Raw genomic sequence first — 72089 nt, 5'->3', positions numbered from 1 at the left:
TTGACACACTTACTGATCAAGATTAAAGATTGGAGATTAGCTTTATATGTCACACGTACATCAAAACATGCAGCGAAATGCATTGTTTTGGGTCAGATCAAGTCAGCAAGGATTGTAGTGGGAAGCCCACAAGTGACAGCACTCTACTGGTGCCAGCTTAGTATACCCACAGCTCACTAACCCTAACCGTTTCAAATGTGGAAAGGAACAGGAGTACTCAGAGGAAACCCACACAGTCATGAGGAAAACATACAAACCTCCCACAGACAGCAACGGGAATTGAACCCGAACCTTACGGTTGGCACAGTAAGAGTGTCACGCTGACCACTACACTACTGTGCCACCGCCTGTCTATCAACTGCTGCTGTAAGTATACCTAATCACTTGGCCTCCACAGCCATCTGTGGCAAAAAGCAACCACCCTCTCTCTGAAGATATTCCTCCTTACCGCCGTTCCAAAAGGAAGTCCTTCTATTCTGAGGATGCGCCCTCTGGTCATAAAATCTCCTAATATTGGAAACATCCTCACCACATCCACTCTATCTAGGCTTTTCAATATTCAATAGGTTTCAATGAGATTCACACCCCGCCCCCTCTCCAATTCTAAACTAGTGAATACAGCAAAAAAGCCATTAAACACTGTTCATACATTAACACTCTCATTCCTGGAATCAGTCTTGTAAACCTCCTATAGTGCCCAAAACTGCTCACATTACTCCAACTAAAAATAATACACCAAGTATTTCTGTTCTTGAAAATGCAGATAAACAACTTGTAGGCTTCCCCCCAGCATATTGTTGGGTTGTGTTGATTGTTAAAGCAAACAACGTATTTCACTAAAAGAGAAAATTAGGGCACATAGTATTGGGGACAGAGTACTGACATGGACTGAAAATTGGCTGGCTGACAGAAAACGAAGAGTAGCAATTAACGGGTCCCTTTCAGAATGGCAGGCGGTGATCAGTGGGGTACCGCAGGGTTCAGTGTTGGGACCGCAGCTGTTTACAATATATATTAACGATTTAGATGAGGGAATTAAAAGTAACATTAGCAAATTTGCAGAAGACACAAAGCTGGGTGGCAGTGTGAAATGTGAGGAGGATGTTATGAGAATGCAGGGTGACTTGGACAGGCTGGGTGAGTGGGCAGATGCAGTTTAATGTGGATAAGACTAAGGAGCTGGTGGTAGACCTGAGGAGAGCTAAGGCACCGGTGACCCCTGTTTTCATCCAAGGGGTCAGTGTGGACATGGTGGAGGATTATAAATACCTGGGGATACGTATTGACAATAAACTGGACTGGTCAAAGAACACTGAGGCTGTCTACAAGAAGGGTCAGAGCCGTCTCTATTTCCTGAGGAGACTGATTTCCTTTAACATCTGCCGGACGATGCTGAGGATGTTCTACGAGTCTGTGGTGGCCAGTGCTATCATGTTTGCTGTTGTGTGCTGGGGCAGCAGGCTGAGGGTAGCAGACACCAACAGAATCAACAAACTCATTCGTAAGGCCAGTGATGTTGCGGGGATGGAACTGGACACTCTCACGGTGGATTCTGAAAAGAGGATGCTATCTAAGTTGCATGCCATCTTGGTCAATGTCTCCCATCCACTACATAATGTACTGGGTGGGCACAGGAGTACATTCAGCCAGAGACTCATTCCTCCAAGATGCAGCACAGAGCGTCACAGGAAGTCATTCCTGCCTGTGGCCATTAAACTTTACAACTCCTCCCTTGGAGAGTCAGACACCCTGTGCCGATAGGCTGGCCCTGGATTTATTTCATAATTTACTGGCATAATTTATATATTACTATTTAACTATTTATGGTTCTATTACTATTTCTATTACTATGTATTATTTATGGTGCAACTGTAACGAAAACCAATTTCCCCCGGGATCAATAAAGTATGACTATGACTATGACTATGACTATAAATGTGAGGTTATCCACTTTGATGGTAAGAACAGGAAGGCAGATTATTATCTAAATGGAGTCAAGTTAGGAAAAGGGGAAGTACAACAAGATCTAGGTGTTCTTGTACATCAGTCACTGAAAGCAAGCATGCAAGTACTGCAGGCAGTGAAGAAAGCTAATGGCATGCTGGCCTTCATAACAAGGGGAATTGAGTATAAGAGCAAAGAGGTCCTTCTGCAACTGTACAGGGCCCTGGTGAGACCACACCTGGAGTACTGTGCAAGTTTGGTCTCCAGATTTGAGGAAGGACATTCTGACATTCTTGCTATTGAGGGAGTGCAGCGTAGGTTCACAAGTTTAATTCCCGGGATGGCGGGACTGTCATATGTCGAAAGATTGGAGTGACTGGGCTTGTATACTCTGGAATTTAGAAGGCTGAGAGGGGATCTGATTGAAACATATAAGATTATTAAGGGATTGGACACGCTGGAGGCAGGAAGCATGTTCCCGCAGATGGGTGAGTCCAGAACGAGAGGCCACAGTTTAAGAATAAGGGGTAGGCCATTTAGAACAGAGTTGAGGAAAAACTTTTTCACCCAGAGAGTGGTGGATATATGGAATGCTCTGCCCCAGAAGGCTGTGGAAGCCAAGTCTCTGGATGCTTTCAAAAAAGAGATGGATAGAGCTCCTAAAGATAGCGGAATCAAAGGTTATGGGGATAAGGCAGGAACTGGATACTGATTGTGGATGATCAGCCATGATCACAGTGAATGGCGGTGCTGGCTCGAAGGGCCAAATGGTCTACTCCTGCACCTATTGTCTATTGTCTATTGTCCATTGAAAAAGAATACTAGCATTGCATTTGTCTTCCATACCACCGACTCTACCTGCAAGCTAACCTTTATGGAATCCTGCACAAAGACTCCCATTCCTTTGCATCTCCAATTTTTGAATTCACTCCCTGTTTAGTAAATAGTCTACGCATTTATTCCTTCTACCAAGTGTATGACCATACACTTCCTTACACTATATGGCACCTGACACTTCTTATCCATTCTCCCAATCTGTCCAAGTCCTTCTGCAGACTCCCTGCTTCCTTTAACACTACCTGCCTCTCCACCTACCTTTGTATCACCTGCAAACCTAGCCACAAAGACAGCAATTTGGTCACCCAGATCATTAACATACCAGGTGTAAAGCAGCAGACCCAACACCAACCCTTGTGTAACACTACTTGTCACCAGCAACTAACCAATGAAGGTTCCCATTATTCCCACTCTTTGACTTCTGCCAGCCAGTCTTCTGTCTATGCTAGTATATTTCCTGTAATACCATGGGCTCTTATCTTGTTTAGCAGCCCCATATGTGGCACCTTGTCAGAGGCCTGCTGAAAATCCAAGTAAACAACATCCACTAACTCTCATAAAGGTTGCTGGTGAATGCAGCAGGCCAGTCCGCATCTCTAGGAAGAAGTACAGTCGACGTTTTGGGCCTAAGGGACTAAGGGTCTCGGCCCGAAATGTCGACTGTACCTCTTCCTAGAGATGCTGCCTGGCCTGCTGTGTTCACCAGCAATTTTTACGTGTGTAGCTTGAAATTCCTGCATTTGCAGATTTCCTCGTGTTTGCGTCCACTAACACTCCTTTGTCTATCCTGCCTGTTCGTTCCTCAAAGAATTCCAACAGATTTGTCAGGCAAGATTTCCCCTTAAGGAAACCATGCTGACTTTGGCCTAATTTTTCATGTTATTCCATGTACTCTGAAACCTCATCTTTAATAATGGATTTCAGCATTTTCCCAACCACTGAAGTCAAGCTAACTGGCCTATAATTTCCTGACGAAGGGTTTCGGCCTGAAACGTCGACTGCACCTCTTCCTATAGATGCTGCTTGGCCCGCTGCGTTCACCAGCAACTTTGATGTATGTGGCCTATAATTTCCTTTCTTTTGCCTCCCTCCAATCTTAAAAAGTGGCGCGACATTTGCAGTTTTCTAGAGCTTTGGAACCATTTCAGAATCTAGTGATTCTTGAAATATCATTACTAGTACCTCCACAATCTCTTCAGCTATCTCCTTCAGAACCCTGGGGTGTAGTCCATTTGGTTCAAGTGACTTATCTACCTTCAAACTTCTCAGCTTCCCAACCACCTTCTCATTAGTGATAGTTACTGCACTCACATCTGTCTCTGACACCCTTGAATTTTTGGCTTACTGCTGGTGTCTTCCACAGTGAAGACTGACACAAAATACTTACTTAGTTTGTCCACCATTTCTTTTTTCCCCATGACTACCACTTCAGCATCATGTTCCAGTGGTCTACTCTTGCCCCTCACTTACTGTTTATATATCTGAAAAAAACTTCTGGTATCCTCTTTTATATTCCCTCCCTCTGGCTATCTATCCCATTGGATGATGATAGTTCCTTTCAGTCAGTTAGTGGGGTTTGAGGATACCCCACTCCTCAGAAAGGAACAGCGTGTGTGTGAGTGGACGTTAGGTGAGTAGGAGGTTGCACAGGTCTGGACCCACCCTCTCGACATCCCCTCCCGGATCCAGCGGCATGGTGGGGTCCAAGACGGCTGGGGGAAGTTCTGTTGCAGTGAATGGCCAGACCAAGCTTCAATGTAAGGGATGCCCTTTCCGCACTTCACGGCACGTGTTTGCTAGATGGCCATTGACCCTACGAGAGGGTTCAACCACCCTTTGACAGGTCTTGTTTTTCGTCCTGCAGGGTGTCTAGCCACCCTCCTCACCAGGTAAGCTTGGTGGGGGAGCTGGTTTAGTCACCGACCACCTGACCATGCGACAGGTAGTACTGGGTTACATGATACCAATAGCACTCAGATGAGTGACCTTTTATATTACTGGCTAGCTTACCCTCATATTTCATCTTTTCTCTCATTCTTGTGTTTTAGTTATTTTCTATTATTTTTTTAAAAGCTTCCCAATCCTCTGTCTTCCCACTACATTTTGCTATGTTATATGCCCTTTCCTTTGCTTTACGCTGTCTTTTACATGTTTTTCACCATTCTCTGCTGTTGCCTCATAATGATCAATAACATTTTTTTCAACAAGTCTCAAGGAACTGGACCATTATCTACTGGGGGAATAAACAAACGATCAAATCCCCCAAATTAGCTCTCAGTAAGTAACAGCAATACTCTGCTTATTATACAAAGCTATGAAAGAAATGATGGAGAAATCAGTGACCCTGTCTTCCTCATGCTCTCATCCAGAAGAATTTTAGAAGAACACATCCATGACTGAGTGACAAAAATCCAGGGCAGGGAAGGGGTAAGGAGGAAATGAACAGTGAGCAATGGAAGCAAAAGATACAAATAATCCAAAAATATATTTATAATACTGAATCAAGATATATAATAGGAAAAGCTTATGTATTCATGGTATTGAAAAAATATCTTTCAAGCATTTTTCACACAGATTGCAGATTAGAGGTTTTGCAAAGAACACATAAAATGAAATGAACATAATTTGTTTCATTCAGTGACCATCTTGATGTTTAGTTAACACAAACATGAGGAAATCTGCAGATGCTGGAAGTTCAAGCAACACACATCAAAGTTGCTGGTGAACGCAGCAGGCCAGGCAGCATCTCTAGGAAGATGTACAGTCGACGTTTCGGGCCGAGACCTTTCGTCAGGACTAACTGAAAGAAGAGCTAGTAAGAGATTTGAAAGTGGGAGGGGGAGGGGGAGATCCGAAATGATAGGAGAAGACGGCGGGGGGGGGGGGATGGAGCCAAGAGCTGGACAGGTGATTGGCAAAGGGGATAAGAGAGGATCATGGGACAGGAGGCCTAGGGAGAAAGAAAAGGGGGAGGGGGGGAAAACCCAAAGGATGGGCAAGGGGTATAGTGAGAGGGACAGAGGGAGAAAAAGGAGAGAGAGAAAAAGAATGTGTGTATATAAATAAATAATAGATGGGGTACAAGGGGGAGGTGGGGCATTAGCGGAAGTTTGAGAAGTCAATGACTGATAATGACTAAGTTTTTCATCCTCTTGCTTTGCTAATGCAAAATTTCAAACACATATTTAAACTGTTAATGTAAGTTTGTTTCATTTTAACATGTTTATTATGTTTACTGAAGCTTACAACCTGATGACTTTTTAGCATCGCATGCTGTCAATTCATTTGATTTCCATAAACATTAATATCAAGCTTCATGTGTCTGATTATCTTCAACATTATTTTGTGTCTGAATCAACAGAAAAGCAAAGAGTCTGTTGAGATAACTCTATGTGGGAAGTTTGGTTTAAAGTTTGACTCATGCTGTTTTCAAACATAATAATTTAAAATCTATTGCTGGAATATTTGCTTAATGGCAGAGGGATAATTTGTTATAAGGCCAAAGATTTGCCACATGCTGCATTTATTTGTGGCATTGAAAATATGTTAAAATTTCAGAAGGGCAATTCATATAAATAACCGGGATTTATCCAGATCTTTGCCTCATTAAAAAGTGCTGTCCAGAATAATTTTGTAATGTCAAAAAGTGTCCATTGTTCATGAAGTATACTAAATCAAGTTTTATAATGGGAAAAGCTTATGAATTCATGGTATTAAAATATCTTTAGAGCATCTTTCACACAGATTGAAGATTAGTTCAAGGATGACTACAATTGTAGCTATCTGCCATCAGATGTCACACGAAACACTATTGGCTTCACTTGCTTCCACCACATTTATTTCTCTATGATCTGCCTGGAAAGTGAAGAAACTCCATGGATTGTTTTTTAATCAACCATCTCTTTAAACTCTTTTCTTCCTTCTATCTTTTCCATGCAACAGCAAGGTGTAAAGGGATGTATTTGCATTTAAGATAAAGAGGATATTCCATTTTTCTATTTTCTATTTATGATTTATAAATTAACTTTTTAATATTTACTATCGATTTGTAATCCAGGGAGTGGGAAGCGCAGAATCAAATATCACTATGATGATTGTATCAATTGTTTGGCGACAATAAAGTATAAAGTATAAAGAAACACACATCAAAGTTTCTGGTGAACGCAGCAGGCCAAGCAGCATCTATAGGAAGAGGCGCAGTCGACGTTTCAGGCCGAGACCCTTCGTCAGGACTTTTCAGGGTCTCGGCCTGAAACGTCGACTGCGCCTCTTCCTATAGATGCTGCTTGGCCTGCTGCGTTCACCAGCAACTTTGATGTGTGTTGCTTGAATTTCCAGCATCTGCAGAATTCCTGTTGTTTAAAGTATAAAGAATATCTGTTCAGTTTTCCTTGCAATGTCCACTTCACAATGAAATGAAATCTCTGCTATTTCTCTGCATCTTAACTGTAAACCCACATACGTCCCTATTTCCTTACATAATTCTTCTTTTGCCTTCTCCAAAGCATGGCTCCTGAATTAAAACTATCTTCTGTCTTCTTGGATGGATGGCCATTAAACTGCTCCTCCAACATTATATTGGGATAGCTTGCTCTTCTTGGTATTGTTCATCTATCTATCCCTCTTCCAAAAGCCTTCATTTTAGACCCACGTCCTTGCAAACAACCGATTCATTTTCAACATCTCTTTCTGTTGCAAAGTTTCTGAAGACATTGCTTTTCAAATTCACTTGTAACTTTTTGGTAATGTTAGATTTGTACCCTTTTGATCAAGCTTATGTTTTCAAGCTTCTGGTCAGAACCGTGATGATGAAAATCCACGATTAAAGTCATACATAATATCCTCTGTGTTTGTGACTGTGGCACATTATGCCTCCATTTCTCATTTTGACTCTCTTCAACTCTCGACATGGATGATCAGACCACGATCCACCAAGCTATTGTCCTTGTATTGCAAGCCTTTTTGTTCTTCTGAACACTTTCCACACATTGCATCTCAATAAAATATGATGTGCTGGATCTTTGTATTATCACGTGGGAAGCTTTGAAGTCTAATCCTGAAAATGCAACATTTTATGAATAAGTTGAACACTCTGTGTTGATTCAAACTTTAAAATTACTGAATGAAATGTATTGCATGATGAGGATTCATTTCAGTTATGGGGCTAATAAAAATACTGCTGTATTGTGGTTGAATAGCACAAATACTTTTCAGATCCTGATTGGTCAATCGACAGATATTTGCAAAGCAATTCTTCAGTATGGTGCTGCTTTGCTAAGCAAGATAAAATACCATATTGGCTTCCCTGGCTTGGCAATTTGCACATAGCAGCACCACAAAACATAATGCAGTACTGTGCAAACTTGATTAGGGATTCGGGCCCATTTATCAATGTACCTCGACACTTCACCAAAGCAATATTATTGGGATTAGAAACTAAGTAGAATGGAGGTTATCTGAAGCCACTGATTCCTCAATTGTGAATCTGTGAATTATGTTAGCACAGCCCACAATATAGACATTGGCGTGTAAAGAGAGGATTTAATTTTAAATATTTAGTTTTGTTCTTCTGTTGGATTTTCTTAGCCACGTAGCTTTCATTTGTAAACAAGTTGTAATAAATGATGAGTAAATAGCCTACATGTTTCCCAGTTAGTTAGGTGACAAGCTAGAACTGGTTAATTAAAGTCATTGTCAGCTGACGAAAAATGGTAGTGCCTCAGAATATGAATCTGTGAAATATGGAGAGAAAAATGCAAAGCTGTTGTTTTAAGTTAAAAAAAATGGCAATTTATATTATTTAAAATATGCATGACAGGACAGGTGATGCATATGGAAACTGATATAGAATGCTGAGATCCAGGGCAACCACATCTACAATAAGTGATGACAGTTCAAGGAATTTTGGCTTTGTGCTGGACTCTATGGTTTGGACATTTGATGCATCAGAGAGGGAAAAATTACCTGGCTGCTGTATTCCAAGAGATTAAGACTCCAAGTCGTCATTTACCTTATTACTTGTGGTATTTAGTATCTGTTCTCACTCGTTTTGTGACCCCTTGTGGCTTGTTGTTTTTGCGGTCTATTATTAAATTTATCATTCAATGTTGAATCATCTCCACTGCTCTGTTTTTGGGTCAAGGCTCCTTTACTTTCCCTGACCGGATGAGTGAACCTGTGATTGACCCAGCAGAGTTTTCTTGCCGAAAGGATGTCATCTGCCTTAATGAGTACACGATCCAGAAGCAGCAGGAAACTATTGACCATCTGCTCACTATACTCAACCAACTCTCCGTCATGTCGCAGAAACCCCAGTCAACCTCCTCCCTCGCTGCCCAGATTCCAGTCAAGCCTGGATGCTTCAACGGATCCCCAGCCAGTAGTTGCAACTTCAAGCTGCAGCCATCCCTGTGTTCTACAGACCAAGCCAAGAGTGCCTTCGTAATCTCTCCCTTGACTGGGCAAGCTCTGTCCCCGGTCGCCGCTAACTGGGACAATAAAACCTCCATCTGCAGTGAATATGAGGAATTCACTGCTGAGGTGCACCAGGTTTTCAATCATCCAGGAAATGGGAGGGAGGCAGTGGATCGGATACTTTGCCTGCATGAAGCCTCGCGCTCAGTGCAGGATTACACCATGGAATTCAGAACCTTTGCAGCGGTGTGCAGCTGCAATGCAGAAGCACTGCTGGCCCTTTACCATCACTGCCTTTCAGAGTGCTTGATTGATGAGCTGCCTAACTGGGAGAACCCCCCCCCCCAACACTCTGGCCCTCTGTGTTGACAAGCATCTTATGGAATGGCCCTGCAAATCACCAGCCAGAATCCCAGAACCGCTCCCCACCCCCACCACCAAGAGCGTGAGCAGTGGAGAAACAACTTGTGCGCTTACTGTGGAGCAGCTGATCATCCACGTGTCCAGAAAAATGGCACTACCAGTACAGGCGAAGGACCTTCTATCTGGCTCCCCCGGTAACTCATTCTACCGTTATATCCCGACTCACTCTCTCTCTCTCCTCCTCCACAGCCCAACAGCTCTATGCGCACAGGAGGTTCTAGTGGATTCCGCCACAGCAGGACCAGACAGTGTGTGTGCAGCCTGAACTCCCGACTGAGCCTATCTTACACCCCTTCTGCATCACAGCCATTGACAGACATCCCTTGGGGTCTGGAATGGTCAAAGCGTGCAAATGGCTTTTCCACATGAGCATCAGAGTGCACCACAAGTCCATCCAATTCCTCCTTATCAACCTTTATACCTTTCTTCTCAATCACCTTTCCTTAGTAATAGCAGCAACACTCACTTCTGCCCTCTGACACTCTTGAATTTCTGGATACTGCTAACGTCTTCTGCAGTGAAGACAGATGCAAGACACTTATTAAGTCATCGGCCATTTTTTTGCTCCCCATTGTTACTTCTCCAGTGTCATTTTCCAGTGGTCCGCTATCCCTCTCTCCTCTATTTTATCTTTATATAGCTGAAAAACGTATGGTATTCTCTTTCGTATTATTGGCTAGCTTACCTTCATAAATCTTCTTTTCTTTATTATCACTTTTTAAATTGCCTTCTGTTGGTTTTTAAAAACTTCCCAATCCATTAACTTCCCACTAATTTTTGCTACATTATATTCCCTCTCTTTTTATATGCCGTCTTTGACTTACCTTGTCGGCCAGGTTGCCTCATCCTCCCTTTAGGATACTCCTTCATCTTTGGGATATATCTACCTTGCGCATTCCAAATTGTCCTCAGAATGTCCACTCATTGATTGCTGATTTGCCATCACCCTGCTAGTGTCCCCTTCCAATTAACTTTAGCCAGCTCCTTTCTCATGCCTCTGTAATACTCTTTTACTCCAATGTAATACTTTATACTTTATACATGATAATACTAATAGATATGACTTTATCTTCTCCCTCTCAACTGCAGGGTCAGTTCTATCATATCATGATCACTGTCTCCTAAGGATTCCTTTACCTTAAGCTCCTAATCAAATGTGTTTCATTACATAACACCCTATCCAGAATTGCAATCCCCTAGTGGGCTCAACCATAAGCTGCTCTAAAAAAACAAATTCCCTCTGGTCCAGCATCAACCTGATTTTACCAATATAACTGCATATTGAATTTTTCCATGATTATTGTAACATTGACCTTATTACATGCCTTTTCCATCACCCATTGTAATTTATATCCCACATCCTGGCTACTGTTGGGAGGCCATCCGGGTCTCTTGCATCTTGCAGTTTCTTAACTCTACCCACAATGATCCTACATCTTTCAGCCCTATGTCATCTCTTTTCAAGAATATGAATTCATCTTTTTACCAACAGAGCCATTCCACTGCAGTTCCCAAACCCCTGCCAAATTAGTTGACCCCCCTCCCCCGCCATAGCTCTAACAAACCTGCCCGCAAAGATAATGGTCTCCCTCCGGTTCAAGTGTGATCCATCATTTGTGTACATGTCATACCTTCACCAGAACAGATTCCAATGGTCCAGAAATCTGACATCCTGCCCCCTACACCAATTCTTCAGCCACTCATTCATCTGTACTATCATCCTATTCCTGCACTGACCTGCACATGGTACTGGGAGTAATCCAGCGATTACTAACTTGGAGGTCCTGTTCTTCAGCCTCTTCCCCAACTTCCTATACCCTCTATGCAGGACCTCTACCCCCTTTGTACCCACATCATTGGTGCCAATGCGCACAAGACCTCTGGCTGCACAACCTCCCCCTTGAGAATCTTCGATAGCTGATCTGAGACATCCTGGCTCCTAACACCTGGGAGGCAACATACCATTTTGGCATCTTTTTTGCAGCCACTGAATCTCTTGTCCATCTCCCAAAACTATTGAGTCTCCTACCCCTTTAGTTCTGTCTGACTTTACCCTTCCTTGCTGAGCCTTAGAACCAGCCACTATACCACTGGCCTGGTTGCTTCTGCTGTGCCCTGATAGTCACCACTCCTAGCAGTATCCAGAGGGGTATACTTGTTGCTGAGGGAATGGCCATAGGGGAACACTGCACTGACTGTTTACTCCCTTTACTTCTCCCGGTGGTCTCCCTTCTACTATCAGACACCTGCACTTTGGGTGTGACCACCTCAGGCTTAGTGCGCATGCACCAGTCGTGCATGCAGCCTGGTACAGCTGTTCCGATCTATTCTTTTACTTTCTTCTTCTTACTTTTTAATTTACGTTATTTTTGTTTTTTTTTCTCACGGTAACACGTCGAAGCTGCACCCTCTCTAACATATTGGTAGAGAGAGTTTTATTTCGGTTTTCTTTAGCGCTGGAAATGGTTACATCGCAACACGTGGGACAGAAGCAAGGTCGCATTGTGTATTCCATGGACCAGCAAATCCCGGTCGGGCTTAGCTAACAGAGCGGCGGACACCCCTGCTGAAATCTGGAGGAAAACACACAGGGGGGATCACAAAGCCGAGGAAAGAGGACCGGGTCAAGACAACAGAGAGTTTTGAAGAAGAGAAGTTCGGTGGGTAATGCCATTCCGGCTGACAGGAAGGGCACCGGGAGCGGTAAGCGTAAAGGAGTTTCGTGCTTACTGATCTGGTTAACAACAGATGGTGCAATCCGGGGTATATTACGATCGAGGAATGTGTTTGCAGACTGGATATTGAACTTTTTACTGTTGGACTTCGGCCACATTCCACCGTGATACAACACTGGCAGCACGGGAGGTCGTTCCTGCCTGTGGCCATCGAACGTTCAGCTCCTCCCGTGGAGGGTCAGACACCCTGAGCCAATAGACTGGTCCTGGACTTATTTTCCATCTGGCATAGTTCACATTTTGTTGTTTGATTGTTGGGGTCTTTTGTACTGCTATATTTACGCTCTATTCTTTGTTGGTGCGGCTGTAATGAAACCAAATTTCCCTCGGGATTAATAAAGTATATCTATCTAGTAAAAGTATCATCTATGTAGTTTTCAGAGTCCTGGCTGGTCCTGCGTACATCCAGCTTTGGGTTCAATTCTTTGACATTGTCAGTCAGAAGCTTCAGTTGGATGCACTTCCTATAAATGTAGTCATCAGGGAGACTGTCAGGTATCTGAAATCCCACATCTCAGAGGAAGCACATTACATTGCCTGAACTACAATCCTGTCTACACTTGTTATACCTCTAACTTCTCAAATTTTTCTAGCCTGTGCCTGTTCTCACCCAAGCCTATTGAGTCAAAGCCTGACTGCTCCCAACACTGCCCCACTCCAACAATGGCCACTCCCACAATGGCCAATCCACTTACACCTCACTTCTTTTGGTGGGCCCCTGCTAACTTATTAATAACCCAGTCAAATTCCTGCTTTGCAGACAAGACCCAACAGGCCGCGGTCACTTTTTAAACCTGGCAGGTAAAGTCTACAAAGAAGCTGTCTCCAACTCACTCCATCATCTCCCACTCTGCAGACTCCAATGAACTGTCCCTGACTTCATCTGGACATCTGGTTCACTGCTGAGTTGGGGACGCACCTGATGAGCTACCTGCCTGTAACCTCAGTTGACTTCACCCCATAAATCTGTGGAGGTAGAGGAAACCCTCAGCCACACCAAACTCCTGCAGGAATAAAACAACTTAACCATCACCTTCCCTTCAGTACAAGGGAAGCTGGGACCCTGCTGCCTCACAGGCCATACAATTATGTGAATGACCTCCTCCCAAACACCACCCCTCCCGAAGGCCTTCCGTTCTCCCTCTCCCCTCCTGAGACCCAAGCCATGAATAACTATGTCATCAGAGTGCTACAGCACCGTTTTATTTGACCATTCCCGTTCCTCAGCCAGTCCAGGGTTCTTGTTTTTTTAAGAAGAAAGGTGGGGATCTTCGTCCCTGCATTGGACTGAACAAAATCACCATTAAGAACAGTTACCCTCTCCCCTTGATGAATAGTGAATTCAAATGCTTCACAGGCCCCAGGTCTACAGAGTGCACACAGCTTGATGCACATACACTCAGGGGATGAGTGGAATACAGCATTCATAACACCAACTGGCCACGTATACTTGGTGATGCCTTTCGGACTTTCTAACAGTCCAGCTGTTTTCCCAGCCTTCATCAGTGAGATCCTCTGAGATATGCTACATAGGTACAGTACGTGTTCATCTTCCTCGATGACGTCCTCACCTTTTTCAAGGACCCCTAGAACACATCTGTCATGTCCATTCAGTCCTTCTGTGTCTTCTTGAAAACCAACTTGACATAACTACGGGCCGTTGGTAGAGTATTCTGAAGGCTGTGAGATTTTTTACTGTTGTTTTTTTGTATTTTCTGTGTTTTATTAATTATGATTACAAAATGTGTTGCTGCGCTTTAGGTTTTTTATGTATTATAGTTAAGTCTTCTCTGGTTTACGTTTTGGTTGCAATTGTCCTTGGATGTTTCCAGTTAATTCTCTTTGAAACTTTGCAGCTGTCCTATTAAGTACCCGTAGAATTTTATCTCTTATCACAATGGTTACTTGTAAGCTTGTCAAGTGTCTGGGGTTTTAATTAGCTGGGCGTGGATTCCTTCATGCCCTGGAGGGTATTTAAAGGGCCAGTGCTAGCACCTCAGGTAGTCCTGATCCTTGCCTAATGAAGTTCTGGCCAAGTTATCCAAGGCCTTGTAAGTTTTACTCTTTTGTTGTCTTTTATTAATAAAGTTCCTTGTTTTGTTTAAATCTTCCATCTCTATGTGATCCTGTGCTTGTGTCCAAAAATGCAACACGACACAACAATGCTGCAAGGATGCCACAGTGTTACAGCCTGGGGCATTCCAGAGTTCAGAGTTCAACCCGGTGCCATTCCGTAAGCAGTCTCTGTACGTCCTCCCATGGAATGCTTTGCTTCTATCTGGGTGCTCCTGTTTCCTCCCAGAGTCTAGAGATGGATTGGGTAGGTTAATTGGTTATTGTAAATTGCCCCATGATTAGGTTAGGGTTAATCAGTGTTGTGGGTTTGTTGGGGTGGTGTGGTTCGTGGTGCTGGAAAGGCTGACTCCGCACTGTATCTTTAAATAAATAAGATAAGTAAATTAGTTGGAGAAAAGCTTAGCGCATATCTCAGACACTTCCTTCCTGGGTTATGTCTTTTCATCCCAAGGCGTAACCATGGATTCAGAGAAAGTGCGCACTGACATTGAATGGCAATGAACATGCTCCCTCAAACAGTCACAGCGCTTCTTGGACTTCCCCAATTTCTACCACCTGTTCATCAGAAACTACAGCCAAATCGCCACTCTCCTCACCTATGTCACCAAGTCACCTGTCCCATGGATAACCTGCTCTGCTGCTGCGGACCACACTTTCAAGCAGCTTAACAGACGCTTCACCAGTGCTCCCATTCTCCACCATCCAAACCCCTCAGAGCCTTTTGTGGTAGAGGTGGATGCATCTGACATAGGCACTGGGACCATCCCCTCCCAGCGAGGACTGAATGGGAAGACACACCTTTGTGCCTTTTTCTCGCACAAATTCAACTCTACACAGCGTCGTCACGGAGAAGGAGACAGGGAGCTACTCACCATCAAATCAGCCTTGGAGGAATGGAGATATTGGCTGATGGGAAACACTGAGATGTTCCTGATCTGGACTGATCATCAGAACCTCATATCCATTCAACCCACGTCAGGCTCATTGGGCCTTCTTCAAGCAATTCAACTTCATCTCCTACCGATCTGTCTCCAAGAACACGAAGGCAGATGCCCTGTCATGACAGTTTGACCCAGCTGAAACAGAGATTGATCCTCATCATTCCATCCTCCCAGATTCTCACACCAATCATCTGGGACATTGAGAACCAGATTTGCCAGGCCCTTCACCTGAGCCTGCTCCAGCCGAAACACCTGACAATTGCATGGGCATGGTGGCGGCCAGGCACTCCAGTGGACCCAGTCCTCACCCCTCTCCGGCCACCCAGGTGCATGATGGATTCTGGATTTTCTACAATGCCTGTTCTGGTGGCCCACCATGATCACAGATGTGCATCAGTTTGCTGCTGCCTGCCCCCAATGTGCCCAATCCAATTCCTCCAACCAGAGGCCTTCTGGGCTCCTGCAGCCCCTGCTGGTCCCTCATTACCCAGGGTCCTACATCACGATGGATTTCATCATGGGTTTGCCACCTTCTGATGAGGCCACAGTGATCATGACAGTGGAGGACCTTTCCTCCAAGGCGGCCCACTTCATTGCCCTCCCCAAACTTCAGTCAGCCACTGAGATGGGAGACCTGGCACTCCAACATGTAGCCTGCCTCCACAGTGTCCCCCAGGACACTGTATCAGGGCAGAGCCCATAATTTGTCTCCTGCTTCTTGAGAGCCTTCTGCTCCCTCCTGCACACCTCAGTGAGGTTGTCCTCTAGTTAACATCCACAGACAAATGGACAATCATAAAGAGCTGATCAGGAAGTGGAGATGTTTCTGTGATGCCTTGTCACTTCCAGATGGAAGAAGTATCTGCCCTTGGCTGAGCTGTTCCACAATCTACACATCTCCTCTGCCATAGGGATGTCATCCTTTGAAGTGTTTCATTCCTACAAACCCCATTGTTCACTAGGGAAGGACCAACGGTGGAGGTCCTGTCTGCCAGAGCTTTTGTTTGTTGATGTTGGGGTGACTGGAAGAGAGCACAGTGGGCCATCCCAGCTGCTAAATACGCCTGCAGAAAATCTGCAGGTGCTGGAAATCTAAGACAAATCACACAAAATGCTGGAGGAGCTCATTAGGTCAGGCAACATCTATGGCAATGAATAACCAGCCGATATTCCTGGCGGAGATCTCTATGGATGCTGCCTGACCTGCTGAGTTCCTTCAGCATTTTGTGAGTCTTGCTAAATGCACCTACTGCCACCAGGCTAGCCACCATCAGCACCGAGCTATACTGCTCCTGCCTGGGGACTGTGTCTGGCTGTCCACCCGAGATATGCTTCTGCACACCAGCTCCCATGAGCACTTGCCCCAGTTCACTGGTTTCTTCAAAATTACCCATCGCACCAATCCAGCCAGTTGCTATCTCCAGCTGCCGCAGTCCCTCAGGATCACACCCACCTTCTACAGGTCCTGCTTCAAGCTCGTTGTCCATGGACCACTCAACCTGCACCTCTGGAACTAAGGGTGGAGGAGGGTGGCCCAGCATACACAATTCACCAGTTGATGGGTTCATGTCGTTGTGGATAGGGTGTGTTGTACTTGATCAACTGGAAGGGTACAGCCCAGGGCAGTGATTTTGGGTGCCATCCAATTACATCTTGGATCCTTCGCTCATTAAGGAGTTCCACTGGACCCACCTGGATCACTGGGGGCAGAGGTGTCCCACAAGGCTTGCACATGTAGGCTTCTCCCAGACTGCACCCAGCTAACAGGAGTCACCTTCTCACTTTCAACTCATCACCTGCAACCTACTTAAACCAGCTCTCATCGACAGTGCTTGTTCACTTACACAAACCAGCCAGACTTAACCAGTTTCTCCTAGCCTTCAGCTACCTTGTTGCCTGTGGTGTTTAGTATCTGTTTTCTTTTGACTTTGTGGCCCCTTGTGGCTTGTTATGTTCGCAGTCTATAATTAAAGTTATTGTTCATCGCTGAATTGTCTCCTCTGCTCTGCTTTTGGGTCAAGCTTCCTCTACATTTGCTGACAATCTGTTCCCACAGTTACATTATCCTTTGGTAGGTGCCAGGATTATAAACCTCTCCACAGGGCTGGAAAGGAATTTGGAACAGAAGGGGAAGGACCTAATTGATGCGATCCAATGTAAATTAATGACACAAGCCAAGAAGTTGTTTCTGCTGAAAGAGCATAAACAGTTAAGCTCCAAACTAAAAAGCCAAACCATAAAGTTAATAATGTCTTGAATATTAACTGAGCCATGTGCATATTATCATAAGGTAAATAAAAACAGAGTGTCATTTCATGACTCGAAGATTGATGTGGCAGAAATGGATTTCAGTTCATGTGCTAATGGGAACAAAACTGGGGAAAGATTAGCTGTTTCTTTGGAATGAGCTTCATTAACTAGTAAGAGCAGGGTCTTGGCAAGGTGTAACATAAAAAGTTAAAGGGAAAGGACAAGGTCAAGGCAGGTTGCCAAAAATATGCACTGATAAGTAGAATGTGTGAGGAAGTAACAGAGAATAATGATGATAGTTGAAGTAGATAAAAATAGCAAAAAGACTTTATCTGAATGGTCAGAGCACATAAAATGGGCAACTGAATTAAGACACAAATACAACTAAACAGGCTTGATCTACAGTCCATTATGGGCAACTGATTATTAACTGACTGAGGTTGGGGACTTAAGTATTCCAGGATATTTCTCTTTTGAAAAGAGGTCAAATGAAAAAGGAGGAGGAGAGTTTGTGAGGAATTCCAATAATGTAATAAAATAAGACGATCTTTGTTTGGAAAATCTTTGGAAAATCAGGAATTAGAATCCGTTTGCAGGGAGCTAAGAAATTCCAAATAGAAGCATTGTTGGCAGTTGTCTAAAAACTCCAGACAGTAGCAGTATTATAGGACTTGGTATAAACCCTATTTTACCAAAGGTAACAAAGGTAATAATCATCGGAGGGCTACATAAGTAGAGTGGGAAATGAAATTGTAATAATAATGTGAAGAATTAATTAATGAAGCGTATAAGAGCAGTTTTCTTTTTGAATGATTAAGTTGAAGAAATGGTTAAGGAGCTCGACCAGCTTGACTTGCTGAGTGTTTTCAGCATTCTTTGTTCATGCTGGACTGTTTTAGATCTATTATTATGAAACAAGAAGGGATTAATTAATGATCTTCCTTGAAGGTCACTTAACTACAAGAATGGTCGTGGCATAATAGAATTGTGTAATAAGTACTGAAAGTAATTTAGTTCAATCTGAAACCAGTGTCTTGAATCTAAACAAAGCAATAAAGAGAGGTGTAAAGCATGAGATGGCTATGGTAGATTGGAAAAAGACATTAAAAAGTGCGACAATAAATGAGTGGTACCTAACTTAAAAATCATTTAGTTAATGCCCTTTAAGCCTTAACTCCACTATGAAAAGTGATTCAATTGTACAGTATTTAATAAGAGAAACTTAAAGATAGTACTGGAGCCAAAGAAAAAATATCAGCTTTACAAAAAACTGTTCTGAAAATCAGATTGGGATTTTTCAGAATTCAGTGAATTAGTCTGGGACGTTAAAAAGGAAAATGACAAAGATGTTGTAATTTTGAGGTTCTGTGAGCAGAATGGATAAAGAGGAACATGTAGATGGTGATATATTTGAACTTGCAGAAGGGCTCTGATAAAATACTGCATGAGTTTATGAAACAGGTTTAGGGGTAATACATCAGCATAGACCAGAGTTTCGTTAACGCTTGGAGAACAATAGGAAAAAATAGATCATTGTGAGTTGTGAAGTTGTGACGAGGATCAGTCATGTGGAAAGTAAGTGTTGTACATTCCTGTTTGCTGAGTTTGATTTAAAGATGGGTGCAGAGGCTTCAGTAGGATATACACTAGTTCAATGAATTGGAAGAATGTGGTAGACAGAACATGATGTGGAAAAAATGTCATCCATATTAATAGAAAACAGAATGTAATGGGAGAATAACATGCAGAGAATTGAAATGAAACGCCAATCTGTGAGTAATGCTGATTTCATGTCATTGTTAGCATTTTAGTATTGATTGCTGCAGTAAACACCTTCCCCTAATCTCACAGAATTTAACACCCACCAGCACTGTTTATAGTAATCAACCACACTATACAGGTTAGGCGCTGGTTGACTTCTGTTGTTGCCATGGTACCACAAAGTTTGTTTTTAAGTTTATTATAGTTGCTTCAATTGCAAAGATCTACAGGGAATAATGTGACTAAACTAGAGGTTTCTTTTCTGACTTCTTCTCAAACCCATTTTTGTTTCAAGATATGGACATAATGATGGGTAAAAAATATCAAACTGCTTCAGGAACTCAGCAGGGGTCAGGCACAAACTGCAGAGAGAATTGAAAAGTTTACGTTTCCTGGTCACTAACTGTAGCCTTCAAACACTGGAGGGAAGTTGCTTGAACTGAACTGCTTAAACCTGAAACACCTCCCATCAGACAGTGAGGTTCACAAGTCTGCAAAGAGTTGCCTATTTACCCCCTCACTGATACCCATAAGCTCTAACCACTCCACAAAGCTTTCTCCCAAGTTAGTGCAAGTGTCTACCTCTATGGCATTCAATGCAAGCTTTCTGAGTGCCCAGGTATGTTGGTGGTGTGAATCCATAATTACAAATGAAGATTTCATCCATGAGCTGGATAATGAGGTAGATCGAAACTCGGATCTTAATGAGTTAATTTGATCATGAAGGGAATGAGTATAATATTGAGGAGAAATGTTAGCAATTCTTCTGGGTTAATGGTGAAGTAGATGAGCTTGGTGAGCAATAAGGAACTGGTGTAGAGGGCAGAGTTGGTGGAGAGTTTTTGATTTCTAGATCATTGGGATCTCTTCTTTTGTATGAACTGTCAAAAAAAAGGATGGGTTACACCTGCACCAGAGTGGGGCCAATATCCTTGCAGGCAGGTTTGCTAGAGCAGTTGGGGAGGGTTAAAAAGGGTGATGAAAACAGGACTGAAGGTATTATATTTGAATGCACACAGTATACAGAATAAGGTAGATGATCTTGTCGCACAGTTAGAGATTGGCAGGTATGATGTTATGGGCATCGCGGAGTTGTGACTGAAAGAAGATCATAGCTGGGAGCTTGCCATAAAAGAATATACATTATATTGAAAGGACAAGTGGGTAGGCAGAGGTGATGATGGCTCTTTTGGTAAAAAATGAAATCAAATCCTTAGAATGGGGTAACATAGGATTGGAAGATGTAGAATTCTTGGGGATGCAGTTAAGAAACTGCAAGTGTAAGAAGACCCTGATGGGAGTTATACATATACAGGCCCCTAAACAGTAACCAGGGTGCGGAGTACAAATTACAATCGGAGATAGAAAAGATATGTAAAGAGGGCAATTGCAAGGGGAATTTCAATATGCAGGTAGATAGGGAAAAAAAACAGTCTGGTGCTGGATCCCAAGAGATGGAATTTGTAGATGGCCTTTTAGAGCAGCTTCTGGTTGAGCCTACTAGGAAAAAGGCAATTTGGGATTGGGTGTTATGCAATGAAACAGATTTTATTAGGGAGCTTAATATAAAGGAACCCTTAGGAGGTAGTGATCATAACATGATAGAATCCACCCTGCAACTTGAGAGAGAGAAGTTAAAGTCAAATGTATCAGTATTGTATTAAAGGGAATTACAGAGGCATGAGAGAGGAGCTGGGCAAAGTTGGATGAAAGGAGAGAGCAGCACAGATGACGGCAAAACAGCAGTGGCAGGAGGTTTTGAAGCAACTTGGAAGGTGCAAGATAGATTCTTTCCAAAGAAGAAGTATTCTCAAGGGAGGATGAGGAAACCATGACTGACAAGAGAAGTCAAAAACAGCATTAAATAAAAAGAGGGAGCATATAATATAGCAAAAATTAGTGGGAAGTTAGTGGATTGGGAAGCCTCTAAAAACTAACAGAAGGCAACTAAAAAACCATAAGGATAGGAAAGATGAAATATGAAGGTAAGCTAGCCAATAATATAAAAGAGGATACAGAAATTGTTTCAGATATGAGTAAAAGAGAGGTGAGAGTGGATATCAGACCGCAGGCAAATGACACTGGAGAGGTAGTAACAGGGGAAAAAGAAATGGGCAATTTTCTTAATTTTGCTTCAGTCTTTATTATGGAAGACAGTAGCCGTATGCCAGAAATTTGAAAGTGCGGGGGCCAAAAGTGAGTGTAGTTGCTGTTATGAAGGAGACGGTGCTGGGGGTGCTGGGGAAGCTGAACAATCTGAAGGTAGTTAAGTCACCTCGTTCAGATGGACTACACTCTAGGGTTCTGAAACAGAGAGCTGAAGAGATTGTGTAGGCATTAGTAATGATCTTTCAAGAATTACTGGATTCTGGAATCGTTCCAGAGGACTGAAAGAAGGCAAATGCTATGTTAACATTCATTTGAGAGGTGGAGATACATCTCTACCAGAGGAGTTGTAAGGTGCTCCTTCCCTTCGCTAGCCTGCAATTCATGCTTGGGCAAGATGTAGTACCTGCTTAACCCCACAATCAGGGTCACATGAAGCCCATGGAAGCAGGTGGTGGATAGTTGTGTGACATATCACAAGTCCTGGTTATGCGACCACTGACACCATTCTTCAGATGACCTCTGAAGAATATTGATAATGGCTGGGGTCACCCATTTTGTAAAGACACTGCCCAGAAAAAGGCAATGGCAAGCCACTTCTGTAGAAAAATATGCCAAGGACAGTCATGGTCGAAGAACGTGATCACAAGTCATGCGACATGGCACATAATGAAAGCAAGGATGTAATGCTGAGACTTTATATGGTATTCATGAGACTGCACTTGGAGTATTGCATGCAGTTTGGGGCTCTTTATTTAAGAAAAGGTGACCTGGCACTGGACTGGATCCAGAGGAGGCTTACAAGAATGAGTTGGGAATGAAAGAATAGCATTTGATGGCCCTCGGCCTGTGCTCACTGGTATTTAGAAGACTGAGAGGAGTCTTATTGAAATCTAATGAATATTGAAAGACTGACACAGTAGATGTGAAGTAGATATTTCCTATAGAGTGAGAGTCCAGGATTAGAGGGCACAAACTTAGAATAAAAAGTTGTCCCTGTAGGACAGAGATGAGAAGGAATTTGTTTAGTCAATGGTTAGTGAATTGTAGAATTCATTGCCACAGATGGCTGTGAATGCCAAGTTATTCATTTAAAGCAGAGTTTAACAGGTTCTTTATGGAAAGGGTGTCAAAAGGTTATGGAGAGAAGTCACGAGAATGGGGTTCAGAGGGAAAATAAATCAGCTAGATCAAATAGTGGAACAGACTAGATAGGCCGAATGCCCTAATTCAGCTCCTATGTCTTTATGGTCTTATCATGGCTGATATTCAAGCTTGTTCTATAAATATGATGTCAAAATGGAAGATGCACATGAACAGTTCAAAATTCAAAGTAAACTTATTATCAAAGTACATATACAAGTTCAAGAAAAAGTTTGTGCACCCTTTGTAATTACCTGGTTTTCTGCATAAATTCCTCATAAAATGTGGTTTGATCTCCATCTAAGTCACAATAATAGAAAACACAATCTACCTAAACTAATAACACAAACAATTGTAATTTTCACATCTTTGTTGAGCACATTGTTTAATCATTCACAGTCCAGGCTGGAAAAAGTATGTGAACCCTTATATTTAATAACTGGAAGAACGTCCTTTAGCAGTGTGACGGGGCCCTGAATTACCCCTATGAACTGTGCTTTTTGTAAAGAGAGAGAGAGAGAGGTGCCCAACACAAACACCTTGTTAAAAAGAGAGAGAGGCGAAGACTGCTTACAGCATATTTATACTTTCTATAAGGACGCTGCCTGCTTGGAAATTCTTACAGAAAGAGAAGGGAGGAGTTGTTTGAGAGACAGTTGGTACTCAGCAAGGGGAGATAAATAGAAGGTCAGATGATAGACCTGGAGACATATGGTTTTGGATACTGAATGAGCTTTGTAGTGCCCCACAGAAAAGGTGGGTTTTGGAGGATCGATCAGTGGCTCTCGCAGTGTGAAAAGGGGTGTGACTGGTGGGAGTTATTTGTGTGGCCAACCCTCACCTGGGTTGATAATTCCACCACAGAAGAATGGTCCCCTTTGTTGTGGTTACAGTCGGTGACTTCTAAAGGATTTCGGAGGACAATGGGAAGATCGATGGCGTCAGCTCACCTGAAGACTCAGATTTCTCCCCACCTCTCTCTCTCTCTCCATCACTACTCAACTCAATACCACAAACTGAACTGAACTTTACTCATCATCTTAAGACTATCTATTTACCTTTAGACTTGAAGAAGCTTGGTTTTCATATATTTCCACACTTACTTATATATAATCATTGCTAACCTGTTTTTTATATATCTGCATTTATATTACTGTATTACATAGTTACTAATAAATTCTAACATAGTTACTAATAAATTCTATTAGTTAATAGCAATACCGGACTCCAAAGTGTTTTCTATTTCTGCTGGTTCTTTAACCCGTCATGGGGTACGTGACAGCAGCAATAACCTCCACCAGACATTCCTTGTAGCTGCTCATCAGACTTGCACAATGGCGAGGCAGAATTTTAGACCATTCCTTCCTACAAAACTTTTTCAGTTCATCAATATTTCTGTGATACTTTGAATGAACAGCCCTCTTCAGGTCATGCCACAGCATCTCAATTGAGTTAAAGTCCAGACTCTGACCTGACCATTCCAAATCAGGAATTTTCTTCTTTTTAAACCTTTCTGTTGTTGATTTACTTTCGTCTTTTGGATCATTGTCTTGCTGCATCATTCAACTTCTATTAAGCTTCAGGTGATGGACCACTACCCTGACATTCTCCTGTAAAATGTCTTAATACAATTTTGAATTCATTGTTCCCTCAATGATTGCAAGCTGTCCAGACCCAGTGGCAGCAAAGCAGCTCCAAACATGATGCTTCTTCCACCACGCTTCACAGTTGGGATGAAGTTTTGCTGTTGGTGTGCAGTGTCATTTTTCCTCCAAACATAGCAGTATGCATTTCTGCCAAAAAGTTCAACTTTTATCTCACCTGTCCACAGAACATTGTCCCAGAAGCATTGTGGAGCATCCAGGTGGTCTTTTGTAAACTTGAGATGTGTAGCAATGTTTTATTTTGGAGAGTAGTGGTTTCCTCCATGGTGTCCTTCCATGAACATCATTCTTGTTCAGTGTTTTTCTTATAGTGAACACATGAACAGAGACTTTAGCAAGTTCTAGAGAGCTCTGCATGTCTTTTACTGTTACCCTTGGGTTCTTCTTCACTTTCCTCAGCATTGCATGTTGTGCTCTTGGTCTGATCTTTGCAGAACACCCTCTCCCAGCAACAGTATTGAAATTCCTCCATTTGTAGACAATTTCTTGTGGAATGGTGAACACTCAGGTCTTTAGAAATGATATTGTAGCCTTTTCCAGCTTCATGCATCTCTACAATTCGTTTTCTAAGATCGTCTGAAAGTTGTTTTGATCAAGGCATGGTGCACATAAACATATCATTCTTAAGAAGAGCAAACTCTTCTTAAAAAGACTCTGTCTTTTTTATAGGACAGGGCACCTCTATAACACACACCTCCAATCTCATCTCATTGATTGGAACACCTGACTCCAAATAGCTTTTATAGAGGGCATTACCCCAGAGCTTCACATCCTTTTTTGAATCTAGACTGATTGTTTAAATGGTGTACTCAGCATTGATGAGAAGAAGTACAATTGTTTCTGTGTTATTAGTTTAGGCAGATTGTGTTTGCCTATTATTGTGATGTAGGTGAAGATCAGACTGCATCTCATGAGTAATTAGTGCAGAAAATCAGGTAATTCTAAAGGCTCTACAAACTTTTTCTTGCAACTAGTATGTGACCACATGTACTGTATGTACAACCATGAGATCCATTTTCATGTGGACATAATCAATCTATAGAATAATTACTATAACTGAATCATTGAAAGACCATCCAACTAGGGCATTCAACCAGAGTGCAGAAGACAACAAACTGTGCAAATACAGAAGAAGAAATGATAATAATAATAAATAAATAGATGAATAAGCAATAAGCATTGAGAATATGAGATGAAGAGTCCTTGAAGATACGCCATTTGGTTGTGGGAACACTTCAATGAAGGAGCAAGTGAAGCTGAGTGAAGTTATCCACTTTGGTTCAAGAGCCTTTTGTTTGAGGGGTGTTAACTCATTCTGAACCTGGTGGTATGAGTCCTGAGATTCCCATACCTTCTTCCTGATGGCAGCACTAAGAAGAGAGCATTTTCTGTGTGTTGAGGGTCCCTGATGATGGATGCTACTTTCTTACCATAGTATTTCATGTAGATGTTCTTAACGGTTGGAAGGTCTTTACCTGTGATGAAATGGGTCATACCAGGTTGTGACGCAGCCAGTCAATATACTCTCCGCTGCACATTTGTACAAGTTGTCAAAGTTTTAGATGTCATGTCGAGTCTTTGCAAACTCCTAAGAAAGTAAAGGCGCTGCTGGGCTTTCTTCATAATTGCACTTGTGTGCCAGGCCCAGGGCAGCTCCTCAGAAATGACAGCAGCTAGGAATTCAAAGTTGCTGACCCTCTCCACCTCTGATCCTTGCGTTCTGTCTTCTGAATCTATAACCAGCTCCTTGTTCTTGCTGATATTCAGTAAGAAGTTGTTGTTATGGCACCAGTTGAAATTGGGACGTAAAATGCAAGAATTTGACTATTAAAATGTTTGCAAAATCTAATTCCTTCATAGGATAGCAGATAGCATAATCCTGATCCTGGGAATGATGTTGACATGTTTGTCACCAATTCAAAAGGACATATTACAATGCTTTACCTTTTATTCAGTGTGAGGTTAATAATACAACAGAGCATATCAAAAATGAAAAAAATAAGATGTTACCCAAAATCGCCAAGCCTTAATAATTTATTTAAGCTGAAGTAATGTGTTAGATGTTATAATGATTGGTTTTCAGAAGAAAAAGCTGTTAAAATTTCTTAAAGATTTGTGGGAAGCTGTAAATTGGATAATAAATTGGGTCTATAATACCAAACAAATGATTGGGATCAATGGTGGTAATTATAATCAGGCATTTGAGAGCTCTGATGTGCCTGTGGGATTATTCCTCAGACTTCAGTGGCTCCCACTCATCAATACTTTCATTTAGTTAATTAATAAGTAGGATGGGTACATTTGTAGGTAATGTTTACAACAATGCCCTTGAGCGTAAAAGCCTATAAAAAGTAGTGGATACAGCCCAGTCAATCATAATACCATCCCCACAATTGAACAAATCTACAAGGAGTGCCGCGGCAGGAGAGCAGCATCATTATCAAGGACGTTCACCATCCAGGTCATGCTCTCTTCTCGCTGCTGCCATCAGGAAGGAGGTCTCACACTGCTAGGCTCAGGAACAGTCATTATCCTTCAACCATCAGGCTCCTGAACCAGAGGGGATGACCTCACTCACCCTAACACTAAACGGATTCCACACTCCATCGGATCACTTTCAAGGATGCTGAATCTTACTTTCTCAATATTAATTACTTATTTATTTTTGTTATTATTGTGTGTTTCTTGTTCATATTTGCATAATTTGTTGACTTTTGCACGTTGGTTGTTTGTCTGTTTTTGATGTGTGCAGTTTTTAATTGATTCTATCATGTTTCTTTGTACTTACAGTGAATGCCCACAAGAAAATGAATCTTAGTCTAGCATTTGGTGACAGATATGTACTTTAATAGTAAGTTTACCTTGAACTTGAATAAAGTGGATTGTCTGCCTTCTTTTCTTGGCACATTGAGAAAAAAGTATGGTACTGAAATAAACGGATTCTTAATGTGGTAGGATTACTCTGCTAATTTACAACATTAGCCTATTACCGTTATACAAGTGTAGATTTGCACTAAAACCTTGTATGTGTTAAATCAAATGAGTAGAAGTTGCACCAGCCTAAGCTGGGTACTCAAAGAGGAGCAGTAAAATCTAGATAGAGACAGGGTACAAACGTAATGTGGTCCAAAGGGTCAAAAGCAGCTATTGAGATGGCCAGGCATGCAGGCAGGGGACTGAAAAGTATGCATCAAGCAGCAAGGAAACCAGGTCCTGCAATTGCTCAAGTTGCATCAAGTCAAGGCAGCAAACCTATTGTTGAGAAGGAGTAATTGAAATACCTTGGGGTGCCACGGTAGCGCAGAAGTTAACACAATGCTATTATTGCTTGGGGCATTGGAGTTCAGAGTTCAAAGGTGCCCAAAGTCCAAAGACGTACCTGTTAGCTTAATTGGTCATTGTAAATTGTTCTGTGATTAGGCTAGGTTAAATTCTGGCATTGTACTGGACGCAGCGTGCGCGGCCACTCCAGTGGTGATGTCTGTTATTTGGCAAGTAGGTACTGTGCACAATTCTGATTTGATGGAGACAGATGTGAGAGTACAGAGGAACATCTGGAGAAACTTCTGAAATGCCTGCTTCGCTGCCGCTGTTACTGTGTGGTCCGGAATCTCTGGAGGAGAAGGCCCCGAATCCTCGGCTTTGCTTGTTTCGGTGGCCAGGGCAAGGTCGAAGGCACTCGGCAGAGGATGGCACTCGGGAGGCTGTATCGGAGGGGCTGGTCGGAGGCTCGCAGTTTTCGGACAGATGGACTCAGTGTCGGCTGTGGTCGGGTGCTTCCAATGCATCAGCAGTTGTCGGTGCCCGAAGGTTTATGGCAGGGAGTTTCTCCCTTTGCCGCCTGCTATCGGGGACTCGGGAGTCGACCAGGATATTGAGACTTTTTTTTTTTACCGTGCCCATGGTCTGTTCTTTATCGAATTATGGTATTGCTTTGCACTGCTGTAACTATATGTTATAATTATGTGGTTCTGTCAGTGTCAGTCTTTGGTTTGTCCTGTTTTTCTGTGATATCACTCTGGAGGAACGTATCATTTCTTAATGCATGCATGCATTTCTAAATGACAATAAACAAGGACTGACTGTTCTCATAATCTAATCATAATCTAATCTAATGACTGGAAAATTGCAAATGTTACTCCGCTATTTAAGAAGTGTGGGAGGCAGCAGAAAGGAAACTATAGACCTGTTAGCCTGACATCAGTGGTTGGGAAGCTGTTGGAATCAATTGTTAGGGATGCGATTAGAGTACCTGGAGGCACATGACAAGACAGGCCAAAGCCAGCATGGTTTCCTTAAAGGAAAATCCTGCCTGACTAACTTACTGCAATTTTTTGAGGAAATTACAAGCAGGGTAGACAAAGGAGATGCATCTACTGCATCTGTAGATGTACTGTACTTGGATTTTCAGAAGGCCTTTGACAACGTGCCGCACATGAGGCTGCTTAGCAAGATAAGAGCCCATGGAATTACAGGGGAGTTACTAGCATGGGTGGAGCATTGGCTGATTGGCAGAAAACAGAGTGGGAATAAAGGGATCCTATTCTGGCTGGCTGCTACATACCAGTGGAGTTCCTTAAGGGTCGGTGTTGGGACCGCTGCCTTTTACGACGTGTTTCAATGATTTGGTCTATGGGATTAATGGATTTGTGGCTAAATTTGCTGATGATACAAAGATAGGTGAAGGAGCTGGTATTGTTGAGGAAACAGAGAACCTGCAGAGAGACTAAGATAGTTTAGAGGAATGGGCAAAGAAGTGGCAAATGAAATACAATGTTGGAAATTGTATGGTCATGCACTTTGCTGGAAGAAATAAATGGACAGACTATTATTTAGATGGGGAGAGAATTCAAAATGCAGAGAAACAACGGGACTTGGGGAGTCCTTGTGCAGGATACCCTAAAGATTAATCTCCAGGTTGAGTTGGTGGTGAAGAAGGCGAATATAATGCTGGCATTCATTTCTAGAGGTGTATAATGTAAGAGATGGGATGTGATGTTGATGCTCTATAAGGCACTTGTGAGTATTGTGTGCAGTTTTGAGCTTCTTATTTTAGAAAGGATATGTTCAGGGAAGATTTGCGAGAATGATTCCAGGAATGAAAAGGTTACTGTATGAGGAACAGCTGGCAGCTCTTGGGGTATTCCCTGGAGTTCAGGAGAATGAGGGGAGATCTCATAGAAACATTCCGAATGTTAAAAGGCCTGAATAGATTAGATACGGCAAAGTTATTTCCCATGGTAGGGGAGTCTAGGACAAGAGGGCACAACTTCAGGATTAAAGGACGTCCATTTAGAACTGAGATGCAGAGAAATTACTTTAGTCAGAGGGTGGTAAATCTGTGAAATTTATTGCCACGAGCGGCTGTGGAGGTCAAGTCATTGGGCGCATTTAAGGCAGAGATAGGTAGGTTCTTGATTAGCCAGGGCATCAAAGGGTATGGGGAGAAGGCAGGGGGTGAGGATGACTGGAAGAATTGGATCAGCCCATGATTGAATGGCGGAGCAGATTTGCTGGGCCGAATGGCCTACTTCTGCTCCTATATCTTTTGGTCTTATGGTCTTCTAAATCGGTGGATTGCTGGGTGTTTTGGCTCACAGGGCTGGAAGGGCATATTCCGCTCTGTATCTCTAAATAAATATACACGCTAACTCTCGTGGCTGAGTAGTCTGAATGAAAGAAAATAGCTTTGTTTGTGAGTTTATTGTTGAAATGCAAAGGATCCTTGATGTGAAATTATCAGCTCAGATATATTGTATGCACTGTCAGCTGAATAACACTAAATTAAATGTAAGGAAGCAAATAGATTGTCCCTGGAATAATATTCAATGTTTTTAGGATATGACATAATGCCATGTTCTTGTTCCAAAAGAAATGGAAGCTGCAGTGATTTGTCAATAGATCCACATTTTGTAAATTTATACTCATACATTGAAATCTCCGAGGTCTGTGCCGCCTTCCACCCACCAGCATTAATATAGACTTCATGAACCTCAGCACACTGTAACCATCTGATCTGAAGACAGCAACAGACAATTTACACTAACAGAAAACTGTATAGTACCTTTTAATGTATTAAACGGTCCTATAGTGACTCATGGGAGTGTTAACTTCATTACTGAGATACATGGGAGATATTTAGACAAGTAAAAGAAGTAGGCTTTAAAGAGTGTGTTGAGGAGGAAAGAGAAGGAGTAAGCGAGGCTTAAGAAGAACATTTCAGAGATGAGGAAGGTATTGCAAAGAGGTGGTTGGCATTGATTCAGAATGCTGCTACTCAGTTAGTTCAGAACAATAAATTGCTTTCCAAATTGATGGATTTCGTAGTGCTGTGAGGCAATTGATTGAATCCATTTAGTATTCCAAAAAGAAGTTCATACCATTTTATGATTCACAAAGGCTCTCATTGTCCATTGTGTGCTGGTCATTTTTGTTATTAGCCTCAGCTTCTTGTACAGTAAGCTTGAAATAGCCATTCTGCATTAACATTCTTTCAGTCCAATGTTCCAGTAGTTGATGCAGTTTCCAGGGATGAGGGATTACTAGGGCTAGAGAAATTGGGATTGATCTCTTCAAAGCAATAAGATGATTTACAGAAGTGTTCAAATAGTAAATAAATGGAAGCTGCTCTTACTTGTGGTGTTGGTGGCTAAGATGGGGAATGGCTATGTACTACAGATTTCAGATTCTTGATCATCAGTATTGGAAGCAGAGTACAGCGAATAGAGGAGATTTATTTATGCAGCAACCTGCTACGATTTGCAGTGCACTGCTTGAAAGACTGGCAGAAGCGGATTCAGCAACAACTTTCAAAAGGGAATGAATAAACATCAAAAAGCAATACGTGTATGGCTTTAGGAAAAGCTGGGAGTGTGGAATTAATTGTATGGTTCTTTCAGAGAACTAACCTAGCCACAATGCATGTTTGGTTTCCTTGTGTGCTGCAGGATACCATGAAATTATCAAAACAAAAGCTCTCATTTTACTTTGGAGGATGTATTCAAATAATGGCTGTCAAAATGAAATAATTTCCTTATTCTTTATTACCCCCAAATCTTTCCTTCTGAGGTCTGATCAGAGCATCGCATCGTTTGATCACTGCAGTGATTGACTCAAAGGCTATATAATTCAACATTTATTGATTTTGTTATTGCTGCTCTGCAGAGGTTGAACGTATTAAGCATTCAGGTAATGGGCCAAGTTCTGCTGCCTGCGGCTGGTGGTTCTGAAGGAAACATTTGGCAGTCGCCTCTCCCTCCCGGGTAAGAAACCAGCCGTGAGCCTGGGACAAAATTTCATTAAATACTGGGAACCTGCATCATGTAATCAGATTAGGGTATGCAATATAGACTGGAATTCCATTCTAACTGAGTATTTCTAACCTCAAAATTATGGAGAAGAATATCTTTCTAGGTTTATTTAATCATACCTTAGGATTTCCAATTTCTTATTTTTAAGAAAATATTTAATTTCTATTAAAAACAAAGTGAAGATGCTGGAAATTTCAAATGAAAATGGATGAAGGGTTATTTACCTGGCATGTTAACTCTATTTCTTTCTCCATAGACACTGTCTTACCAGCTGAGTATTTTCTGTATTAAAGTCTAAATCATTTATGACAATTTTATTTTTAACTGTCTCAGAATATCAGAAAAACCTAAACTCAAATAATGCTTCACAGATTTTTGAAGGTAAGAGTCAGTTCCCCAGACTTATCTCCAGCCAGAGATGTCTGGAGTGCTCTAGGGTGGGGTTTGATAGGAGTTCATTGGTGAGGCTTCAGTACTAGGCTACCAGAGGCCTACTCAACCCTAAGACTTAGCTCTGCCTCACTGCCAGACTCCAGTGAGCAATGCCAGCTTGTATGGCCCTCTATGACTCAACCAGATAATTACATGCAGGTCAGGGCAGTATGGCAACCCTAGTTGCAAGTTTAATCCAAGTTATTTGTTCCCAATTTAATCTGCTATTATGTTTGTCTAAAACACTGCATGAAACATCTGAACGTATTAATATACACAGGAGCAAGTACTTGGCCTCTAAATCCTCTCTGCCAATCAATAAAATCAAGGGTGATCTATTGGTACACAATTTTGTCCTCACCTGTCAAATATCCCCTTATCCTCCTTGAATTACTGAGATGGAATTTCCTGATAATATTTGCCATGACTATAATAATCAGAGGAAATTCACAACTTACTGTTTTATGCCAATTTAAAACTGGATCCATAATGTATTCTAGTGAATGTGAATGAAATTTGAATGTAATTCTGGTGAATGTTGTCAGCAATGTTGTCATATACAGCATTTTGGCCTTTTAGCATAAATCAATGAGATTGATGGCATTCTTGCCAATGGTTCTCATAGTCTCTGGTTTAAAAAAGTAATTGATTTCTTCAATGTTACCTGCATGACTTGATAGTCTCTCTATAATTGTGCTTTAAATTAGGCGATGGTGAAATGTGACTTGAGTAATAGTGCCAAACAAGCAGGAGCAAAGTCACATCATACTAATCTTCCGACTGCAGTGGAACCAATATTCTTTAATTCTCCTGTCAGTTTGTATTTCTCCCCTTCCCCACCTACTTGCTCTGGCTTACACCCCCTTCCTTTCCAGTCCTGATGAAGGGTCTTGGCCCAAAATATTGATCGTTTATTCCCCTTCATAGGTGCTGCCTGGCTTGGTGAGTATCTCCAGCGTTTTGTGCATATTGCTCAATGTTATATAAGTTGACATCCCATTCAATGAAATATAAGGCTCATGTTCAATTTTTCTAATCAGCCTGTTATCTATATGTTGAAAATGAATGTACCTGAATCCCCTTCTACGGCTTTGGAAGTTGTTGATTCATTTGTTCTTTCTAAATGTTTTTTCTTATTGTGGCATTTCACAAGTTGCACATTGGATGTTTGTGAGTGTCTGCCAAATCTGCTTAACTGAATGTCTTTCTATATAAGGTTATCTGCACATAAAATAGTACCCACTAGCTTTCTACAAATTTATGTGATTTCAACTGTTGTGGCCACATTACGAAAATGACTGATTCTACTAAGTTCTACAGATTGCTTTGATCACCATTACACCATACAGGTCTTGCCTAGGTTACAAATGGTCAGCTTGAGGAAAACACAGATACAGTACATGCACAAGTATCTGTGAGACTGATAGGATATATTGCTAAATGACTACAGCTCCATCTTCAATACTGTAATAAAAATAATAATATACTATAAAATAAACTCATCATCAGGCCAAGTCCCGGGAGTCAACACCTCCTTCTGTAACAGAATTCTTACCCTCCTGACCAGTAGACCATGTTCGGTGAGGATAGGCAGCAACACCTCTGCCACAATTACTCTTTGCACTGTTGTCCCACGTGGTTTCATCCTCAGTCCCCTATTCTGCTCCCTATATACATAAAACTGCAAGGACAGATTCTGTTCTGACTCCATCTACAAGTCTGCAGATGATACTCTGTAGTCGCTGTATTTCAAACATCAATGAGTCATTGTACAAGAAGGAAATAGAAAGCTTAGTGAAATGGTGTCATGACAGCAATCTTTCCCTCAGTGTCAGCAAAACAAAAGACATGGTAATTGACTTGGGAAGGAGGTGGTGCACATGCTTCTGTTTACTTCAACAATGCTGAAATTGAGAAGGTTGAGATCTTTAACTTTCTAGGAATCATCAACACCAATAGCCTGCCCTAGTCCAACCACATTGATGCCACAGCCAGGAAAGATCACCAGTGCCTCTACTTCCTCAAGAGGCTAAAGAAATTTAACATGTCCCCTTATACTTTCAGCAACTTTTATCAATGTACCACAGAAAATGTCCTATTGGGTGCATCACAGATTGGTATGGCAGCTGTTCTGCTCTTGACCACAAGAAACTGCAGAGAGTTGTGGTTCCATCTCAGTGCATCACAGAAGCCAGCCTCCCCTCCTTGGACTCTGTCTATGTTCCTCACTGCCTCGATGAAGCAGTTAACATAATCAAAGACCCCAACCACCATAGACATCCTCTCCTCCCCCCTCCCATTGGGCAGAAGAAACAAAACCATGAAAACATATCGCCAGGCTCAAGGGCAGTTTCCACCTTGCTGTTATAAGACTATTGAATGGTTCCCTCGTATGATAAGATAGACTCTTGACCTCACAGTCTACTTTGTTATTACCTTGCACCTTATTGTCCACCTGCACTGGACTTTGTAACTGTAACACTCCATTCTGCTTTATGCTGTTGCTTTACCTTGTACTACCTTAATGCACAGTTGTAATGAATTGACCTGTATCAATAGTATGCAAAACAGTTTTTCACTGTACTTTGGTACGTGATTATATTAACCAATTTACCAATGTTCCCTGAATTACATTCCATTGAACAGACGTGCATAGTAGAGCTGTGGATTATTAAAGATGTATGTTTGTTGTAAAATGGGAAGCTGACAAGGAAATACTGGAACTACTGTAGTGTTCCAAAATGGTAGCGGAGAAGGCAGAAACACAGTCCACAGTAATGCTCCAAGGAGATAATGGATGCACATGCTATTAGGGACATAGAGTTATAGCAAAGTACTGTGAAAAAAATACAGGCCCTTTAGCCCATCTAGTCCATGCTGAACTGCCTATTACTGTTGACCTGCTCTGGGACCATAGCCCTCCATACCATTACCTTCCATGTAGCTATCCAAACTTCACTTAAATGTTGAAATAGAGTTTGCATGTACCACTTGTGCTGGCAGCTCATTCTACACTCTCACGACCTTCTGAGTGAAGAAAATTCCCCCTATGTTCTCCTTAAACATTTCACTTTTCACCTTTACCCGATAACCTCATAACCTCTGGCAGTAATCCTACCCAGCCTCAGTGGAAAAAGCCTGCTTGCATTTACCCTATCTATACCGCTCATAATTTTTATACCTCGATCAAATCTCCTCTGAATCTCCTACGTTCCAAGGAATAAAGTCCTACACTATTCAACCTTTCCTTACAACTCAGGTCCTCCAGACCCAGCAACATCCTTGTAATTTTTTTTCTGTACTCTTTCAACCTTATTTACATTTTTCCTGTAGGTGGGTGACAAAAACTGCACACAATAGTCCAAATTAGGCCTCACCAACGTGCCTGCCTCCTCACAAATGCTAACAAAGTTCATTTCTATGCAGTTCCTATGGAAGTATCATAAGGTTCCCAGGGCAAACTGTGGAGAGAATAAGACAAAATTTGTAGCACAGAGAGAGAGAGAGAGAGAGAGAGAGAGAGAGAGATGGGAGAACTCTAATGCCTTCTCTTTTCACGGTCACTTCTTATAATAACTATGTGGGATTAGCTTGTCTGCCTTTTTTTTTGCTCTCTCCGCATATACATGCAATTCCCTGTGGAAATATCTTACTGATGGTTAATGATACTTGCAGGCTGCAGGATGAGGTTGTGTAGCTTTAATGACTTGTAGTTTGATAGATAGATTCGACTCGGAACAGAAGGGCTGTTCTAATTCCAGCCCTATAATTATAGCTTTCATTCATTTAGATCCTCTTTGGAGCCAGAGCACACAATAATTCTCTCTGGGTTTTCTTTCTTACTTTGTCAGGCTTTGTTATGAATTATTGGCTCAGGACAACAGGATGCATTTAACTTAGGAAGGGAATAAGCAACCTCTGCTGCAAAACTATTGCATTAGGAATGAAATCCTCTGTCACAGGTGAATATATTGGCCTGGTACTTCTAGATATATGAATCACTTAACTATATGCAATTACTTCAGTTTTGAGGCCACAAGGCATAATAATGTAAGTGTTTATTCTATTTACAACACACCATATCTGGAATAAATAACTTCTCTGATCTGGAAAAAAGTCACTATTCTTGCTCAGTTGACTTTCACAGTTCAAGTTTAATTTTCTCACTGCACTCACTTTAAATAAAACAAAAAATGATGATCGACTATTAATGTGATTTGTGCCGCTCTCATCACTCTTAAGGGTGGCACGGCTACGACAGGTACTACCTGACATCCAGTGACCCAGGTTCAACCCTGAGTTCCAGGGCTGTCTGTTGAAGTTTGCATGGTCTGCCTATGCTTGTAAAGATTTCCCTGGGTGGTTTCCTTTTCACTCAAATCCCAAAGACAACTGTGTTGGTAGGTTAACTGGTCAGTGCATATTGTCCCTTGTGTAAGTAAGTGGTAAGAATCTTTGGGTTAGTGGCATGAATAATTGATGGGAATGTGGAGGGGATACAATGGGCTAGAGTACAATTAATATACATGGGCGCTGATGGTTAGTGTGGACTTGTTGGTTTGAAGGGCCCAGTTTCTTGCAACACTGTGTGTCCGACAGAGTGATCAGCAGCACTGGGGCTCCACAGGGGACTGTCTTGTCTCCCTTTCTCTTCACCATTTACACCTTGGACTTCAACTACTGCACAGAGTCTTGTCATCTTCAGAAGTTTTCTGATGACTCTGCCACAGTTGGATGCATCAGCAAGGGAGATGAGGCTGAGTACAGGGCTACGGTAGGAAACTTTGTCACATGGTGTGAGCAGAATTATCTGCAGCTTAATGTGAAAAAGACAAAGGAGCTGGTGGTAGACCTGAGGAGAGCTAAGGTACCGGTGACCCCTGTTTCCATCCAGGGGGTCAGTGTGGACATGGTGGAGGATTACAGATACCTAGGGATACGAATTGACAATAAACTGGACTGGTCTAAGAACACTGAGGCTGTCTACAAGAAGGGTCAGAGCCGTCTCTATTTCCTGAGGAGACTGAGATCCTTTAACATCTGCCGGACGATGCTGAGGATGTTCTATGAGTCTGTGGTGGGCAGTGCTATCATGTTTGCTGTTGTGTGCTGGGGCAGCAAGCTGAGGGTAACGGACAACAACAGAATCAACAAACTCATTCGTAAGGCCAGTGATGTTGTGGGGATGGAACTGGACTCTCTCACGGTGGTGTCTGAAAAGAGGATGCTGTCTAAGTTGCATGCCATCTTGGTCAATGTCTCCCATCCACTACATATTGTACTGGTTGGGCACAGGAGTACATTCAGCCAGAGACTCATTCCACCGAGATGCAACACAGAGCGTCATAGGAAGTCATTCCTGCCTGTGGCCATCAAACTTTACAACTCCTCCCTTGGAGGGTCAGACACCCTGAGCCAATAGGCTGGTCCTGGACTTATTTCATAATTTACTGGCATAATTTACATATTGCTATTTAACTATTATGGTTCTATTACTATGTATTATTTATGGTGCAACTGTAAAGAAAACCAATTTCCCCCGGGATCAATAAAGTATAACTATGACTATGACTATTCTATGTTTTATGCCTTCATGATGGGCATAGGACTATTAATGCAATGAGCCTCATCCCTTCAGACTGCACATAATTTTAAGATTTTTTTGTTTCTTTCATTTATGGCTGTTTTACCAGCAATAACCTGCTCTCATAGATATAAGAGAGAAAGAAACATAACAGGTTTTTTCAATGTTCTTAATTATTATGACTGGGCAAGAATAGTCTGAAGTGTGGAGTTCCGTAAATGATACTGTTGAGATCAGAAAATTTGGGAAGCCGGGAAACTGTTTAGTTTACAATAGAACATGTCAGATAGTCAACAACGCAAGGTTGCATCCCATTGGCTACATCAACAGACAAAATGTGACAATGGCTTCAGAGAAGCAGAGAATTCCAGATAACCCAGAATCTAACTCCATATATTGAACATACCGTTTTGCAACAATGTAAAGTACAGAAGTTTGTTCATTGCAGGAGATTGCACCAAAAATCAAAGAGATATTTCCAAAAATCTATTGGAAAACATTGTGAGATATAGTGGAAAATATTGGCACTTAGAAAAAAATCTCAGATCGAAGTTGCTGCATTGTACTCTGTTAAACTTTCTGTTCTATTGACATTGATTTAAGAATAAGGAACTTGAGCTGCAATAAGATTTAATACTTGACCCAAAGAGATAATACGCCAATTATTGCAAATGCTGCAAATGTGTTAGAATGGTAAGTGGGGTGATAGGAGGGTGGGTTGGAGAAGGTACATCAGGAATTGAAATGAGTTGAGTGGATGCTTATTCTGGGGAAACACCTCAGAAGTAGATTTGCTTCAGAATACTCTGGAGCTACCTTGGAAAATCCAAAGAATTTTAAAGGTGGCATATTCCAGGCTGTGGTAATATATGCTGAGGTATCACCGAAACCTGGTGCAGCCAGCATAAGGTTTTACGGGGAAGGATGCAGTCTAGGATTCTTCTCTTGTTAGACATGAAGGGGCTAAGTCCTATGCAAAAACCTATCGAACATCACTTTACATTGACCAAAGGGGGCCACAAGAATATCAATAGTACTCTGTTGCAGAATGCAACAATGCACAACAGTGCCTCTTTCACCTCAGACGGTTGAAGAAATTTGGCATGAGTCCCCAAGTCCTAAGGACTTTCTACAGGGACACAATTGAGAGCATCCTGCCCTGGCTGCATCATTGCCTGGTATGGGAGCTGTACTTCCCTCAATCACAGGACTCTGCAGAGAGTGGTGTGGACAGCCCAGTGCATCTGTGGTTGTGAACTTCCCACTATTCAGGACATTTACAGCAACAGGTGTGTAAAAAGGGCCCAAAGGATCATTGGGGACCCGAGTCACCCCCAACCACAAACTGTTCCAGCTGCTACCATCTAGAAAATGGTACTGCAGCATAAAAGCCAGGACCAACAGGCTCCGGGACAGCTTCTTCCATCAGGTCATCAGAGTGATTAATTTACACCGAGACAATTGTATTTTTAAGCTATATTAACTGTTCCGTTGTATACCTTACTGTACAGACTATTTATTACAAATTACTATAATTTGCACATTCAGACAGAGATGTAACGTAAAGATTTTTACTCATGTATGTGAAGGATGTAGGAAATAAGTCAATTGAATTCAATGCGCTCAAATTACAAATGTATAGAACTAATAGCATCATGAATATACAGAATGAAATACACATAATTCATATATATATTTTATGAATAAAATTTATTTATGAAATACTAGGTCAGTGGCTTTCCTGTGAGTATGTGGACGATATGGAAGAAAACCTCCAGCATGTGTGTGGTGGCTTTCTTCAGAGCATGGACAGCAATCCACATATTACGCATAAGGTTTCCATGGCAACAGTGCCAACTGTCATGGGCCCTGCGTTAAGCAGTCTGGTAGTTTTCTCAGCAGCTGTCACAATGTTGCTATGGAAGTTCAGACTGCTGTCACCGAGGATCCAGGAGCCAATGGTCAGATGGACTTCCAGGGCTCGCTGATTATGCATTCAGTTCTTAAGTAGTCTCAGGAATGCTGAGATAGCAGCTGAGGTGATTATTCTCTCAATGAAACTGCTGTCGTCCTTCTATCCACTTGCTAGTTGCTTTGTCTGTCTGGGTTACTTTGCTCTACTCCACACCAGGATGTTGCAGTCCATGGCCATACCCTACCATATGATTAGTCACCACGGCAACCTGAAGCGACCCAGGCCAGAATACTGCAGCCATCTTTTCCAAACTATAACCACGTTAAGTAGGAGCACTAGCATAGGAAACTGCTTACACAAGAAAAGCATTGGTTGTTGCTTCTACAAACAAGACAAAATCTGCAGATGCTGGAAGTCTCGGCCTGAAACATCAACTGTACTCTTTTCCATAGGTGCTGCCTGGCCTGATGAATTCCTCCAGAATTTTGTAGTTGTTGCTTCCAGTTAACTATTACTCATATTTACTGAAGAGGTGGTGCAGTGATAGTTCTGTCTTTGGTATCAGATATTGGTTATTATATTTGAAGATGATTGTGGGCAAGAACTATATTTCAAGCCTGCAAAGCAACACCATGATCGGGTGCTAAGGATCATGGGATGTTTTGGATGAAGTTGTTTTCTTCTCTCTGCAAGGTAAATAATCCCATTAGTAGTCTGTTTTTTCACTTCGTGCTTATTGTCAGCCAGAGGTTGGAGAACTAGGCCTTTAGTTATGACAGCGTAAATGCATTCATAAAGCTGGAAACTGGGGATATGCTGCAAGAGTTCATGCCAAAGCATCCAAGTAGAAGAAGCAATGCTTAAACAAACATCTGACTTAATGTTATTTCCCATGGCTCTCACTACAAGACCATATGGTGTAGGAGCAGAATTAGGCCATTTGGCCCATTGAGTCTGCTCCACCATTTCATCATGGCTGATCCAATTTTCCTCTCAGCCCCAAACTCCTGTCTTCTTCCTGTATCCCTTCAGGCCCTGACCAATCAAAAATCTATCAACCTCTGCCTTAAATATACATAAAGATGGCCTCCTCATCTTCGTTTTAAAAGGATGCCCCTCTATTCTGAGGCTGTGTCCTCTGGTCTTAGACTCTCCCACATCACCACATGTGCACCACAAGGCTATGTGCTCAACCCCTGTTCTACTCACTTTATACTTATGTCTGTGAGGCTAAGCACAGCTCCAATTCCATATCTAAGATTGCTGATGACACCACTGGCCGAATCAAAGGTGGTGATGAATAATCTTATAAGAGGGAGATTGAAAATTTAGCTGAATGGTGCCACAACTACCTCTCACTCAATGTCAGTAAGACCAAGGAGATGACTGATTTCAGGAAACTGGAGGTCCATAAGCCACTTCTCATTGGGGGATCAAAGGTGGAGAGGGGTAGCAACTTTAAATCCTCAGTGTTATCATTTCAGAGGATCCAGCAATGACATGCCATAACAAAGAAAGCATGGTAGCATCCCTACTTTCTTAGAAGTTTGCTGAGGTTCGGCATGTCATCTAAAACTTTGATAAACTCCTGCAGATGTGTGGTGGAGAGATTATTGACTGGTGGCATCATGGTCTGGTATGGAAACACCAATGCTCTTGTACAGAAAAGCCTACAAAAAGTAGTGGATACTGTCATGAAATATATGTACTTTGATAATATATTTACTTTGAGCTTTGAACTTGTACGTACTATGGTGAAGGTCATGGAAGAATATGGTGATATGTTGAAACATACCGATATTATAAAAGAGTAAGTGCTGGCAGTCCTGAGACACATAAAGCTGGAATCGAGGTCTGGGGCCTGTCAGTGTACCCTGGGACATGTGGGAAGGAAAAGCTTAAATTGTGGAGGCCTAGCAGAGATGTTTATATCTTCCTCAGCCACAGGTGATGTACCAGAAGACCTGGGGAGGGTTAATATTGTACCTTTATTTAAGAAAGGTTGAAAGGACAAGCCAGGTAACTACAGACTGGTGACCCTAACATCAGTCATGGCAAAAATGTGGAAGATGAAGGGTGGTACACTTGCCCTCATTAAAAGGATAATAAATACATGAGTTGGGACATGACATTACAGCTGTAAAAGACATTTGGTGAAATGGTACCTGAATATTTTGAGCATTTCTTGTCACCGTACTGTAGGATGGATGTGATTAAGCTGGAAAGGATGAAGAAATAATTCACAGGAATGTTGCCAGCACTGTGGAGGGGGTGGAGTGCTTTAGTTATTGTCAAGACATTCGGATATGGCCCAAGTGCAGAGAGAGATTGTGAGAGAGAGGGAGATACTAACGTGTGTCAACAGCTCACTGATTTTAATGAGAACTGTTGCAGAGTTTAAAGGGTAGGAAGAACAATAAACGCTATGCCAACAGGGCCATTAGCTGAAACTCTCAAACTGAACGTTAAATGCCAACACTACGGCTGGAAGCCATAACCAAATACTAAATGAACTCCACTCCTTTACAGCACCAATCGGAACAGTAGACTTCTTTCCTGGACAAGGACAAGAGTAAGCAGGAGCATTAAAGTTGTGTTTTTGGTCAAGTTTCGACATGGCTAGAATGAAAAGAGCAGAGTTTAATGCCCCCATAATGAAACAGTGATTAGCTGGAACGTGTACACTCACGAGCACAATTGCCAAACCTGTTCCACAGCCCACCTGCACGGGCACATAGCCCCCACAACAGAGTCCGTGCTTGTGACAGTTCTAAATCGACCTTCCGCCTTGTCATCATTTTAAAGATGTCACCTCTCAGCCTCCTTCACTCCAGTGGAAACAGTCACAATTGCATAACTCTGACTATGACACATGGGCACTGATAGCATATTGAGAGGTGTTGTGCTGCAAGTAATTCAGCTTAGAGCTATCCTGTGGCATAAAAGCCAAATTCCATGTGGTACAATATTTGCCCCACTTTGGCTGTAGCTGCTGGAGGCATCACATCCTAAATTCAATCCTATAATGGAGCTTCCTGTATAATTTCAGTGTGAGCATTAGATATCCTTCATGTCATTTGATTCAAGGTCACTGCTGCTCAACCTCAAAGACCAGTTTATAATGTCTCAAAATGAACCTTAGGCAACTGTTTTGCATATAAATAATAGAGCAGTTGAATTGAAGGGGGATTTTCTGCTGAGTGTGTATTCAATGTTGGAGTCTGTATCTCATGAATCTGCAACAAAGATGGTCCATAGATAACCATGCTGTAGGCCAACCAGATGCAGCAATGTTTCCATCCAGTAATATATCTGGTTGAATATGGATGAATCAACTATTATTGTCAACTGGCAAGCTACTTCATTTATGTAATACAAATACCAGTGACACAGATGGGTTTCTTTTGATAGATTAGTTCCAATGTTACTAAAATGTTGCTTTCTGATGGTAGAACCAATTGGGAATGGTTATTCACAGAAACGTTGCCTAGAAATTCATTTTGCCATATTTTTAACAGTCAGTTTGCAGTCTGAGGATCAGCTGCAAAGCAGATGGTAACTTCAGTTGCCTGAATGCCTGTGTGTTGATAGAGGGGTAGAACCATGGAGGACAGTGTCCTGGGAATCTGAAGGACACAGACCTAGGAATCTGGGGGTAGTCGGTTGGGAGTTTTGTATGCATTGAAGGACAAAAGTGGTGGATGGAATAGGTTCAGGGAATCAGTAAATGGAGAAGTTGGGAATCAAGCAGTTAGTGGAGGTTGCAATGAAATTGGGTCAGAGTGGCTAGTGGTCAGGACAAGGGCAAGTTATCAGAAAATTCAGAGTGGTGGGAAGAGGGTTGGGAAAAAAATGAAAATGATCAGGCAGTGCGGTTGGATTTTGGAATTTCGGAAGTTGAGTGTGTATGGTGAGCATATGGTGTAGGTGCCCTGGGGAGAAAACGCTTTAAATATAATGTTTAAAAGTGGGGCTGGGGCATCCTCACGAAGATACTATTAGCAATGAGAAGGCCTGTTTCTGCAAAAAATATTGTGCTATGTGGTGTTTGACATTGGGCGCCACAGGTGCGGACTCCTTTGTGTTTTAGTGCATGTGAGGCAGTGGGGAGCTGAGGATTAAGAGACCAGAGTCTGCAGAAAGTCGCTCACGGTTAGATCCTGATTTCACATTACATTTTGTGTCATTAAATTTGTATTGCACGGCACACAAAAAGGTAGAACAACATGATTGAATTTTCAGAGCATTTGTGCATTAATACTGTTTACTGTTCAATATATTTTCAGCATTCTTGAAAATATAGAGTATAAAAAAAAATCACCATTCCCCTTTACTGAGATTATGCTTCAGTGAACAATGGCATCTATAAAAAATAATGCAATCACAAACAAGGAATGTTATTGGTCAGGAGCTTTAGATTAATTGATCACTGAAGGCAGCTTTCAAATTTACCAGGATAATATCCTCCCATTGTTGTTTTTGTGGACCCGATGCTGTTTGAAATGATACATTATTCTGCCAGACAAAGCAGTTTTTTTTACCCTTTCTCTATCCAGCATTCTTTCTTTCCCAGCTGGAAATCTTTTATTTATTCTTTCTTTTTAAAGGGCGTAATATTCTCCAGCATTTGAAAAGAGCTCCCCAGAGGTCAGTGGAAGGTTCATCTGCTGCACCAGTTGGAACTGCGGACAAGACCTTCAGCCCGTGAAAGTAGGGAATCATTTTGATTTTGGCTGACTTTGCATCTCTCACAATCCTTCATTTCCACCGAGGCTAAATCACCATTACTGGCTTTTACAGTCTCACCAGAAATTCAAATCAAGCTTAAAGATCAGCAAGGAGCCCTCTTCAAAGTTGATTGGATCTGGTCTGTTTCATATCCAACATTCATTTTGAGCCCCAGCAAGGCATTCAAAATATAATTAACTCACCAGCTCTGCTGTAGCAGAAGGATGTGATAGATGAGTAATTCTCAAATGAATCACATGATTTACAATCACCTGATTTTTAATATTTTTTTACTCCAACTGGGCTGTCATTTCAGCTGGATACTTTGCATTAATCATCAATTTGCAGCAGCTATTTAGATGCTGATACACCAGTGGTTGTCTGAGCTATGCTCTGGAAATTGGAAACTAAGTGTTAGGTTCTAATAATATGATCCAGTCATTTTGCCTGTGCTGAGGTTTCAGATGGTTCTTTGCAATCTCTGTAGGCTCAAGGGTTTATTTGACATTGAGAATTACAGTGTTTTTGTGAAATCAAAAGGGGATGCTCTCAGGAGTGTGCACTCGCAGATCCATGTGGCGTTATATTTAGATTCAGCAAAGGTAACAGGCCCTTCTGGCCCAACGAGCCCACGCTGCCCCAATTACACCCATGTGACCAATGAACCTACTAATTCGTATGTCTTTGGAATGTGGGAGGAAACTGAACAACCCGGAGGAAACCCACGCAGTCATGGGAGAATGTACAAACTCCTTACAAACAGTGGCGGGAATGGGACCCGGGTCATTGGCACTGGAATAGTGTTACGTTAACCTCTATGCCACCATGGCACCCTAATATATTATACTTATATTGTGCTTATAGCGTTCGCAATAGTTTTCAACCTATAAAAGCATTAATATGAAGGAACAAATTCTTTGCCGGGATAAACTTTAATGCAATGTTGCTATGTGGAGATTTAGCAGTTAATGGCAGATAAAGAACACTTCCAAAATCTTCAAAGCTGTGTAAAACTGACCTACTTTTCTAATTGTTCAAATGCATTTCACTTTGGCGTTCAAGGACAAAGGAGCTGGCAAATATCAGATATTGACTAGGACATAGACAAAACTTGTTTACCGAAGTTAGTTGAGATGAGGATGTGCAAGAATTTAAACAGGAACAGGATCATAACAAGCAGTTTAAAAGAACTAATGCAAAACATATCAATCTACACAATTAAGTAATTAAAGGGTTCACTGTAAGTAAGGTTAACTGAAATAATCTTCATGAGAATCTACCCTCCAATTTGACGCAAATAGCAAGTGAGGTAGAATGCTGATTATATTATAAAAATCTAGGGCTATAAGCCATAACATGATGATACAGAGCTCAAGCTTAGTCACAGGACATTCAGCAAGCCAATTTTATTGTTGTGTGACCTTGCCACTAAATGTGAAATTGTTAGGAAGGCTGGTATTTATTGGCCATCACGAGATACCCTTGGGAAGATGTTAATAGGCTATTTTCTTGAACCTTTGCAGCTTGTGCTGAAGGGCACTCTGTGCTACAGGGATTTCCAGGTCCACATCAGTATAAAATGAAGCAGCAATAAATAGCCAAGGCATGTGACTAGGAAGGTAATCTGGAGCTGACATTGGATTCAGATACAAGCATGGAGTGTATTCAGCATAGTTTTGTGTGGAATTTGGTGAATAGGAGCATGATTTTACTTTCACTTGAAACACTTACTTATTTAAATCAGCTTTACAGTGTGGTTAAAGGAGGCAAAAGAGCACTTATACTCACTGGACATTCACCTTTGTATGTGAAGAAATATGCCACTGTTGTCAATGTCTTCATCAAGACCTATGTGGATGAGTGTGTGCTTTGGAGAGCACACTGAGCATACCCAAACCAGAAGCCATGGATGAACCATGAGATTTGCAGTCTGCTGAGGGCTAGATTGGTACTTTCAAAAGCTGTGATCCAGAAGTCCAGGTACCATCTATGAAAGGCTATTTTAAGAGTGAAAAAGCAATTCCAATTGAAATTAGAGTATGCATATTGGCTCTAGCAGGGTTTACAGGCCGTTACTTCCAACAAGCTGAAATCAAACATCAACAATGGCTGTGATGCTTCACTCCCAGATGAGTTCAGCATCCTTTGTGCACAATTTGAAAGGGTGAATAAAGATACACCTGTTCAGATCTCTGCAGCAGTGATCTTTTTTTCAGAGGCTGACGTCAGAACTTCTTTCAAGAGGGTGAACCCTCCGCAGCATCAGGCCCTGATGTTGTATTTGGTAGTGCACTGAAAACCTGTGCCGACAAACTGTTCAAGGAAATCTTCAGTCTCTCCGAGCTGCAGTTGGGGGTTCCCACCTGCTTCAAAAGGGCATCAATCATACCTGTACCCAAGGAAAATTTTTAATTAGGGAAGGGCAAATTATGAGGCCATAACACTAGAACTTGCGGGTGTGAATTGGGATGATGTTTTCAGAAACATAGAAACATAGAAAATAGGTGCAGGAGTAGGCCATTCGGCCCTTCGAGCCTGCACCGCCATTCAGTATGATCATGGCTGATCATCCAACTCAGAACCCTGTACCTGCCTTCTCGCCATACCCCCTGATCCCTTTAGCCACAAGGGCCATATCTAACTCCCTCTTAAATATAGCCAATGAACTGGCCTCAACTGTTTCCTGTGGCAGAGAATTCCACAGATTCACCACTCTCTGTGTGAAGAAGTTTTTCCTAATCTCGGTCCTAAAAAGCTTCCCCTTTATCCTCAAACTGTGACCCCTCGTTCTGGACTTCCCCAACATCGGGAACAATCTTCCTGCATCTAGCCTGTCCAATCCCTTTAGGATTTTATATGTTTCAATAAGATCCCCCCTCAATCTTCTAAATTCAAACGAGTATAAGCCTAGTCGACCCAGTCTTTCATCATATGAAAGTCCTGCCATCCCAGGAATCAATCTGGTGAACCTTTTTTGTACTCTCTCTATTGCAAGAATGTCTTTCCTCAGATTAGGGGACCAAAACTGCACACAATACTCCAGGTGTGGTCTCACCAAGGCCTTGTACAACTGCAGTAGTACCTCCCTGCTCCTGTACTTGAATCCTCTTGCTATGAATGCCAGCATACCATTCGCCTTTTTCACCGCCTGCTGTACCTGCATGCCCACTTTCAATGACTGGTGTATAATGACACCCAGGTCCCGTTGCACCTCCCCTTTTCCTAATCGGCCACCATTCAGATAATAATCTGATTTCCTGTTTTTGCCACCAAAGTGGATAACCTCACATTTATCCACATTAAATTGCATCTGCCATGAATTTTCCCACTCACCTAACTTATCCAAGTCACTCTGCATCCTCCTCACAGCTAACACTGCCACCCAGCTTCGTGTCATCCGCAAACTTGGAGATGCTGCATTTAATTCCCTCATCTAAGTCATTAATATGTATTGTAAACAACTGGGGTCCCAGCACTGAGCCTTGTGACCCCACGAGTCACTGCCTGCCATTCTGAAAAGGTACCGTTTATTCCCACTCTTTGCTTCCTGTCTGCCAACCAATTCTCTATCCACATCAATACCTTACCCTCAATACCGTGTGCTTTAAGTTTGCACACTAATCTCCTGTGTGGGACCTTGTCAAAAGCCTTTTGAAAATCCAAATATACCACATCCACTCGTTCTCCCCTATCCACTCTACTAGTTACATCCTCAAAAAATTCTATGAGATTCATCAGACATGATTTTCCTTTCACAAATTCATGCTGACTTTGTCCGATGATTTCATCGCTTTCCAAATGTGCTGTTATCACATCTTTGATAGCTGACTCTAGCATTTTCCCCACCACCGATGTCAGGCTAACTGGTCTATAATTCCCTGGTTTCTCTCTCCCTCCTTTTTTAAAAAGTGGGGTTACCTTAGCCACCCTCCAATCCTCAGGAACTAGTCCAGAATCTAAAGAGTCTTGAAAAATTATCACTAATGCATCCACTATTTCTTGGGCTACTTCCTTAACCACTCTGGGATGCAGACCATCTGGCCCTGGGGATTTATCTGCCTTTAATCCCTTCAATTTACCTAACACCACTTCCCTACTAATATGTATTTCCCTCAGTTCCTCCATCTCACTGGACCCTCTGTCCCCTACTATTTCCGGAAGATTATTTATGTCCTCCTTAGTGAAGACAGAACCAAAGTAATTATTCAATTGGTCTGCCATGTCCTTGCTCCCCATAATCAATTCACCTGTTTCTGTCTGTAGGGGACCTACATTTGTCTTAACTAATCTTTTTCTTTTCACATATCTATAAAAGCTTTTACAGTCAGTTTTTATGTTCCCTGCCAGTTTTCTCTCAATATCTTTTTTCCCTTTCCTAATTAAGCCCCTTGTCCTCCTCTGTTGGACTCTGAATTTCTCCCAGTCCTCAGGTGAGCTACTTTTTCTGGCTAATTTGTATGCTTCTTCTTTGGAATTGATACTATCCCTAACTTCCCTTGTCAGCCACAGGTGCACTACCTTCCTTGATTGATTCTTTTGCCAAACTGGGATGAACAATTGTTGTAGTTCATCCATGCGATCTTTAAATGCTTGCCATTGCATATCCACCGTCAACCCTTTAAGTGTCATTTGCCAGTCTATCTTAGCTAATTCACATCTCATACCTTTAAAGTTACCCTTCTTTAAGTTCAGAACCTTTGTTTCTGAATTAACTATGTCACTCTCCATCTTAATAAAGAATTCCACCATATTATGGTCACTCTTACCCAAGTGGCCTCTCACGACAAAATTACTAATTAACCCTTCCTCATTGCTCAATACCCAGTCTAGAATAGCCTGCTCTCTAGTTGGTTCCTCGACAGGTTGGTTCAAAAAACCATCCCGCATGCATTCCAAGAAATCCTCTTCCTCAGCACCCTTACCAATTTGGTTCAGCCAATCTATATGTAGATTGAAGTCACCCATTATAATTGCAGGGAAATGTACTATGGGCATGTGGTCGATGTTCAGGGATCACTTGCAGGATGTTAGGGATAAATTTATCCCGGTGAGGAAGATAAAGAATGAAGGAACCATGGGTGACGAGTGAGGTGGAAAATCTAGTCAGGTGGAAGAAGGCAGCATACATGAGGTTTAGGAAGCAAGGATCAGATGGGTCTATTGAGGAATATAGGGAAGCAAGAAAGGAGCTTAAGAAGGGGCTGAGAAGAGCATGAAGGGGGCATGAGAAGGCCTTGGCGAGTAGGGTAAAGGAAAACCCCAAGGCATTCTTCAATTATGTGAAGAACAAAAGGATGACAGGAGTGAAGGTAGGACCGATTAGAGATAAAGGTGGGAAGATGTGCCTGGAGGCTGTGGAAATGAGCGAGGTCCTCAATGAATACTTCTCTTTGGTATTCACCAATGAGAGAGAACTTGATGATGGTGAGGACAATATAAGTGAGGTTGCATGTTGATATTAAGGGAGAGGAGGTGTTGGAGTTGTTAAAATACATTAGGACGGATAAGTCCCCGGGGCCTGACGGAATATTCCCCAGGCTGCTCCACGAGGCAAGGGAAGAGATTGCTGAGCCTCTGGCTAGGATCTTTATGTCCTCGTTGTCTACAGGAATGGTACCGGAGGATTGGAGGGAGGCGAATGTAGTTCCCTTGTTCAAAAAAGGTAGTAGGGATAGTCCAGGTAATTATAGACCAGTGAGCCTTATGTCTGTGGTGGGAAAGCTGTTGGAAAAGATTTTTAGAGATAGTATCTATGGGCTCTTAGAGATTCATGGTCTGATCAGGGACAGTCAGCATGATTTTGTGAAGGGTAGATCGTGTCTAACAAGCCCGATAGAGTTCTTTGAGGAGGTGACCAGGCATATAGATGAGGGTAGTGCAGTGGATGTGATCTACATGGATTTTAGTAAGGCATTTGACAAGGTTCCACATGGTAGGCTTATTCAGAAAGTCAGAAGGCATGGGATCCAGGGAAGTTTGGCCAGGTGGATTCAGAATTGGCTTGCCTGCAGAAGGCAGAGGGTCATGGTGGAGAGAGTACATTTGGATTGGAGGGTTCTGACTAGTGGTGTCCCACAAGGATCAGTTCTGGGACCTCTACTTTTCGTGATTTTTATTAACGACCTGGATGTGTGGGTAGAAGGGTGGGTTGGCAAGTTTGCAGACGACACAAAGGTGTTGTAGATAGTGTAGAGGATTGTTGAAGATTGCAGAGAGACATTGATAGGATGCAGAAGTGGGCTGAGAAGTGGCAGATGCAGTTCAACCCGGAGAAGTGTGAGGTGGTACACTTTGGAAGGATAAACTCCAAGGCAGAGTACAAAGTAAAGGGGAGGATACTTGGTAGTGTGGAGGAGCAGAGGGATCTGGGGGTACATGTCCACAGATCCCTGAAAGTTGCCTCACAGGTAGATAGGGTAGTTAAGGAAGCTTATGGGGTGTTAGCTTTCATAAGTCGAGGGATAGAGTTTAAGAGTTGCAAGGTAATGATGCAGCTCTATAAAACTCTGGTTAGGCCACATTTGGAGTACTGTGTCCAGTTCTGGTCGCCTCACTCTGGGACAGATGGCAGCGCGATGTAGCTCGCAACGGCCACTCCAGTGAATGATATCGTATCTGTCAAGCAGGGTGCCGTGCACAATCCTGATTTGATGCAGACAGACGTGAGAGCATGGAGGAACATCTGGTGAAACTTCTGAAATGCCTGTTTCACTGCCACTGCTGCTGTGTGATCCAGAATCTCCGGAGGGGAAGGCCCCGAGTCCTCGGCTTTGCTTGTTGCTCGGCAGCTGGGGCGGGGTCAAAGCGCTCGGCAGAGATGGTACTCGGTGCTTGGTGTCAGAGGGCTGGTTGGAGGCTCGAAGTTTTCGGATGGACTCAGAGTTGGCTGTGGTCGAGTGCTTCCAATGCATTGGCAAGTTTGCTGTGCTTGGAGGTTCATGACAGGGAGAGTTTCTCCCTTCTACCGTCTGCGTAAGATGATGGGGCTATCAGGACTTGAGACTTTTTTTTACCATGCCCATGGTCTGCTCTTTATCAAATTACTGTATTGCTTTGCACTGTTGTAACTATATGTTATAATTATGTGGTTTTGTCAGTTTTAGTCTTGGTTTGTCCTGTGTTTCTGTGATATCTTTCTGGAGGAACATTGTATCATTTTTTTAATGCATGCATTTCTAAATGACAATAAACGAGGACTGAGTGTCCTCATAATCTAATCTAATGTGGAAGCATTGGAATGGGTATAGAGGAGATTTACCAGGATGCTGCCTGGTTTAGAGAGTATGCATTATGATCAGAGACTAAGGGAGCTAGGGCTTTACTCTTTGGAGAGAAGGAGGATGAGAGGAGACATGATAGAGGTGTACAAGATAATAAGAGGAATAGATAGAGTGGATAGCCAGCGCCTCTTCCCCAGGGCACTACTGCTCAATACAAGAGGACATGGCTTTAAGGTCAAGGGTGGGAAGTTCAAGGGGGATATTAGAGGAAAGTTTTTTACTCAGAGATTGGTTGGTTCGTGGAATGCACTACCTGAGTCAGTGGTGGAGGTAGATACACTAGTGAAATTTAAGAGACTACTGGACAGCTATATGGAGGAATTTAAGGAGGGGGATTATATGGGAGACATGGTTTGAGGGTTGGCACAACATTGTGGGTCGAAGGGCCTGTAATGTGCTGTACTATGTTCTATGTTCTAAGTTCTGTATTCTAAGAGCAGAGTAAGCTGCCTTAAGGACTAATGCCCAGTTACACTCACATGTGCTGTGCTGAAGTGCTTTGAGAGGATGGTCATGGCTGAATTAATTCTTGTCTAAGCAAGGACCTGGAATCTCTGCCAATGGGCCTACCGTCACAATAGGTCTACAGAGAATGCAACCTCAATGGCTCTCCACTCGGCCTTTGCTTTGAACAACAGCAATACCTACATCGGGCTGCTGTCCATTGATTACAGCTCAGTGTTCAACACCATCATGCCCTCAGTACTAATCAACAAGCTCCAAAACCTGGGCCTCTGCACCTCATTCTGCAAATGGATCCTTGACTTCCTCATTGGGAGACCATAGTCAGCGTGGGTTGGAAATAACATCTCCCCCTCTTTGATAATCAACAGTGGCGCAATCAAGAATGTGTGCTTAGCCCACTGCATTACTCTCCCTGCACCCATGACTGAGGAGCTAGGCACAGGTCAAATGCCATCTATAAATTTGCCAATGACACAACTGTTGTTGACAGAATCTCAGATGGTGACGAGGAGTGAGACAGATTAGCTGGTTGAAAGGTGTCACAACAACAACCTTGCACTCAATGTCAAGGAACTGATTGTGGGCTTCAGGAAGGTGAAGTTGAGGGAACAAACACCAGTCCACATCACGGAATCAGAAGTGGAAAGGGTGAGCAGCTTCATGTTCCTGAGTGTCAGCATCTCTGAGGATCTATCCTGCACCCAACAATTTATTGCAATTACAAATAAGGCATGGCAGTGGCTATATTTCATAACGAGTTTGAGGAGATTTGGCATTTTACCGAGGACTGTCTCAAGTTTCTATAGGTGGAAAGCATTCTAACTGGTTACATCACCGTCAGGTCACTACAGCGAATCAGAAAAAGCTGCAGAGGGTTGTAAACGCAGCCAGCTCCAACATGGCATTAGGCTCTCCAGCATCAAGGATATCTTCAACAGTTGATGCCTCAAAAATGTAATATCCATCATTAAGGACCCCCATAACCCAGGACATGACCTCTGCTCATTGCTACCATCAGGGTGGAAGTACAGGAGCCTAAAGACTGACACTCAATGCTTTATCATATTTATACATCTTATTGTAATTTATAGCTTGTTTAATGTGGGCACGTGGCCAAGTGGTTAAGGCATTGGACTAGCTACCTGAAGGTCGTGTGTTCGAGCCCCAGCCGAGGGAACATGTTGTGTCCTTGAGCAAAGCACTTAGTCACACATAGCTCTGCGACGACAGTGGTGCCAAGCTGTATGGGTCCTAATGCCCTTCCCTTGGACAACATTGGTGTCGTGGAGAGGGGAGACTTGCAGCATGGGTAACTGCTGGTCTTCCATACAACCTTGCCCAGGCCTGCGCCCTGGAGCGTGAAGACTTTCCAGGCGCAGATTCATGGTCTCGCAAGACTAACGGATGCCTTTATTTAGCTTGTTTAATGTATTGAACTGCTGCTACAATGCCACAAGCTACATGACCTACATTATGTCAGTAATAGTAAACCTGATTCTGATTCAGAAATCATCTGAACCTGTTGATGGTACATGGTACAAAAGTAGCCTTTAGTTTCCGGTCATTGGATAACCAGTAGGAATTGGGCAACTGAAGTTTGGAGATTGAAAAGTGGAGATGGAAAGTAAGTCTGTAGCTGTAGCTGAAAACATGATGTGTGGTTGGGTGCAGGGCTCACTCCGAGAATTTCAACATTAAGTGAGAAGATAAGGTAATGGTAATAGAGTTATAAAAAATTAAATTAATGCAAATATTAAAATTAAAGACATGTTGCAACTGTTATGTGTGGGTCTTGATGGAAACCATTCAGATCCATTGGTGATCTTATCTGAAGTGAGTGTCCACTGCTCAAGAATCTTCATAAATCAATGAACCATCATCTGAGATTCTTACACTATGATGCTTTGATGAATAGAAAAAATATCCAGGAGGCAAATCCCCCACTTTTAGATAATGTTCTGCAGAGGGACAGGAAGGTGTGACCACGAACGAGGTGTCAGGTTGATAGTGTTGTTAAGAAGGCGGATGGTGTGTTGGCCTTCATCAACTGTGGGACTGAGTTCAAGAGCCATGAGGTAATGTTACAGCTATATAAGAACTTAGTTAGACCCCACTTGGAGTACTGTGCTCAGTTCTGGTCACGTCACAACAGGAAGATGTGGATACTATAAAGAGTGCAGAGGAGCTTTACAAGGATGTTGCCTGGATTGGGGAGCATGCCTTCCGAGAATAAGTTGAGTGAACTTGGCCTTTTTTCCTTGCAGCGACAGAAAATGAGAGGTGACCTGATAGAGATGTATAAGATGATGAGAGGCATTGATTGTGTGGATAGCCAGAGGCTTTCTCCCAGGGCTGAAATGGCTAGCGCGGGGGGAAGTTGTTTTAAGGTGCTTGGAAGAAGGTACAAGAGGAATGTCAGAGGTAAGCTTTTCCACACAGAGAGTGATGGGTGCGTCGAATGCACTGCCAGCAACAATGGTAGAGGTGGATACAATAGGGTATTTTAATAGATTATTAGATAGGTACATGAAGCTGAGAAAAAGAGGGCTATGGGGTAGGGAAATTCTGGACAGTTTATAGAGTAGATTACATGGTTGGCACAACATTGCGGGCCAAAGGACCTGTAATGTGCTGTAGATTTTTATGATTCTATGGTTCTTCGATTCTAGATATGGAGATCCAGAAAGAGGATGGCAGAGGATTGCACTTGTCTAAAAATTATGAAGACCTTGCATCCATGCAGATGAGAACAGAGACTTGAGGTGGATGAGCAAACGGACGGTGGTATAGAGGTCATTCAGGTTGGAGAAATGAAAAGGTCTGTAGTGACGATGGTCTCCGTGCAGCTACGGTGACAGATGCCATTTTCTGCAGCTGTGAGCCTTAGCCTCGAAAGGTTGTGTTGTCTGCCCAAAGCCAAGATTACCAACATTTCCTCAGAGCAGGGGGAAAAGGATTTAGTTATTGTAGTCTAAGCGAGACCCAATTGCATCAGCAGGACAAGGGACATTCTGATGAAGGATTATGTTTGTCTGGAATCCAAATTAAAAAGCAGAACCACAAAGGTAATAATAGCAAAGTTAAAGTTCAAAATAAATTTATTATCAATATGTATATGTCACCATTACTACCTTACGATTCATTTTCTTAAAGGCATTCACAGTAGAACAAACAAATACAATGGAATCAATGAAAACCTTCTGTCAGGCCTGCACATACAGGCTCTCCCCAGTCTCCATACTGCTATTGGAAGTCACTTCCTGCTTGTTTATAACCAATTATTTGATTGTTATTTCCTTAAAGAATTTCAACTCATTGGTCAAGCAAGATATTCACTTCAGGAAACCATGCTGACTTTGGTCTATTTTATCATGTGCCTCTGAGACCTCATCCTTAACAATCAACTCCAACATCTGCTCAGCTACTGAGGTCAGCCTAAAGGGCCGAGCATTTCCTTTCTTTTGCCTCCCTCCCTTGAAGAATGGTGGGACATTTGCAATTTTCCAGCCCTCCAAAAGCATGCCAGAATCTATTTTTTCTTGAAAGAGCATTACTAATGCCTCCACGGTCTCTTCAGCTACCTCTTTCAGAACCCTGGATGTAGTTCATCTGGTACTAGTGACTGATCTAGTTTCAGAACGCCCTGCTTCTCAAGGACCTTCTCCCTACAAATTCTCTCTCTTGGGATCTGGCACCAACCTGATTTTCCCAATCTATCTACATATTGAAATGCCCTGTACCTGTTGCTCTTTTGACATGCCTCTTCTATCTCCCATTGTAATTTGTAGTCCACACCCTGGCAACTCTTTGGAGGCCTGTATATAACTCCCATGTTTTTACCCTTGTTTTACCCTTAAGTTTCCTTAACTCTAACCACAAGGATTCTATATCTTCCGATACTATGTCACCTCTTTCTAAGGATTTGATTTCACTTTTTACCAATGGAGCTACCCCACCCCTCTGCAGGTCTTTTCAATACAATGTGTATCCTTGGATTTTAAACTCCTAACTATGACCTTTCAGCCACGACTCAGTAATGCCCAGAACGTCATATTAGCAACTCTAACCACATTACAAGATCATCTACCTTATTCCATACAGTGTGTGCTTTCAAATAAAACACCTTTAGTCCTGTATTCATCACCCTTTTTAGTGTATCTCACTACACACTGCATCCAGTGTATATCAGCCACTCCATCCTCAGCCCTATCACTCTGGTCCCATCCCCCTGTCAAATTAGTTTAAATCCTCCCCAAAAGCTCTAACAAACCCGCCTGCAGTTGGACACCTTGGATCAGTCAGCCTCAACCAGTTGCTCCTGGCCTTCAGTTACCTTGTTGCCTTGTCATGTTAAGCATCTGTTCTCTCTTGCTTTGTGGTTTTTGTGGTTTGTTATTTTGCAGTTTATTATTAAAGTTATCACCCAATGCGGAATTGTCTCTGCTGCTTTGAGTTTGGATCAAATCTCCTCTACGTTTCCTGACAGAAAGATTGAACCAATGATTGACCCAGCAGATATACTTGTCTAAAGGAAGTTGTCTGTCTACGTGAGCATACAGAACCCTCATTATCAAAACCTCTAGGACCCATGCAGTTAGGGGGAGCTCCTTTGAATCCCCAAGAGCATGAGCATTGGTGGAGCAACAACTTGTGCCTTTATTGTGGAGCCACCAACCATCCACGTATCAAATGCCCACTGGATCCAGGTAAATGGCAACATCAGGTAGGGTGAGGGCTTTCTATCTAGCAAGCACACCCGGTCTCTCATTCCTGCAGCATAGCCCAACTCACTCTCTCTGTCCTCCTCCACACCCCGACAGCTCTAAGCACACAGGAGGCTCTGGTGGACTCCAGTGCAGCAGGCAACTTTCTGGACTGGGCTCTTTGTGCGCAGCATGGACTTCAAACCAAGCCTATCTCTCACCTTTTCTGCATCACAGCCACTGATGGACATCCCCTGGGGCCTGAGATGGTCAGAACGTGCACAAATCTTACGCACGTGACTATTGGAGAGCACCGTAAGTTCATCCAATTTCTCCTTACCAACTCACCCAACACTCCTCTCGTCTTGGGTTACCCCTGGTCCTCTTCTCACAACCCTCACTTTTCCTGGTCATCTGGTTCACTGCCGAGTTGGGATCCCACCTGCTGGACCACCAGCCTGCAACCTTAGCTAATTTCACCCCGTCTATCCGTGGAGACAAATTTCACCCTGCTAATTTCACCCCGTCTATTCGTGGAGACAAATTTCACCCTGCTAATTTCACCCCGTATATCCGTGGAGACAAATTTCACCCTGCTAATTTCACCGTCTATCTGTGGAGACAAATTTCACCCTGCTAATTTCACCCCGTATATCCGTAGAGACAAATTTCACCCTGCTAATTTCACCCCGTATATCCGTAGAGACAAAGCCATTCTCAACCCCACCCAACTCCCAGAGGAGTACAACAACTTAGCCAATGCCTTCAGCAAAAGGGAAGCCCTGCCCCTCACAGACCACACAACTGTGCAATCAATCTCCTCCTAGGCATCACCCTTCCCCAAGGTCATCTGTTCCCCCTTCCCCTGCTGAGACCCACGCCATGAATGACTACATCGTTGAAGTGCTGCAACACAGCTTCAGTCAACTATCCCAGTCCTCAGCCCATGCAGGATTCTTCTTTGTCAAAAAAAAAAGATGGGGGTCTTCATCCCTTTATCGACTACTGTGGACCTAACAAAATTACCATTAAGAAACACTCTCTGTCTGCTTGATGGATAGCGCATTCAAAACACTCCGAGGGGCCCAGATCTTCACCGAACTGAATCTACGGAGTGCATACAACCTGATCCACAACCACTGGGAGATGAGTGGAAGTCAGCGTTAATATTTACACTAGCCACTACGAATACGGTGATGCCTTTTGGATTATTCAACAGTCCTGCCATTTTTTCAAGCCTTCATTAATGGGATCCTCTGAGACATGCTACATAGGTATGTACTTGTCTACCTCGATGACATTCTCATCTGCTCCAGGGACTCCAAGATCAGGTCTGCCCAATCCATTCAGTCTTTCAGTATCTCCTTGAAAACCACCGTACTGCAATTTAGGGAAATGCTTGCTCCACAGTCCAGTCATTTCCTTCCTGGCTTACGTCTTTTCACCCCAGTGCATGACCATGGACCCAGAGAAAGTGCATGCTATCATTGAATGGCTCCAATAGTGCACCATTAAACAGCTACAGCATTTTTTGGGCTTTTCCAGCTTCTACCGCCGTTTAATGAGGAACAACACCCAAATCACTGCTCCTCTCACCTCTCATAACAAATCACCTATTTCACGGCTAACTTGGTCAAAAGATGCTTCACCACTACTTATATTCTCTGCCATCCGAACCCCTCCAGACCTTTACAGGTGGATTGATCATATGGGCACCAAAGCCATCCCCTCCCAGCAAGGACTGGGCACAGCTCTGTATGGAGTAGGTAACAAGGAGCCACGTGCCATCAAATGGGCCTTGGAGGAATTGAAACACTAAGCCCTTCCTGATCTGGACTGATCTCCAGAACCTCATATCCATACCACAGACCCGCCAACTCAACCCACATCAGGCTCACTGGGCCATCTTCTTGGAGCAATTCAATTTCCCCATTTAGATTATGAGAACACTCAGTCCTCTTTTATTGTCATTTAGAAATGCATACATACATTAAGAAATGATACAATATTCCTCCAGAGTGATATCACAGAAAACAGGACAAACCAAAGACTAACACTGACAGAACCATATAATTATAACATATAGTTACAGGAGTGCAAAAGAAGACCATAATTTGATAAAGAACAGACCATGGGCACGGTAAAAAAAAAGTCTCAAGTCCCGATCGACTCCCGAGTCCCCGTCAGCAGGCAGCAAAAGGGAGAAACTCCCTGCCATAAACCTCTAAGGCATCGACAACTGCTGATGCCTTGGAAGCAGCCGACCCCATTTCCTACTCATACGGCTCCAAGTACACCAAGGTGGACGCCCAGTCACAACAGTTCAACCCAGTTGGAACAGAGATCGGTCCTCAGCCCATAACTCCATCTTCCTAGATCCTTGCCTTGATCATCTGGGACCTCAAGAGCCGGATCTGCTAGGCCCTACAGCACGAACCTGCTCTAGCTGACAAACCTGACAACCACATGTACGTGCCAGTAGCCGTGTGTTCTGAAGCCCTCCAGTGGACCCACTCCTCACTCCTCTCCAGCATCCAGGTACAGCACGGACCTTAGATTCGCTATGATGCCAGTTCTAGTGGCCTACCATGATCATAGATTTACATCAGTTCATCTCTGCCTACCCTCAATGTGCCCAGTCCAATCCCTTCAACCAGTGACCACTGGGGCTCCTGCAGCTCCTGCTGTTCCCTCGTCACCCATGGTCCCACATTGCCAACAGGTTTGCCACCTTCTGTTGGGGCCGTGGTGATCATGACAGTGGTGATCCGGTTCTCCAAGGCAGCCCACCACTTTATTGCTCTCCCCAAATTTCTGCCAGTCATTAAGATGGTGGACCTGGTTCTCCAACATGTAGTTCGCCTCCACAGCTTCTCCCAGGAAACTGCGTTGGATCAGGGGCCCACAATTCATCTCCCACTTCTGGTGAGCGTCCTGCTGCTTCCTCAGCACCTCTGAATTTGTCCTCTGGCTACCATCCACAGACCAATGGACAGTAGAAAGAGCCAATCAGCAAGTGGAGTACATTCTGTAATACTATGCTTTTAACCCTTCCACATGAAAGAGGTATCTGCTCTGGGCCAGGATGCCCCACAATGTACAGACCTCCTCTGTCACGGGTATGTCACCCTTGAAGTGTATTATAGCTACCAACCCCTGTTGCTCCCCACGGAGGAGCCAATGGTGGAGGTCCCATCTGCCAGGACCCTGGTTTGCAGCTGCCAGAATGCTTGGAAGAGGGCACAGAGGGCCATCCTAGTTGGCAATCATGCCTAATGCTGCCAAGCCAACTGCCGGTGGCACCAAGCTAGATTACTCCAGCCAGGGGACTGTCTGGCTGTCTACCTTAGTGCGTTGGCTACCACAAGCTCCCATCCCGGTTTATTGGCCCCTTTAAGATTGCCCATTGCATTAACCCGGTTACTTCCCATCACCAGCTGCCACAATCCTGCAGGATCACACCTACTTTCCACGTGTCCTGCCTCAAACCCCCTGTCCACTCAACCCACCTGAGCCTACAACTCCAGAAGCAAGGATGCTGGAAAGTGGCCCGTGTACATGGTTCACCAGTTGATAGATGCCCATCATCCTGGATGAGGTGTGCAGTAACTGGTCGACTGGGAGGAGAAACCTTGGGTGCCATCCAGTTACAACTTGGATCCATTGCTCATTGATGAGTAACACTGGACCCTTCTGGATTGTCTTGGGCCATCAGGGGCCAGCCATGAGGGGAGTGGGGGGTCTTGTCAGGTGTGCACATGCAGGCTCCTCCCAGCCTCCACCCAGCTAACAGGAGTCACTTACCACTCATTTCCAACTCACCACCTGCAGCCTATTGGAACCCAACTCTCATCCCCAATCCTCATACGAAACAGCCAGTCTCAACCAGTTATTCTGGTCTGTAGTTACCTTGTTGCCCTGTTCAAAGTTCAAAGTAAACTTTGAACTAACATACAGAGAGGCTTTGAGGAAAGAGAAGCAGAATAAACAGTGTAAAGACAGTAAGGTAGAAGGGCTGAAATGTGTGTACCTCAATGCAAGAAGCATCAGGAACAAAGGTGATGAACTGACAGCTTGGATACATACATGGAATTATGATGTAGTGGCCATTACAGAGACTTGGCTGGCACCAGGGCAGGAATGGATTCTCAATATTCCTGGATTTCAGTGCTTTAAAAGGGATAGAGATGGGGGAGAAAGGGGAGGAGGGGTGGCATTACTGGTCAGGGATACTATTACAGCTACAGAAAGGGTGGGTAATGTAGCAGGATCCTCTTTTGAGTCAATATAGGTGGAAGTCAGGAACAGGAAGGGAGCAGTTACTCTATTGGGAGTATTCTATACGCCCCCTGGTAGCAGCAGAGATACAGAGGAGCAGATTGGGAGGCAGATTTTGGAAAGGTGCAAAAATAACCGGGTTGTTATCATGGGTGACTTTAACTTCCCTAATATTGATTGGCACCTGATTAGTTCCAAGGGCTTAGATGGGGCAGAATTTGTTAAGTGTGTCCAGGATGGATTCCTGTCACAGTATGTGGACAGGCCGACCAGGGGGAATGCCATACTAGATCTAGTTCTAGGTAATGAACCGGGTCAGGTCACAGATCTCTCAGTGGGTGAGCATCTGGGGGACAGTGACCACTGCTCCCTGGCCTTTATAATTATCATGGAAAAGGACAGAATCAAAGAGGACAGGAACATTTTTAATTGGGGAAAGGCAAATTATGAGGCTATAAGGCTAGAACTTGCAGGTGTGAATTGGGATGATGTTTTTGCAGGGAAATGTACTATGGACATGTGGTCAATGTTTAGAGATCTCTTGCAGGATGTAAGGGATAAATTTGTCCCGGTGAGGAAGATAAAGAATGGTAGGGTGAAGGAACCATGGATGAGAAGTGAGGTGGAAAATCTAGTCAGGTAGAAGAAGGCAGCATACATGAGGTTAGGAAGCAAGGATCAGATGGGTCTATTGAGGAATATAGGGAAGCAAGAAAGGAGCTTAATAAGGGGCTGAGAAGAGCAAGAAGGGGGCATGAGAAGGCCTTGGCGAGTAGGGTAAAGGAAAAGCTCAAGGCATTCTTCAATTATGTGAAGAAAAAAAGGATGACAGGAGTGAAGGTAGGACTGATTAGAGATAAAGGTGGGAAGATGTGCCTGGAGGCTGTGGAAGTGAGTGAGGTCCTCAATGAATACTTCTCTTCGGTATTCACCAATGAGAGGGAACTTGATGATGGTGAGGATAATATGAGTGAGGTTGATGTTCTGGAACATGTTGATATTAAGGGAGAGGAGGTGTTGGAGTTGTTAAAATACATTAGGACGGATAAGTCCCCGGGGCCTGACGGAATATTCCCCAGGCTGCTTCACGAGGCGAGAGAAGAGATTGCTGAGCCTCTGGCTAGGATCTTTATGTCCTCATTGTCCACGGGAATGGTACCGGAGGATTGGAGGGAGGCGAATATTGTTCTCTTGTTCAAAAAAGGTAATAGGGATAGTCCGGGTATTATAGACCAGTGAGCCCTACGTCTGTGGTGGGAAAGCTGTTGGAAAAGATTCTTAGAGACAGGATCTATAGGCATTTAGAGAATCATGGTCTGATCAGGGACAGTCACCTCACTATAGGAAGGATGTGGAAGCATTGGAAAGGGTACAGAGGAGATTTACCAGGATGCTGCCTGGTTTAGAAAGTATGCATTATGATCAGAGATTAAGGGAGCTAGGGCTTTACTCTTTGGAGAGAAGGAGGATGAGAGGAGACATGATAGAGATGTATAAGATAATAAGAGGAATAGATAGAGTGGACAGCCAGCACCTCTTCCCCAGGGCACCACTGCTCAATACAAGAGGACATGGCTTTAAGGTAAGGGGTGGGAAGTTCAAGGAGGATATTAGAGGAAGGTTTTTACTCAGAGAGTAGTTGGTGCATGGAATGCACTGCCTGAGTCAGTGGTGGAGGCAGATACACTAGTGAAGTTTAAGAGACTACTAGACAGTTATATGGAGGAATCTAAGGTGGGGGCTTATATGGGAGGCAGGGTTTGAGGGTCGGCACAACATTGTGGGCCGAAGGGCCTGTACTGTGCTGTACTATTCTATGTTCTATGTTCTATGTTAAATGTATTATTCAAGTACATATATGCAATCATATACAGCCCTGAGATTCTTTTTCTCGCAGGCATACTCAATAAATCTAATAAAATAATAACCAAAACAGATTCAATGAAAGATTGCACCGACTTGGGCATTCAACCCATGCGCAAAAGACACAAACTATGCAAATGCAAAAATAAAGAAATAATAATAAATAAATAAATGAATGAATGAATGAATGAATGAATGAATAAATATTGAGAACATGAGATGAAGAGTCCTTGAAAGGGAGTCTATTGATTGTGGAAACATTTCCATAATGAAGTCATGTTTGGTTCAAGAGCCTGATGGTTGAGGGGTAATAACTATTCCTGAATCCTGGTGGTGTGAGTCCTGAGGCTCCTGTGTTTTCCTGATGGCGGCAGTGAAAAGAGAGCATGTCCTAGGTGGTGGAGGTCCCTGATGATGGATGCAACAATGTTTTGTGTAGATGTGCTCAATGGTGAGGAGGGCTTTACCCATGATGGACCGGACCACTACTTTTGTCAAACTTTCTGTTCATTGGTGTTTATATTCTCCACTACACACCTATAGAAGTTTATTAAAGTTCTAGATGTCATGCCAAGTCTTCACAAACTTCTAAGGAAGTAGAGTCACTGCTGTGCTTTCTTCTTAATTGCACTGATGTGCTGGGCCCAGGACAGAGCACCAAGGAATTTGAAGTTGCTGACCCGCTCCATCTCTGATCCTCGGATGAGGACTGGCTCATGGACCTCTGGTTTCTTCCTCTTGAGGTCAATAATCAGCTCCTTGGTCTTGCTGATATTGAGTAAGAAGTTGTTATGGCATCACTCAACCAGATTTTCAATCTCCCTTCTGTATGCTGATTCATCACCACCTTTGATTAGGCCTACGACAGGGGTGTCATCAGCAAACTTGAATATGGCATTGTAGCTCTGCTTAGCCACACAATTGCACGTGTGAAGCGAGGGCAGCAAACAGCCTTGTGGTGCACCTGTGCTGATGGAGACCGTGGAAGAGATGTTGTTGCCAATCTGAACTGACTGAGGTCTGCAAGTGAGGAAATCCAGGATCCAGTTCAACAAGGAGGTAGTGAAACCACAGTCTTGAAGCTTATTGATCAGTTTTGGGGGATGATGCTACTGAATGCTGAGCTGTTGTCGATAAAGATCATCTTGACATATGCACCTTTGCTGCCTAGATGTTCAGGGTTGAGTGAAGAGCCAGTGAGATGGCATCTACTGTGAACCTGTTGCTCCAGTAGGCAAATTGGAGTGGATCCAAGTCATCACTCGCACAGGAGCTGATATGTTTCATCACCAGCCTCTCAAAACATTTCATCGCCGTGGATGTAAGTGCTCCTGGATGATAATCATTGAAGCAGGTCACCACGTTCTTCTTGGGCACCAGTATAATTGAAGCCTGCGCGAAGCAGGTGGGTACCTCAGACTGCTGAAGCAAGAGATTAAAGATCTCAGTGAACGCCCCATTCAGCTGATCAGCGCAGGTTTTAGTTCTTGGTCAGCTACCCCAACTAGGCCAGACCTTTTCTGTGGGTTCAACCTTCTGAAGGTTGTTCTCATGTCGGCTTCAGAGATTGAAATCATAGGATCATCAGCAACTGTGGAAGTTCATGATGGTTCCTTCATGCTTTGACAGTCAAAACAAGCATAGAAGGCATTGAGCTTATTTGGAAGCAAAGCTCTGTTGTTAGCTATGTTGCTTGATTTAACCTTATAAGAGGTAATAGCATTCAAACCCTGTCACAGCAGTTGAGCATCCTTAATGGATTCAAGTTTAGCCTCCCATGACCACCTCTTAGTTGTCCTGATCTCCGGGGCCTTTTTCTTTAACCTGAGCCAAGTGATCAGATTGTCGAAATGCAGTCTGGGCATGGAATGGTAGGCATTCCTTATCTTAGAATAACAGCTGTCATGTTAAGTATCTGTTCTCTCTTGTTTTGTAGCCCCTCATGGCTTGTTATTTTGCAGTTTATCATTAAAGTTATCACTCACCACTGAATAACATCCATTGCTATGCACGTGGGCCAAGCCTCCTCTCCCTTTCCCAACACAAGCAAGAACTGATTGATAACCAATATGCAAAAGAAGACAAACTTCAAAATAAATAAACAAATAGTTTGATTAATTAACTAATAATGCTGAGAACACGATTTACTACATAAGCTACATGTAAATTGATTTAGACTCATTAAAAACAGAATTGAATGTGTGGATGAAAGGCTGGTGTGGAAAAAACAGGTTTCAGTTCATAGGGCATTGGCACTGATATTGGTGGAAGAGCAAATTGTTCCATTGAGATGCACAGCTCTTGAACTGGGTTGTGACCAGTGTTGCAGTGAATCGAATAACAAGGCCTGTAGGGAGATGCTGGGTGGATGGGACTGAGAAGAAATTTGGTTAAAGGAAAAGGACAAGATGATAATGTTTGGTAACAAAATAAGGTAATAATAAGCACAGTAAGTCAGTAATCAATAGCGCAGACAAATAAAAGATTGTAGTTCCAATTAGATTCAGAGAAGGGAAAATAGTAACATAGTAAAAAGATGAAACTGAGGGATCTTTAACTGCATGAATAGAGGATTCATACAAGTTAGATGATCAATGGCCCAAACTGAAACAAATGGATATGATCTAATAGCTATTACAGATGTGGTTCCAAAATGAACTAGGTATTCCTGGATGTTTAGCTTTAAGGAGAGATAAGCAAAATGGGAAAGGGGGTGGCGAGACCCTAAGAGAGAATGGGATAATGGCACTAGACAATGAAACTGAGACCAGAAATATTAGTAGACTGGAAACGTTTTGGGTGGAGCTATGAAACAGCATGGGAAAAAAGCATTATGGCCATTAAGCCTCCCAAATAGCAATGTAATAATGTTTACCATAGTATGAATCATGAAATTTGAGGTACATTTAACAAGGGTGAAACAATAATCATTGGGACTTCAATCTATATACAGATTGGACAAACAAAACAAACAGTATTAGTGTAAAGGGTGAATTCAAAGAGTGAATAAGAGATTGTTCTCTAAATCATAAACACAAAAGGTGCTGGAGATACTGAAATTCTTGAGCAACACATTCAAAATTCTGGAGGACTTCAGCAAGTCAGGCTGTATCTACGGAGAGGAATAAACAGTTGATATTTCAGGCTTAGACTCAAGATTAATATAGTTTAGAACAAAATGGGAAAGGTTTTATGTTCAAATATTGTATAATAAGATTCAGTTCATTGACAATCTCATAGTTAAGGGACATCACAAAATATAAATACAGTGGATTGCAGTTAATTGGGACATATCAGGACCAGTACATATTAAGTGGCTGCTCCAATTAGCTGGTTTCAGGGAAATAATTAAAAAGGTATTTAAAAAATTACCATTTAATGGAGTATTAAATTATGTATTTAAATGAAATACGGAACAAATCAGAACACTACCAACACTACCACAGTACTATAAAACTGTATTAGTTCCTAATAGTTAGTGTCAGAGGAATTCATCCAGAGTACACTGCCTTGTTCTTTTGTTTGACTCTAAATGAACAAAATCGGCTCACCTAGTACAGTTAATGGACTGCCTTCATTTCGTGCTTTTAATGACCTCATCATTCAAATCTATATTGTCATTGAAACATTCAAGATGATTGTTGATACCTTCAAATTCTTCATAGTTCCTAACTTGATTAAGTAATGAAATAGTTTCATTTTTACTCTCAGCCGTTTCTGGCATCTTCAAGCTTGAATGCTTGAAACCACAGTGAGTGAAACATTTCAGAATTGTCTTACTGCTTATTTCTCGCCAACTATCAGTGACAAAAATTGTTGATTTTTGAACATAAACACGTACAACTGACTATTTAAAAACTGTTCGTTCTAAGTACAGCGTAGTGAGAAATGTCCACACAAGTGCATGCGTCCGACACTAATTAGAAACTTTGGCAACTATTTCCTGTTCTCATTAAGCGGCACAGTGTCCCAAATAAACAAAGGGAATCCCAACTATTTTCTTGATTCGTTTTTGCTCTTTAAGAGTTGTCCAAAATAAGCAGCTGCCACAACTAACTGATGGCCCAGTTAACTGCAATCCACTGTTATGTAAAAACTTAAAATGATGTTGGTCAGTCTGAAGCCGGATCCTTATATCCGAACAAAGCAACCTATGCAATTGGGGATCTACAATAAAAAATGTGACAATAAACCAGCACTAGCTAACTTTTAAGTAACTGGGAACAGATTAATAAGTAATACATATTCATTTTGGGGGAGCGGAATAATGATCTAACCAAGGTTGTCAGGGAAATTAAAGTTAGTGTTGCAATAAAGGAAAGGGCTTCTAATATCAAAAAAAGAAATATCCCTAAGGAATGGAAAAATTGCTGAGCAGCAAAAGAGGGAGCACAACATTGATGAGGAAAGGGAAGGTATAATAGAAGTGTAGGCTGGTGAGAGACATAAAGCAAACTGTGATAGATATGTCAAAAGAAAAACATTAGCAAAGGTTAATGCAAGTCCCTTACCAAACAAACAAGAAGATATAATAAAAGGTTAAAAAAAAGGAAATGAATGGCAGTGAAATTAAATAGATATTCCTATCTGTTATCCCCAACATCTTTTCTATTCTATGCTATACAACTAATCATGTACCTTCCTTACAGAGTACCATTACCATTTCACTTTAACATGCTACTCTTGACTTTCTGCAGTGCTCTCCCGGTATCCACTGCCTTTGCATTTGCTGTGGGTCTGCTTCCATCAACTGTGCTCAGGTCTGGTGTGGCCAGCTGGTGTTCATCTCTTAGGTTCTCTGGAAGTATATGGTTGCTGGGTGCATTTGATCTCCCCCTGCCTGTGGGGACAACAAGAAGGTGAGTCTACGGTTTAACCTGAGTCCAATGTTTCCACTGGCTGCCTCGCCGAGTCTGCACACAGACTCAAGTATCATTTGTTGAAAGTACCATCTGTGGTCCTATCCATCTGGGAGCAAACCCTGCCCTTTCAGGCATCACCCTCACCATGACTTGGTCACCCAGCTGCGGGAAGACAATCTCCTTTCCCTCCAGCTCTCTGATCAGCAATGTATTAATGTTATTTTGTTCAGTTTACCCTGGTTACAGTGGTCCTTCACTTCTCCATGTAATCTTACTAAATTGGCAGTTGTAGTTTCTTTCTGTACACTTCTAATTTCTGTTGATTCTTGTTCTTCCGTTGCCCTCCTCACACTGATGTTTGCCTATGCGTTCCCTCTTTGCTCCTTACTATCCCCTTTCTGGTGAGCCTTTACTTTAATCATTGCTACATCCTCAGGCATCTGCACGACTTCTAACAGCTCCTGACTGTGCTTGGCCCCTCCGCTCCTGACATTCCCACACATCACCCTGCTTGGGGCTGCTGTCTGTCTATGGGCCATGTTCTGCTTTGCGGGTCACAAATTCTTGCTGTCCCTGTCTTGTCTGTGTTATTTCTCTTTTTCTTGTGTCTATGATCGCACCTGCCTTACACAGTGTGTCTGTTCCCAAGGTTGTCCCTTCATTGTTTGGGTACATCCACTTATCTCCAGGAAGCTGCACTCCAGAGATGAGGGGATTAGACTATGAAGAGAGATTGTTTCTCCTGGGACTGTACTCGCTGGAGTTCAGAAGAATGAGAGGCGATCTTATAGAAACATATAAAATTATGAAAGGGATAGATAGAGGCAGGAAAGTTATGAGGGGAATTGAGGGTTATGGGGAAATGGCAGGTAGGTGGAGATGAGTCCACGGCCAGATCAGCCATGATCTTATTGAATGACGGAGCAATCTTGATGGGCCAGATGGCCTACTCCTGCTCCTATTTCTTATGTTCTTATGTTCTCTCTCCATCTCAAGTACCTGGGGCTGACTTCTCTCCGCAATCATTGTTTCACCTCCTGCACTGGTGTAATGTAACTCCCCTCTCCATTTGTGGGCAGAGGTAGATCAGTTATCGATATTGATGATCTCCAGACCACTCACAATTTACATTGCTGGCCCACAAATGAATCTGTTGTGTATATTTGTGGATGACCCCTACTTGTCTGACTTCACCAGCTCTATAATTAGGTCAGCAGCCAAATCAGATTGAAAGGGTGCTGCTGTGGATTCTGCCTGCTTTAGTCAGTGATTTTCACATCTTCTTCTCTTTTGAGGATGCTGCCTTCAACCATGGCCACTACTGTAACAAATCATCTCCTTTACCCTCCCACATCTATTTCAGCAGTTCCTTACTATTTCAGCTTGTTCTTGTTCTCATTCTCTCTCTCCCTCTCCTCTCTCTGTCGCTTGTCTATCTGTCTCTCTCTCTCTCTCAATCTCTGTCAAGATGGTTGACGAAATTGTTACAATTTTACAAAATCACTTGAGTCTTAACTGTTGGTAATAGCTGAGAGATTTAGATTTTACAAAATCTATATGGGAGGCTTATTCAGAAAGTCAGAAGGCATGGGATCCAGGGAAGTTTGGCCAAGTGGATTCAGAATTGGCTTTGGTCGACGTTTCGGGCCGGAACCCTTCGTCAGGACTGTAGAGGGAAGGGGGAAGAGGCCCTATAAAGAAGGTGGGGGGAGGGTGGGAAGGAGAAGGCTGGTAGGTTCCAGGTGAAAAACCAGTAAGGGGAAAGATAAAGGGGTGGGGGAGGGGAAGCAGGGAGGTGATAGGCAGGAAAGGTGAAGAAGGAATAGGGGAAAACACAATGGAGGCAGAACCATGAGGGAGGTGATAGGCAGCTGGGGGAGGGGGCAGAGTGACATAGGGATAGAGGAAGGGAGGAGGAGGGAATTACCAGAAGGTGGAGAATTCTATGTTCATACCAAGGGGCTGGAGACTACCTAGACCTCATATTCTGTCTAGGTGTTGCTCCTCCAACCTGAGTTTAGCCTCATCATGGCAGTAGAGGAAGCCATGTATGGACATATCTGAATGGGAGTGGGAAGCAGAGTTGAAGTGGGTGGCTACTGGAAGATCCTGTCTGTTGTGGCGGATGGAGTGGAGGTGCTCGACGAAGCCGTCCCCCAATCTGCGTCAGGTTTCACCGATGTAGAGGAGGCCGCACCAGGAGCACCGGATGCAATAGGTGACCCCAACAGACTCACAAGTGAGGTGTTGCCTCACTTGGAAGAATGTTTGGGGCCCTGTCCCTACACCTCCTCTCTTGCCTTATCTCCCACCTGGCACTTATCCCTGTAAGCGCAAGTGCTACTCCTGTCCCTACACCTCCTCCCTTGCCACCATTCAGGGCCCCAATGGCAAAGAGGGCATATTGACTTTGCTGGGCCATTCATGGACTCCATGTTCCTGATAGCTGTGGATGTTTATTTGAAGTAGCTGGAGGTTATGGCAATGAAGTCAACCACCTCAATTAAGACTGTCTCTGCTCTCAGGACCATCTTCACCAGAAATGGCTTACTAGAACAAATTGTGAATGACAACAGGCCACAATACACGTCAGAAGAATTCTGACTGTTCATGGAGAAAAACGGCATCAGGGATTTCAAGCCAGCTCCTCACCACCCAGCAATGAATGGGTTAGCTGAAAAGTTGTCCAAACCTTCAAGAAGTTTATTAAAAAGATGGACAAGGAGGACATTTCTGGACAGCACAAGGTGGATAACTTCCTTTTTGTGTATTGGAACTCTGTTCATGAGAGACAATTCAAACACCTGCAATGTTGCTCATGAATCTGAGGTCTCACGTAAACCTCCTGAAACCAGATCTATGGAGGGAAGTGCGGAATAAACAGTTCAGCCAGTTGCCAAGTGAAGCAGCAAGGAGGCTTCGAGATTGGACAGGAAGTCCTAGCGCATGATTACCCGAGAAGACAAGTGGACACCCAGTAGGAACTACAAGAACTGGACCACTGATGTACACAGTGTACGTTGGAGATCAGACATGGAGACATCATGTAGACCAGACACCGATGCTCAACCGAAGAACACACCTGATTCGACTGAATCCAACAAAATGGACACATTACAGTCACCAGGCTTACTTCTCAGTAATGATCATGTCGCTGACAACAACGTGACACCAGAAACTGAGAACGTTGTCTTAGACAAGACACCTGCTAAACCTGATGTCATCCCACAGGTGCAGAGGTGTGACGAGAATGTTATTGTTGACAAGACACCTACCAAACCTGATACCACTCGCAGGTCCAGGCACGCTATCCTGAAAGAAACAGAGCGCCACCCAAAAGACTGAACCTTTAGAACTGTGAAGTTAGTTATCGACTGTTATTGTGAAAGCATGTTTATTTGGAATATGGGTTTATGAAAGGGAAATTGAATGTTTTGTACATATACAGTTAATCTAAAGGGGGAGGAAGTGTAATATATGGATCTATTTCTTTTAGAGCAATAAACCCCCACCCCTGCACTACATGTTCATCTGTTGCCTTCACATGTACATTACGCTCTCTCTCTCACTGCAATGTGAATACACCAGTTAAAGCCATCTCCTACATGTGTGCTTTTATTTAATTGATATGTAGTTGTGCACAGACACGACAAATCACATAACAAGTTCTCTGTTTGTCACAGCAGCTATATTCACTAGATCTACTTTACAACCCCCCCTCCCCCTCCTATGTTCTATCTCACTGGTCCATGACACTATCACTGTGTAGGTCAATCCCACTGCTATCCCCACATCTAAAACTTCCTGGTGGGCTGAGCTCAGGTCTTCTTGCAGCATTTTCAGGAGGACATATACCTCGGGCGCTTTGCGTTTACCAACACATGTATATCTTTATTGTGCATCTGGTGAATTTCCACCATTTCCTCGTGCTTGCGCCAGCATTCTGCATTCCCACAGATGACCTTAAGTGAGGGCACTACTACTACTACTACGTCGACTCAGGCCTAGGGGGCCGGCACCGGGCAAGATGACGGACTCTCCACTTCTCCCTCTCCCTCATCAATGCGTTCAGTTCATCTACATTAGCCGCGCCGCTGTCTTCTAGGAGCGTGTTGACCATAGTCTTGGAAGGGCGCCCAGGGTTCATCCTCCTGTGCTTGGGCTCCCATATGATGACTAGGCTGGCAGGTAGCTCGGGGTGGCTTAGACAGTGCCCCGCTAGTTGCAGTCTTCTCACCTCGATTTTAGTGGAGAGCATCGGTAGTGAGGGCAGCTTTGACAAAATGCTCCGCTTCTCCCCGGGGGGGTGAAGGGCTAATGGATGGTCATAAACAGGGCCAAGAGCTCACTTGGGTCATCATGGTTTTCGACGTGA

At 42.9% G+C, this 72089-nt stretch overlaps 1 long non-coding RNA gene across 1 annotated transcript; it reads left to right on the top strand.

The window, feature by feature from the left end:
• The first annotated feature begins 19256 nt into the window (after positions 1-19256).
• LOC134349048 (uncharacterized) lies at positions 19257-67703 on the top strand. Its single transcript, XR_010018572.1, has 3 exons — positions 19257-19392; positions 44143-44245; positions 67550-67703. It is a non-coding gene; the product is annotated as an uncharacterized LOC134349048 (long non-coding RNA).
• Positions 67704-72089: the final 4386 nt, after the last annotated feature.

This window comes from Mobula hypostoma, chromosome 7 (genome assembly GCF_963921235.1).
Source record: "Mobula hypostoma chromosome 7, sMobHyp1.1, whole genome shotgun sequence".
Classification (NCBI taxonomy): Eukaryota; Metazoa; Chordata; class Chondrichthyes; order Myliobatiformes; family Myliobatidae; genus Mobula; species Mobula hypostoma.
Note: the sequence above shows the minus strand (reverse complement) of the source record. Positions and strands in the feature narration are given on the sequence as shown.